At 33.8% G+C, this 72,089-nt stretch overlaps 4 protein-coding genes across 5 annotated transcripts; 3 read left to right on the top strand and 1 right to left on the bottom strand.

The window, feature by feature from the left end:
• The first annotated feature begins 16,236 nt into the window (after positions 1–16,236).
• On the top strand, positions 16,237–18,632 carry LOC114182478 (gibberellin-regulated protein 4-like). The gene is made up of 4 exons (XM_028069355.1): positions 16,237–16,482; positions 16,596–16,640; positions 16,791–16,824; positions 18,299–18,632. Exons 1-4 carry the CDS (start codon positions 16,408–16,410, stop codon positions 18,478–18,480), a joined length of 336 nt encoding a protein of 111 aa, XP_027925156.1. The 5' UTR covers positions 16,237–16,407; the 3' UTR covers positions 18,481–18,632.
• Positions 18,633–19,325: 693 nt separating this feature from the next.
• Positions 19,326–23,467, bottom strand: LOC114182503 (TMV resistance protein N-like). Of its 2 annotated transcripts, XM_028069384.1 has the most exons (5): positions 22,840–23,466; positions 21,436–22,546; positions 20,922–21,212; positions 20,038–20,838; positions 19,326–19,961 (listed from the first exon to the last, which is right to left on the bottom strand). In XM_028069384.1, the coding sequence occupies exons 1-5, from the start codon at positions 23,322–23,324 to the stop codon at positions 19,437–19,439; spliced, it is 3,213 nt and encodes a 1,070-aa protein (XP_027925185.1). In that variant the 5' UTR covers positions 23,325–23,466; the 3' UTR covers positions 19,326–19,436. The 2 variants fall into 2 exon arrangements, with proteins under 2 accessions (XP_027925185.1, XP_027925186.1); XM_028069385.1 differs by lacking the exon at positions 20,922–21,212 and having other exon boundaries at positions 22,840–23,467.
• An 8,875-nt stretch (positions 23,468–32,342) lies between these two features.
• LOC114182717 (structural maintenance of chromosomes protein 4) lies at positions 32,343–46,160 on the top strand. The gene is made up of 28 exons (XM_028069650.1): positions 32,343–32,575; positions 33,067–33,156; positions 33,281–33,382; positions 35,192–35,368; positions 35,459–35,589; positions 36,045–36,123; positions 36,192–36,349; positions 36,442–36,517; positions 36,638–36,766; positions 36,850–36,994; positions 37,584–37,714; positions 39,068–39,220; positions 39,300–39,489; positions 40,372–40,505; positions 41,032–41,190; positions 41,533–41,841; positions 41,935–42,111; positions 42,268–42,351; positions 42,434–42,643; positions 42,787–42,876; positions 42,945–43,066; positions 43,144–43,299; positions 43,389–43,496; positions 43,571–43,631; positions 44,648–44,782; positions 45,018–45,105; positions 45,193–45,265; positions 45,780–46,160. Exons 1-28 carry the CDS (start codon positions 32,438–32,440, stop codon positions 45,898–45,900), a joined length of 3,726 nt encoding a protein of 1,241 aa, XP_027925451.1. The 5' UTR covers positions 32,343–32,437; the 3' UTR covers positions 45,901–46,160.
• A 5,343-nt stretch (positions 46,161–51,503) lies between these two features.
• On the top strand, positions 51,504–53,582 carry LOC114181290 (40S ribosomal protein S12-like). Its single transcript, XM_028067708.1, has 5 exons — positions 51,504–51,621; positions 51,757–51,800; positions 52,751–53,039; positions 53,183–53,248; positions 53,336–53,582. The coding sequence occupies exons 2-5, from the start codon at positions 51,793–51,795 to the stop codon at positions 53,393–53,395; spliced, it is 423 nt and encodes a 140-aa protein (XP_027923509.1). The 5' UTR covers positions 51,504–51,621; positions 51,757–51,792; the 3' UTR covers positions 53,396–53,582.
• The last annotated feature ends 18,507 nt before the right edge of the window (positions 53,583–72,089 follow it).

Raw genomic sequence — 72,089 nt, forward strand, 5'->3', positions numbered from 1 at the left:
CTTCAAGTCTTGATACATCTTTGTAGTACCCGGATGAATACTTAAGCTACTCTTATGAGCTTCCTCCATTATCAACTTTCTCAACTCTTCTTTTGCGGGTATGCAAATTCTATCTCTAAATTTGATGATTCCATTTGAATCCTTGTGGAATTCAGATTCCTTTCCTTCAACTTTTGCTATCAACTTTTCTTGCAAAAATTTATCTATTTCTTGAGCTCTTTTTATTTCTTCTAAGAATTCACTTGATATTTTTAACATTCCTAAGCATATGTTATTGGGTCTAAGTTTTACAGCTAAGTTCAAGTCTCTGAATGATTCTATCAAATCTAATTCATTCACCATCATCATGGATGCATGTATAGACTTTCGACTCAAAGCATCAGCAACAACATTTGCTTTCCCAGGGTGATATTGCAGCTCAAAGTCATAATCCTTAAGAAATTCCATCCATCTACGTTGTCTCATATTTAGTTCTTTCTGATCAAAAAGGTACTTCAAACTTTTATGGTCACTAAAAACTTCAAACCTTGCCCCATACAAGTAATGTCTCCATATTTTCAATGCAAACACCACTGCAGCTAATTCCAAATCATGTGTAGGATAATTAAGCTCATGTTGCTTGAGTTGTCGTGAAGCATAAGCTGCAACTTTTCTTTCTTGCATCAACACACATCCTAATCCTTGTCCGCATGCATCACAATATACCTCAAAATTTTTTGTAGGGTCAAGAAGGATTAAAACAGGTGCAGATGTTAATTTTTTCTTCAACTCTTGAAAACTAAACTCACATGCTTCATTCCATTCGAAAGGTTGTCCCTTACGTGTTAACTTAGTCAAAGGCAATGCTAATTTAGAAAATCCTTCAATAAATTTTCTATAGTAGCCTGCTAATCCTAAGAAACTACGTATTTCTGTGATATTCTTTGGTTGTTCCCAAAGCAATACCGCTTGAACCTTTGAGGGGTCAACTGCAATGCCATTTTGTGATATCACATGTCCTAAAAATTGAACTTCTTTTAACCAGAATTCACACTTTGACCATTTTCCATACAATTGTCTCTCTCTGAGAATTTGTAACATAATCCTCAAATGCCTCTCATGTTCTTCATGATTTTTGGAATAAATTAAAATGTCGTCAATGAAAACAACCACAAATTTATCCAAAAATTCATGAAAAATACGGTTCATATAATCCATAAAAATGGCAGGAGCATTGGTCACACCAAAAGGCATTACCAAGTACTCATAATGACCGTATCTTGTCCTAAAAGCTGTCTTTTGAATATCTTCCGCCTTGACTTGAATCTGATGATAACCAGATTTTAAGTCAATTTTGGAATATACCACAGCACCTCTCAATTGACCCATCAAATCATCAATCCTTGGTAGAGGGTATTTGTTCTTAATGGTGATTTTGTTAAGCTGACGATAATCCACACACAACCTCATAGTGCCATCCTTTTTCTTGACTAACAATACTGGCGCACCCCAGGGAGAAACAATAGGTCTGATGAATTGTTTATCCAACAATTCTTCTATTTGTTTTTTCAATTCTGCTAACTCTATAGGTGACATCCTATAAGGGGCTATAGACACAGGTCTTGATCCTGGTACCAAGTCTATAGTGAATTCTATTTCTCTTTGTGGAGGTAACCCAGGAACATCTTCAGGGAAAACATCAAGATACTCACAAACAACAGGAAACTTATTAATGTCTGGAATTTCCTTGACTTTTAAAGAAGTTAAGATCATGTATACTTGAGATCCTTTTGGGATTTCATTGTGGTTGGTAGTACTCTCTTTTAATTCTTTTGAGTCAAAAACTTCACCTATGTGTGATTCAAAAATTAAAGTCTTATCGTGACAGTTTAGGAGAACATGGTTGGAAGATAACTAGTCCATTCCAAGAACAATATCCAAATGAGACAAGGGTAGACATATAAGATTTACAGAAAATTTTCTATTCCCTATAGAAATATTGCAATTTGTACATGCAAGTGAAGTCGTGACTGGAACATTGGTAGGAGTAGACACAGTTAAATCATATGGTAATAAAGAGATAGGTAACTTTAAATGTTTGACACACTCATGTGATATGAAAGAATGAGTAGCACCTGAATCATATAGTACATTAACGAGGTGACCATTTATGATGCATTTACCTTGGATTAGATCTTCAGATTGAACAGCTTCAGTACCATTCATCGTGAAGACTCTCCCGGTTGTCTTTGGTCTTCCAAGTTGATTATTTCCTTTGTTGTTGCTTCCCCCACTTCCTTGCTCCTTAATTAACTCTTTGCATTCATTACGATAATGACCCAACTTCCCACAATTGAAGCAAGTTATAGTCCTTATGGTGCAATTTCTTGACAGATGAGGTCCTCCACAGTGGAAACATTTGATAAGGTTGGTTATGCCTGAATTATTGGCAGCAGAGGAATGTCTTTGTCCTGAAGAATTCCACGAAGTATGAGATGGACGTTGGTAAGGTTTCTTATTATTAAAATCATTTCTTTTGTGCCTCAAAGGCCCTCCTTGCCTCCATTGAGTTTGCCTTGCCTTAGTATCATCCTCATAAATCCTACAACGATTTACAAGAGTGGGAAAGGAAGAAATCTCTAAATAACCAATTGCTTGTTTAATATCAGGTCTCAGTCCACTTTCAAACTTGGAACAACGGGAACGTTCATCAACTCTATCATGAAAGTAAAGACAAAACTTTGACAACTCGTCAAACTTTGCTGCATATTCTCCTACAGACATGATTCCTTGACGAAGATTAAGGAATTCAACTTCTTTCCTCCTTCGAAGATCCTCTGGAAAATATTTTTCCAGAAACTTTTGTTTGAAGACTTCCCAAGTAATTTGTCTCCCTTCATCCTCCAATTGTTGTTTTGTAAATCTCCACTAGTTTTCAGCTTCTTCAACGAGCATAAATGTAGCAAATGTGACTCTATTTGCATCTGCACACGTCATTGCGATGAAAATTTTCTCAATTTCTGCTATCCATGACTGAGCACCTTCAGGATTAAATCCCCCTTTAAATTTTTGTGGATTATTCCTGCGAAAGGTTTCTAATCCTTGATTTTCCATGGGTTCAACATTTTGTTTTTGGCTCATATTTTCCAGGACAATTGTCATTCTTTCCAACAACTCATTGGTAATGTTTGATCCGTTATCCATCTTTTCCTGAAAGAATGAACAATTTCCTTAGTTTTCTTTAGATTTCTTTTTTTTTTAACTATTGTTAAAACTTATCCTTACTACAAGTATTAATTGTTGTTATTACTTACTTTTATTAATCTACTTATCTTGCATTTCTCTTTTACAAGAAAAATGTAAGAACAAACAACTTGCACCTCTACTTACTAGTAGAGACTACAAACATGGAAGACACCATACCCAAGGTCTTGACAGAAGGAACTGCTCTGATACCACTAAATGTGACACCCCGACTACTATACTAAATAATTATTATTTGATAAAAAGATATGAAATTAATTTTTTTTCCATAAGATTATCCTTGAGAGAACATTAATAATAACATAACTTCATATTCATATATATAGTATACATCTCTATAATTGTTTATGAAATGTTACAAAAATATGTATTTGTAAAATATTAAGAGTTCTACATCAGAATAAAAGATTATCTATATTTTTAATATCTCCTAAATATATTAATAGAAATTATCCATGAGTCAATCTTCAGAAGATCCACCAATAATATCCCGAACAACTCTCATTGAGCAGGTTCCTCTTCTGCTCATGCGACGGGTACATATGAAAGAAAAATATGAAAGGAGTGAGGTCTTTATAAGCCTTAAATATCAATCTTAATAAACTCAACAAACAATGCAGACACCGGGGGCCTAGATTTGGACCTACAACCACAAAACTTGATCTTGTTTTACCAGACATATGGATCCATATTTCACTTCTGATGACCCAATCTGAACATCAAAAGTTACTTTGGGAAGTGATTAGGTAGTTGAGTATTTCTCATAAAACATTGGTACAATCATAATTATTTCTTTCTCGAGAATATTAGCCATTCATCGGCTCACAAAAGAGATATATACTCACTACCTAACCTTGGCGATGCCGAGCAGGTATTGGATAGTCCCAAGTTTGGCCTATGAATATCCTAGTCCAGTGCGCTATTCTGAACTATCCAGATATTCACCTACTTGGTAAAACTTCCTTAGACCCCACCACGGTCCCTGCCTTTCATCCCGCAGTGTACCAAACTGTGACTTCCCAAATACAACCACTTTGACACTGGTTTAATCTCTACTTATTAAAACCAGACTTAACTCTTACTCAACTGACATACTCTTGAATATTTTCAAAGGTCATAAAATGTGATGACTATCAAATCATGTCATTGCATAAACTATACACAAGAATATAAAACAAAATAAAATGTACATGTAATTTTCTTATATTCAAGCTCACTGAATAAAATAATATTTACTTTCACTTCACATTTTTTTAATTATAAAATAATGATAAAATAAGAATCAAAGCAAGAACTTTAAATAAATAATTAGATAAAGATTAGAACGTTATAACTAAATATAATAACAAAATATAAATTAAACAGGACCCGTGCGTAACTGGAGATAAAAATAAAATAAAATAAATACATAGGACCAGTGCGTAACTAGAGATAAATAAAATAAAATAAATAAATAGGACCAGTGCGTAACTGGAGATAAATAAAATAAAATAAATAAATAGGACCAGTGCGTAACTAGAGATAAATAAAATAAAATAAATAAATAGGACCAGTGCGTAACTGGAGATAAATAAAATAAAATAAATAAATAGGACCAGTGCATAACTGGAGGTAAATAAAATAAAATAAATAAATAGGATCAGTGTGTAACTAGAGATAAATAAAATAAAATGAATAAATAGGACCAGTGCGTAACTGGAGATAAATAAAATAAAATAAATAAATAAATAGGATCAGTGAATAACCAAAGATTAAATAAAATAAATAAACAGGATCAATACATATTTGGAGATTAAATAAAATAAATAAATAAACAGGATCAATGTATAATTGGAGATGAAATAAAATAAATATAAGAGGATAATAAATGAAAATAAGTTAAAATGAAAGTAAATAGAATAATATATGAGTAGAAATAAATAAAAGATTAATATAAAACCCACGAGTTTATCAAGATTAATATATAAAAGCTTAACCTCACTCCCCCTTACTTTATTGATTGAAGAGCACACTAATAATATTTGAAGAGGACTAGGATCTCTTTGAATATTTGCTCTAAACTTTTTTTTTCTCTATTTTCTCTTTCCCTCTCTTCTTTCTCTTTCTCTTTCTCTCTCTTCTTTCTTTCTTTCTCTTTCTCTTTTCTTTCTCTCTCCTTTCTTTCTTTCTCACTTTTTCTCAGTTCTCCCGTAACCTTCATTATTCCATATGTATATATATAGATAAGCTAAGCTAAGCATGTGCTATACACATCCTTTGTTTTCTTTTTTTTTTCTTTTTTTTATCTTTTCTTCTTTTCTTCTTATCTTCTTATCCCTTCTTCTCCTTTTACTTTTTTTTTATATATATTTTTATCTCTTTTAGAAAATTCATATATATATATATATATATATATATATATATATATATTTTTACACACACCTATTTAATTAAATATTTTTACCTAGTATTTATATATATATATATATATATATATATATATTATTAGTTTTGTTGTTTTCTTTTTTATATTTTCAATAAGTAAAAACTACATCATGATAAAATATATTTTTAATGTTTAAACTACATCTAGATAAAATATGAAACATTAGTAAAAATATAAGATTTTCTAATTGCTTTATTTAAAATAAATAATACAGTTTATTAAAAAAAAAAAGGATGTTACACTTGACTAGGCTAGTTATATCATGATTTTAACAAGTGAATAATTCGTTTATAGATGATCGACCTATGGACGTATATAAAGTGCTACGCGATCCTTAGGAGATTGACCGACCGATGGACGATTGATCAAATGATTGTCCCTTGTTAAGGTGTTGTTCGTGTAGGACTGAGCGACCGATGTTCCGTCGCGGATTAAAGCGTGATTAACATGCAGGTCGATCGATCAGTTTGTCTCAAAATGTTATTTGTTTGTAATATCGATGGACCGATGGTCCTTAGCATGGTTCATTGACGAGGCCGAACGACCGATGGTTCTTTACGATGTAATACGTGATCCATTTGTGGAACCGATTGTCCGATGGTCCTATACAGTTCCTCCGTGAGGCTGTTCGACTGGTGGATATGTTCTATACCCGAGCCTTCCCAACCTTGTTCGATGGACCTGAGGACTGGCCCTGGCCGATAGACCGATGGGACATACAATACACCTAATATGTATTCAAGTTCAGCGGATTCTCCTATCCTCCTCAGCGGCAGCCCGGAAACTGAGCAACCGACCGCCGAGGCGATGGAGCAGGTCGTCGCTTCGGATGAGAGTGAGGACGTCATTAGTATCGACGTTCATGATGAGGGGGAACATGCCAATTTGCCAGAGGTGTAGGGATATGATTGGGCCCCTTTTGAGCTGCGTATGCACGCGACGAGGTTCCGGTGGGGTAATGACCTTGGGGACCTGGTTGAGCGGACCAAGGTTTTTGGCGACGAGGTGGAGGATAGGTTTCTTCGGGTCAAGGTGTGTGCCAGTAACGAGAGGGTCTGCCACGACAAGGGGGTAGCGAAGCTAGAGTTCTTCTACGTCTATGCTTGCCTATTCAACGATTTGGGTCTGATTGTGTCGTTTGCCAACTGGCAGATGGTTGTCCTTCGTCTGATCCAATGTGCGCTGACGTAGATTCACCCGAACGCCTGGGCGTCGATGCAGGCTTTTGAGGTTCTTTGCCGGGCGGCCGGTCTGACAGCCACCATGTCCCTATTCCTACACTTCTACAAAACCCGACCGATAGCGTCGAAAGGCTGGGTTTCTTTTCATGGGGCGAACAAGAGTTTGTTCACCCTCTATCTCGCCTCTTACAAAGGTTTGAAGACCGGCTTTTTTAAGGTCGCGATTCCCGGTCGAGGAAGAAAGTATATTTTCGATGAGGAGGGCGTTGATCCCCTCGAGACCGTTGATCCAATGCCTCCGCTCTTCGGACTTGCCGAGGGCGGTTTATGGTTAGTTGTTCTGATCATTCCGATCGTCGTAGGGGTTGCAATTAACTTACGTTTTTTTTCTTGCTTTGCAGATATCATGGCCCGAACGACGCTTTCCAACGCTGAGTTCTTGGCCCACGCCAAGACCCGACGAAGGGAAGATGATGCCGCTGAGGAGGTCGCACCCCTCCAAAGTGTCCTCGTTGCTCCCTCGACAACTCCTACTCCTGCTACTACAGCACCGACCGGTGCCTCGGGCGTCGTCATCAGACCCCGATTTGTCGTGAAACCTCCCAGTTCTGCTGTCCCCGGTGCTGCAGCGGACAAAGGAAAGAAGACTAAGAGGGATGACTCCCCCACCGGCTGGTCATCCAAGAAAAACAAAAGGGGCGAGTCTTCCGGGTCGTTGGCTACTGTCTTCCTCGGCGGCGAGGTTCGGCTCGACGAGGAGGTCTCCTTCCACTTGGGGCCTCGCATCAAGGACATGCTAAAGGACGTGTCCGAAGAGGAGGCTCTGCGAACGGCCGGGGAATTGATCCTTAGGTTGGTCGCGATTTACACCAAGTTTCCTCAAGCAGACCAGAGTAGGATGGAAAGCCTAGAGAAGGAGCTCGCTGCGACGAAGATGGAGCTCCAAGAAGTGAAAGCTTCCGCATCGGAGCTGAAGACTCAGTTCGATCGGCTGAACGACATAAAGGCTGAGCATGCCAAGTGCGCCGGTATACTCAAGGCTGCCGATGATCGGGCGAAGGAGGAGCAAACGAAGGCCAAGGAGGCGGCCGACGAACTTCGCAAGCTCCAACGACGCTTTGATGATTTGACGTTGGAGCACATGGCCACCGCCGGATCAGCTACAGATTGGCAAAGGAAAGCCAAGGAGTACCAGGCCGAGCTCCGGGTTGCCGATGAGAAAGTTTTTACTCAATATGAGACGGGCTTCCAGAATGTCATCGATCAAGCCGTCTTTTATTATCGCTGCTCCCCCGATCGGTTCGATGTACACTTGGGGGTTGTGGATGGAAAGCTGGAAAGAGTTTTCGACCGGCTGGATGAAGTGAATGATCCCCCTGCAGATAATGAATTTTTTAATTTCATTGTATATTTTGACATGACTGATCGAGTCCGATCGACCTCGTGGTCGATCGCGCTCGATCGGTTATTAGGCCATTTGTTTTTCTCTTTTATTTGTTGATTTGCTTATCTTTCGTTGTTGGTACTGGCGATCGACCATCTTCTTTTTTATTTACCGTTTCTCGCTGGCGATCGGCCATTTGCTTTTTAGTAATTTATGTTGTTTTCATCGGTCATTCGCGCTTAACGTCGGCAATTAGTAGGGCGATCGGCCTATGATTTTTGACTTATTTCTTGCGTTGTTTTCCTGTTTGTTGGACCCGAACGGTCGATCTTCGTTTGCACGTTTACTTTTAATTCTTTAGATCGTAGGCATCGTACCTCGATCGCGTTGGACAGCTCGTGTCACTTATTTACCTGTGGGGTTAGCTAGATCGCTTGGATCGGTGCTGACCGAGCGGGGCTTCCTCGAGGAAGTCTGCACCTTGACCAGTCAGGCTTTGCTCGGGTCCCGTAGGGAGCCTCGTCGGTCGGTTAGTTAGATGGAGTTGCATGAAACACTCATTTTATTTATAATGTCAACTGTAGTACATTTTTAGGTGCGATGCGTTCCATGTATTCGGTATTTCTCTGTCGCTCAGGTATTCCAGCCGATAGGCTCCGTTCTTCAGGCTTTCGGTCACGCGGAACGGGCCCTCCTAATTCGGTGCCAGCTTTCCTTGTGCTGACTTTTTGCGCGCCTCGTTGGTTTTCCTCCACACTAGGTCTCCTCAGACGAAGCTACTCAGTTTAACTTTCGGATTATACCTCCTTGCCACCATCCTCCTGCACGCTTCAGCTCGCACGACCGCTCTTTCTCTCCTCTCGGTCGTCTAATCCAATTCCTCTCGCAGGCGTCCACAGTTTACATCAAGATTTTGCATATCCCGTCGAAGAGTCGGCTCCCCTACTTCAACTGGTAGCATAACATCCGTTCCGTATGTCAAGTTGAAGGGAGATTCTCCTATCGTCCCGTGCGGGGTGCACCGATAGGCCCAAATGACCTGCGGCAGTTCATCCACCCACGCCCCCTTGGCTTCCTCCAATCTTTTCTTCAGCTCCGCCACTATGACCTTATTCATGGCTTCGGCCTGGCCATTGGTCTAGGGATGCTCGACCGAGCTGGTTACATGGCGTATCCCCACTTGCTTATAAAAATCTTTCAACTTTTTGTCGATAAACTGACGACCGTTGTTGGTGATGATGGTGTGGGGTAGGCCGAAGCGGCAGACAATGTTTCGCCAAACAAACGAATGGACTTGCCGAGCGGTGATGTTGGCCAGGGCTTCTGCTTCGACCTATTTGGTGAAATAATCCACGACGACTAGTATGAACTTCATTTGTCCTCGGCCGATAGGGAATGGCCCGACGATATCCATATCCCACTGCGCGAACGGCCAAGGGGCTGTTAGGCTATGCAGTTCGGTTGGGGCTCTCTTAACATCGTTTCCATGAGCTTGGCAACCTTCGCATTTGCGTATCATAGTTTCACAGTCTTGCTCCATGGTCGGCCAGTAGTAACCCGCCCGGAGTATCCGCGCCTTCATCATCCTTCGACCGGTGTGCATTCCGCAAATGCCATTGTGGACCTCGTTCATGACATACTCTGCTTCTTCTCCCGATAAGCATTTGAGGAGCGACGCGGTGAAACCCCGCTTAAACAGGTCTTCTCCAATGACAATAAATCGAAGCGCCCGGTGTCGCTCGATCGGTTTGACGTCTTCCCCAACATCACATCTTCTTAGAAGTTCTCTCACTTCGTTTATCCAGTCCGCCGATCGATTCACTACTGCGCATTCTCCTGCTGATGGTTTCATCAGGGTTTGCCTAATGATGGTTTTTAGCTGACCCTTTTCTCTTCCTTCTGCCAGCTTGGATAGCCTATCGGCCCTAGCATTCTCCGCTCGGGGAATGTGATGGATGGTCACTTCTTCGAAATCCTTGAGGGCTTCCATCACCTTGTGATAATATTGCAGCAGCAGATCGTCTTTGACTTGATATTCCCCTTGTACTTGCCCGACGACGAGTCGCGAATCGGTATTACACCTTATTCTTCTCGCGCCTAAGTCCTTTGCCAGTCTCAGTCCAGCGATCAGTGCTTCATACTCTGCTTGGTTGTTTGACGCCTTGAACTTGAACTGTAGGGAGTGATCAACCGTAAAGCCGTTTGGCCCTTCAATGACGATCCCCGCTCCGACATTACGTTTGTCTGATGAGCCGTCAACGAAGAGGACCCATGTTTGTTCCGACGGAGGGATCGGCCCGTGAAGTTCCGCAGCAAAATCCGCCAAATGCTGCCCCTTGACTGATCCCCTTGGTTCATACTTGAGGCCAAACTCAGACAATTCAACTGACCAGGCGATCATCCTTCCCGCCAGGTCGGGCTTCCTGAGTATTTTGGCTATGGGATGATCGGTTCCGACGATCACCTGATGGCTCTGAAAGTACTGACGCAACCAGCGCGCGGCCGTCAATATCGCTAAGGCTATCTTTTCAATCAACTGATACCTCGTTTCTGCGCTTTGTAGCACCAGACTGATAAAATATACCGGTCGCTGCTCCAGATTTTCTTTTATTAATGTTGCGCTAATCGTGTCGTCCGAGACCGATAGGTATAACTGCAGAGGCAATTCCTCTACCGGTCGGCTCATAATTGGGGGACTGCTGATCATCTCCTTTATCTGCTGAGATGTCACTTCGCATTGATCATCCCACTTATCTGTGGTCTGCTTTTTCATGATCTTCAGGATCGACTTAATTTTCTGCGCGAGAGAGGTCAGTCGCCCGACCAATCGTTGGATCTCCTTTAGATTCTTGGGACTCCTCATCTCGACAATGGTGGCACACTTGTCCGGATTGGCCTCGATGCCGAGGGCGGTCAACATGAACCCCAAAAACTTTTCGGCCGGCACTCCGAAAACATACTTGTCAGGGTTGAGACGCATGTTGTATTTGCGCACTTGGTGAAAAACCTCTCTGATGTCGCGAACGTGGTCCTCGGCCGTTTGCGACTTTACAACCATGTCGTCCACATACACCTCCATGAACCGCCCGATTTGCCCTCTGAAAACCCGGTCCATAAGCCTCTGATAGGTCACCCCTGCATTCTTCAGGCCGAACGACATGACCTCATAGCAGAAATTAGCTCGATCAATGATGAACGCCATTTTGGATCTGTTTGGACCATACATAGGGATTTGATTGTACCCTGAGTATGCGTCCAGGAAGCTCAGGAAATTGTGTCCCGAAGCTCCATCTACCAACCGATCGATGTTGGGGTAGAGGGTATGCATCTTTTGGGCAAGCCTTGTTGAGATCGGTGAAATCTGTGCACATTCTCCACTTCCCGCTCGCTTTCTTCACCATCACCACGTTTGCCAGCCAGGTGGTATACTTGATTTCTCTTATGAAGCCCGCTCCTTCCAGCTTCTTCACTTCCTCTTCAATTGCTTTTCTCCGCTCCTCCCCCATCTTCCTCTTCTTCTGAGCGACCGGGCGGGCTTCTCTGTAGATGGCCAACTTGTGGGACATCACGCCAGGGTGAATGCCCGGCATGTCGGTCGTCAACCACGCGAAAAGGTCTTTGTTTTCTAGTATGACCGCGCCCAGGAGTTCCTCCTCGTCCGGCCTCAGAGCTCCCCCAATCTTCGTTATCTGATCTGGCCGCGTCCCGATCGCAATCTCCTTGGTATCTCCACCGGGTTGAATCCGATCCTCCGTGTTTGTTCGGGGATCCAGGTCAGTCATGGCGACCTCCGAACGGTGTTACTTTTTGGGGCGGCTGTAGGGAGCGATCTTCAACTCCGCGACATAGCATTGCCTGGCTATGTACTGGTCCGCATGTACTGTGCATATTGTTCCCTTATCAGATGGAAACTTCATGGCCAGGTGCAGGGTGGAGACGATCACCCCAAAGGCGTTTAGGCAAAGTCTTCCTAGCAATACATTATAAGTGGTGTTAGCTTCTACAAATAGGAATCTAACTCTTACCTCCCGGCCATCCCTTCGTGATCCGATCCTAGTGCGGAGGTCCAGGTAGCCTCTCGTGTCTACCCGCTCGCCCGAGAATCCAACAATCTGCTCATTATAGGGGACGATTAGATCCTCGGAGAGATTCATCTTCCGGAAAGTCTTCCAGTACAAGATGTTGACAGAGCTCCCCTGGTCCACTAGCACCTTCCCGATTCCATATTCGGCTACTTCGATGGAGACGACCATCGGGTCATCATGATCAGGATCAGGAGCCTTGAAGTCCTCATCGGTGAAAGTGATGGGAGGCATCGACCGAACCTTCTTCTCTACCAGATGAACCGATTTTAACGCCCGAACGTGCCTCTTCCAAGCGGTTGAGCTCGATCCTCCTCCGGCGAATCCTCCGGAGATGGTATTGATATAACCCCTCAAGGGTTTATCCCTGCTCCGGCTGCAACTCCTCCTCGGGCTCTGATGGGTTCTGGACAGTTCTCTCCTTCGCCTCTCGGGCTTCGGTTCTCTTCGCTTCTCCCATCTGGCCGGGGCAATTTCATCGTTGAGATCCTTTATCTTCACCGACATCCGGTTGTATCGATCGAGATAACTCCTTAGCGACTCCCCGTCTTCCTGTCGGATGTTCACCAAGTTATCGACCGTTAGGATGGCCGGCCTCAAGGGCGCAAACTGCGTGCTGAACCTAGCCTTCAGAGTGGCGAAGGAGTCGATACTGTTGGACGGCAGCTCAGAAAACCACTCCAGCACCTCTCCGGTTAGGGAGGTCGAGAAAACGCGGCACCAGATCGGGTCACTTACTGCGTGGAACATCATCAGGTGCGTGAAGACCCGCATATGATTGTCAGGGTTCATCGTGCCATCGTACTTCTCAAACGTCGGCATTTTCCACCTCTTCGGTAGCGGCGTCTCCAGAATAAATTGAGTGGAGGGGAAATTCCCCGATGCGTGGATCGGTTGGCGGGAAGGGTGACCTCCCTCGTTGGCCCCCGAGCTCTCGGCCATCGTGTGAGAAAGATTTCCCCTCGATGCTTGCATCTTCTCGACCCGAGCAGGCTGTGATTGCTCCTGTCCTGTCGGGGGCGAGCGACTTTCCACCCGCTCGGCGTCCCGATGCTGCTGCGCCCGACTCAGTCTGAGCGGATCGGGCACAGTGGGGGTTGACGAGATTTCGTCCTCCTTTCGCCGAGGACGGCGTTCTCCTCACGCAGAATATGCATCTGCACTTCATAGTTCCTCTGCATCTCATCCATTCTCTGCTGCATCGCTCTTATCATCTCCCTTGTGTATGCTTGATCATCTACCATCCTTCCTCCGTCCATGTTGCTATTCCGATTCCTTGTGGTCACCATAAGGGTGTATGGTCTAAAAAAGACTGCTCGGCCCCACGGTGGGCGCCAAAATATTTCGGGTGTTGGGACCAAGAGTCTACTAAAAGTCTCTTCGATCTTACTCCTTCTCTCGAAATCTCCTCTCCTCACTACTGCAATAACTTCTTCTCCAAGAAATTCACTCCTCGCTCGATCAGCAAAATGTTTCGGGTGTTGGGACCAAGAGTCTACTAAAAGTCTCTTCGATCTTACTCCTTCTCTCGAAATCTCCTCTCCTCACTACTGCAATAACTTCTTCTCCAAGAAATTCACTTCTCGCTCGATCGACTGGGCTGACGATCAGGGTACCTGTCTAAAAGGCTCTGATGCTTAAGTCAGTGAAAAGACCGATCGGTGTATCAGTGTAACTGCCATAATAAATGTGAATTGAAGATCCTCACCAACCTACCTTTGGGCCCTATTTATAGTTTTCGGTGTGGGACTGTGATTAGGGTTCCTTAATCACGACCCAATGATCCTCTAATCAAGATTATTGACTTGTTTAACGTTAATGAATCCGATTGACTGGTATTGCTTGGCCGTGCGACCGATGGCCGCTTGACTAGGCTAGTTATATCATGATTTTAACAAGTGAATAATTTGTTTATAGCTGATCGACCGATGGACGTATATAAAGTGCTACGCGATCCTTAGGAGATTAACCGACCGATGGACGATTGATCAAATGATTGTCCCTTATTAAGGTGTTGTTCGTGTAGGACCGAGCGACCGATGTTCCGTTGCAGATTAAAGCGTGATTAACATTCAGGTCGATCGATCGGTTTGTCTCAAAATATTATTCGTTTGTAATATCGATGGACCGATGGTCCTTAGCATGGTTCATTGACGAGGCCGAACGACCGATGGATGTAATACGTGATCCGTTTGTGGAACCGATTATCCGATGGTCCTATACAATTCCTCCGCGAGGCCGTTCGACCGGTGGATATGTTCTATACCCGAGCCTTCCCAGCCTTATTCGATGGATCTGAGGACTGGCCCTGACCGATAAACCGATGGGACAGTACACTTAATATGTATTCAAACCAAGCATAAATATTACTATATATTTTTATTTTTATCAGTCTTCAAGAATATATTTGTACATATTTTAAATATATCTTAAATACAATTAATTTTTTGTTTTAGTTATCATTTAAAATATTGATTTTGCAAGACTTATTTAAAATATAAAAATGAAATACATTTTGTGTTTTAATTATCATTTAAAATAATTAACTTACCAGACTTATTTCTCAATAGGAAAAAATAATATATGTGCGTGTAAACTATAGATAATTACAAATATTACTTTTGAAAAAGAAATAGTTTATGTGTTTTAAAATAATACAGCAATATATATTGTTGAAAAAATTAAATAATGATTAATTTTAATGATAAAAGATATGTTTAAAGATCAATTTAGAAATTAATTTTCTAATTAAAGATTAATTTAGAGATCAATTTATTTGTTAGTCAAAATTTTAGTAATTAATGATCAATTTAAATATTAATTTATAATAAAAATGGTTTTAATTATTAATTTAAAATAAATTATAACTTTTATTTATAATATAAATTATTTTAATTACTGATAAATTTTAGTTTATTAATAATATTTAAATTGATCATTATAATAATTAATTATTTTTAATAATTAAAATTAGTTAGTTATTAAAAAACATACGATGGTATCATTATATTTTATTTTCTATTCTTAGATATTTTCTATAACATCATTATCCATCGTTTAACCACTAATTTTTTTCCCACTAGGTAGTATTTTAATTTCAATGGAACAGGCAATTTGCAATTCTCTGCAACTCTAAATGAAAAGTAACTTTCACACATTTAAGAACAACCTAACTACCAACTTCCAAATTCCAAATTCCAAAATCCAATCCGTATTGTGTGGACCGTACGATGAAATCTCATATTTCATTACAAAAACAAATTAACTTACGTTTCACTCTTTAATGAAAATACTAATAGTTTTTCTTAATTTATCTTCAAATTAATTACTTAATATCGAAAAAGTAACTATTTTAACAAAACTGCTTCAAAAACAATGTTGGTAAATCATAGAAAAACTTGAAATCATGTATTTTTGAGATGGAAGTAAGAGTACGAAGTAATTAGTCGATCTCTGAATATATTTAATAGTTTAATAATTTCATATTTAAGAACTTAGGTTCATAAAGTTTAAATACTTTTTTTCTTTTAATCCTATAAAATGTATTTTAAAGAAAAAATTATGACCAGACTTTAATTTGGATACAAAAAATATGTAGAATTTGATAATTGATTCTAGTAATGTTATTTTCAACTTATTTAAAAAGAGAAAGGTTACATCAACGGTCAAAATCATCGATGTTAATAGATACAACAAAATTTAGATTTTTTGTGTGTTGTTTTTCCATTGTACTTTTATGATATAATTGATTATTATTAATTTTAATATTTTAAAATATATTAAAAAATATTTAAAATATTAATATAATGTATTTTAATGTTTAAGCGAGGATAACATTAATAAAACTAACAGAGAATCTAGACTCGACTCGCACGAATGTGTGATTTTAGGTATGAAGTAAAACTCTCTGCCAGTGTTCACACCGAACAGTAATAAATTTTGCTGCTAACTGAGTAATCCTTCAAACCCCTTCAACTTTCTTCTATAAATGCTCCCTCGTTCATCTCTTTCTGTCCGCACCCTCTTCTTCTTTCTGCAGCTTCAGTTTGCACAATAGTTGAAGAGCTTTCTGGTTTATGTTAGCTTCCAACAATGGCTGTTGTGACTGCTAAGCTACTTTCTGCTTTCATCATTGCCCTCATTGCCATTTCCATGCTTCAGACAATGGTTCGTCTTTTCACTACAAACAAACACATACATTTCATTAATCTGCTTCAACATTGTTGAGCTTTTCAAAGATTACATATATTTCTCACATTTTTCTTGGTTTGGTTTTGGAGGTTGTGGCATCTCATGGACATGGAGGTCACCACTACAATGACAAGGTATAACACACATAAATATATAACCACCATGTTTTCTTGGTTCTGTCTTTTTTTCTCTTTTTGTGTGAGTTTTTATTTGATCAAAGGGTGAATAATAATTGTGTTGTTTTGGTAACTTATGATGTTCTGCATAATTGTTGTGTTTATCAGAAAAAATTTGGACCTGGAAGTCTCCAGAGCTCCCGTAAGTGAATTTCTGCTATTCATTCTTTTGATTCTTCTTTCTTCTTTCACCAAATAGTCTTATATTACTTAGAGTCGAGGTTAAATAAAATTAAATGTTTTTTCCTTTTTTTTTAATCATTATTTAAAGACAAAATATTCATGAATTCCCATCAAAACATTAGAATCGGAATACCATGTGTGTGGCAACACAACTTATTAAGCATTAAAATTAGTAACTGCATCAAAACCAATCTTATCTAACTTTCAAAGGGTCATGAATGTGTTTGTTTTTGTTCTTAGTTTCTAACAGTTATTGGTACACGTGTAAATGAAAAAAACTAATTAGTGTATGTTTGGTTGAGCGTCAAATAATACAAAATTAATTACAATTAATTTTTTAATGTAAAATTACTATGCATTTGATTTTCAAAATTAATTAAAAGATAAAAAAAATTACGTTAAATAAGAAGTAATTAATTATTATTTTAGTGTTCTAAAAAATTAATTCAGCTAGAGTTAATTCTTCAACACCTAACCAATCACGTCCTTAGACATTTTGTGGGGTAAGTTATTTTTGAGTAAGAAAATGATAAGTTGACTACTGAATTTTGATAATTTTTTTTTTACAATATAATGTGTCATCTTCTAAGTGATTTTTGAATATTGAAAATAAAAAAAATTATTTAAAAAATAACACCTAAGATTATAAGAAAAAATTGTCAAAATTTAATAGTCAAAATTTTTTTTTCCTTTTTTAGTACAAACTACTTCCAAACATAGTGTTGTCACTTAACTTTGGTGAAATATATTTTTCCGTGAAAAGTGCATCTAGCCCATCTTTGGATCTGAGACTTTGACTTTAAATTTGTTGAAAATTAATTTTCTCATTTACCAATAACTGTTCATCCAATCACTAAGAACTGAATTCATATTTCACAAAAAAGTTATTGCCCTTGCAACATAAGAACTTGTCAGATAGAAAAAAACCTACATAGTTGGTATTTTTCCAAAATTGAATTAGAATTTATTTTTCTCGATAACATGAGTAAAATAGAATTTTATTAATTTTTTAACACATATTAAGAATAGTATCAATTAGACTAATAATGTATTTAAGTTTTACTTTTATATGTTCTTATTTCTTTTTAAAATAAAAACCACTGCTTTGATAAATTAAGTAGTTTCATGTATACATGTGTGTCTTGTATTATTTTTATTACAAGAGTTATAACATAAAATATTAATTTATCTTCTATAAATTTAATTGTGCCACATTATTTTTAAAATCTTTTACTTAAATTTTAGTGTCTTATAAATTTATATTTTTAAGATCTAAGATCCTATTTCAGAGGACTCGGGTGGGTCATTAATTAAGATGCCTTTTTATTTCAGTAATCAATGCTTTATGTTGACATGAGGAGAAGATTCCATTTATTTAAATATTTTTAATGAGAAGTTATTTTTTATTTTCTTTTGGGATGTGATATGACCAGAATGCCCTTCACAATGCACAAGGAGGTGTAGCAGGACCCAGTACCACAAACCCTGCATGTTTTTCTGTCAGAAGTGTTGTATGAAGTGCCTGTGTGTACCCCCGGGGTATTATGGGAATAAAGCAGTGTGCCCTTGCTACAACAACTGGAAGACCAAGAGAGGAGGACCCAAGTGCCCTTAACCTCGTTTTCTTCAATCACAATAACAATCTTATATACCTTTAATTTCCATAAAATATATTGTCTCAATTATTCAAAAGATTAAATTTTGAATGTAATTTTAAATGTGTTTGCTTCAATAATCTATATCAACTACTTTTTTGTATTTTGAGATAGATTGGAAGTCAAAATTGTATTAATAAGTTTTCTCTTCTTTTTTTTTTTTGTCAAAATGGGTTAAGTTGTCAGGATGAAGGATGACATTGAAAGGGAAATCGTCCTCCACCCTCACCGGTTCTTTTATTTTTTATTTTAAAAAGAGAATATCGTCCTCTGAAAGAACGGTTTGTGCATTTGAAAAAATAAAATCGTCCTCATACATGCCGATTTCACTTTTCCAATTTTTTTTTCTGTAAATAATGATTACAAATACAATCAATATAATTTCTATAACTAACAAAATTTATAAAAACAACAATTATAAATTCAAAAAAAAATTGATAACTAATAAATTTTAAAACAATAAGGACAAATAACGAAAACTGAAAAATATAAAAAAGAAAAATAATCAGAACTGAAAAATTAAAAAAAAATCAAAACCATTAAATCTGAAAGAAAGGAAAAATAAAAAAATCTGAAATATTTAAAAAAGAAAATAATGAAAAGTGAAAAATTTGAAAAATTTGAAAAAAAAATTAAAAATAATTAAAACTGAAAAAATAAAACAAAAGTCATCGTCACCTCCTACGACGACATCACTTAAAAAAAAACCCGGCCTAAGAAAAACAACTTTACCCCCCTGAATGTTGTCCTCCTCTCCATAACAACTTAAACTAATTTTGAAAAAAAAAATCAACACACCCAAGAATACCTATATCAACTTTCAATGTTAACCTTTGCCACATAGTCTCACATTACTAATGCAACTCAAATCATAATATCATAAAACTATACACTTTTGTTGTGGCATGTATTGTGTCTACAAAGCTTCCATGTCCACAAACCTATGCTTTTTTAGCAGTTGTTGGTTCTGTGATTCCAAACTATTGAGATCATCTTCTAATTTTCTCTTGCCATAAGGATCAGAAAACCAAATATCCTCCATGCCACTTTCTTGTTTGAAAACATGAATTCCACTTTCTTTAAGGATCGATGTCTCTTCCAAACCTATGTATTTAACTTCAGCATGGTTCCATTCATTTTCTAAAGGAACTCCATATAAGTCATCTTCAAACTCCATAGTTTTAAGATCAAAAATATATGTATGATCCATTCCCATCATGAAATAGCCACTACCAACAAAACTCTTATTGCCATTGATCACTACCATAGGCCTAAACATTCCAGAGTCATTCACAGCTCCAATAACAAGACAAACAACCTTGTCAGGAAACCTATTACGAAACCACAAAGAAATTGAAGGTCCATTACTTTTGTGATCAAACCATTCTGGAACCCTTTCTCCTGGTAAATAAAACTCAGTTTTTCCATCCTCATGTAGTTCCTGTTAGTCACAAAGAACTCATAAGTTTTCCAACATTCATCAAGTACATTAGAGACAAAACAAAACAAAAACAAACCTGATTTAGGAACATGCTTGTACTTGAGGAAGTCAAGGATTTACAATTTTTTGCTAAGAAATGTTTCAAGCTTGGTGGAATCCCTCTAATTTCCTGAAGAAGCTTGCAATCACTCACTTTGAGCTTCCTTAAAAATTGAAACTCTTTGATGCATTCAGGTAGGACTGTGAAATTGTTCTTTGACAAGTCTAAGTCTTTCACATGAGCAAATCTCATGAAACCGATTGAAAAGAAATCATCACACAGGTTGCATTCTGAGGCCCAAAGACATTCTACATTTGAAGAAACTACACATGATCCATGTTTTTCTTCATCCTCTTCCTCTTTCAGCCATTGCCACCCTTTCCATTTCCAACCAATAAGATCAGTAAGTTCTGGCATCACAGCAATGCTACTTGGTAGTTGAACAACTCCACAGTTAGATAGTTGTAACTCTTGAAGTCGTGTAAAATTTTGAAAAGAACATGGCAATTCTTTTATGGCAGTGTACTCCAACTGAAGTACCCTTATGTTTTCCATCTTTCCTAATATTTCTGGAAAATTTTCAAGACTGTGACAACGTGAGAGATTGAGCTTTTCAAGAGCAGACAACTTGATAGGTGGAAACCTCACAAGTTTGGTGCAACCAAAAGCACTCAATATTTTGAGTTTACACAGAAAGCCAATGGAATTGTGAATTGCAGTTAAATTCTGACAATGTTGAAATGAAAGTTTCTCTAAATTTGGGAGACCAGATACATCAGGTATCTGTGTTAAAGATTTGCTTTTGTCCAAATTCAAAAATCTCATTCCCATGAACTTCTGCAAAAACAATAAAAGAGAATCAGATATGGAGAATCTAACCTTCAATGACATGATAAGAAAAGTGAACTAGTTAAACTTGCCTTCAATAACCTAACCAACTCATGTGATGTAAAGCAACTCTGAGGTAACTTGCACATGGCAAGTTTCTTTGAATGAAAATCTGATGGTAAATCATGTGATGGATATCTCCACCATTCTAATACTCTTAGACTATTTGGAAGATATTTGGGGCCTGCAGAAAAGTTACCACTTTTAATAATTAGTGTTTTGAGGTTTCTCATCTTCTTGAAGGCCTTTCTGTTCCATTCTACAATTTCTTCTTTGTCAAGTGGGGGAAAATCCAAATGTATGATTTCAATTTCGCTAGTTCCCTATTAATGCAAAAGAGCACATATCAACCACAAAGAATTTAATTAATCAGAACACATTGACAATATGATAAAGTTTGTAGACTTTAATGACAAATTTTGTGTTGGTTTAGAGTGAAAACATGCATATATATGCAAGATATCAGACATGAATACTATAAAGGAAAAACAAACAACTATGACATAGCATAAAATGGTCTGAATAGATAAACAAAATCTCACTCACTGTGTTGTCTTCTAAAACTTGTATTATATCCTCATGCAACCATAATCTGCTTCGTTTGCCTGGATCTTTTGGTGACTCTTTTCGTACAATTTCTTTACCCATGTCCTCTACTAAGTCATGCATTTTCACCATCACACCATGCACACTAAACTTTAAGAGAGATTTATCAACCAGCACCCCAATATGATATTTCATGCAATCACCATAATGTGCACGAAGTATATCTTGAACCTCTTCCAATTCATATCCTTTGAAGCAACAAGCAATGTCAAGAAAAACACTCTTCTCTTCTTCCTCCAAAGCATCAAAGCTTACTTTAAGTATCTTCAGGATCTGGTTATTAGGAATTCTTTCATATTGTTTGATAGCAGATTTCCATTCTTCTATACTTTTTCCAAACAAGTTGGAACCTATTACTTCCAAAGCCAATGGAAGGCCAGAAGCATAAGCTACCACACGATTCAAGACCTCCTTATAACTTGGATCAGCTTCATCAGTTCCAAAAGCTTTCCATGTAAGCAACTGAAGAGAATCCTTCTTGTTCAATTCCTTCACCTCATACATTCTTTTAACCTCATGAGATGCTAGAATTTGTTCATCTCGAGTCGTTATCATGATTCTGCTACCTGAACCAAACCACTCACATCTTCCAACAATAGCCTGCAACTGCTCATGCTTGTCAACATCATCGACTATCAAAAGAACCTTCTTTCGTTGCAGCCTATGTTGTATCATTGAAATTCCTTCTTGCACACTTGCTATGTTTATTCTCTTCTCTTTAACCAACTCTGCAAGAAGAATGCTTTGGAGATGTTGTAATCCATGTCTGTCTGAGTTTTCTCTCACGTTTTCAAGAAAACACAGACCATCAAAATGGTCAACAACCATATTATAAATTGCAAGAGCAAGTGTTGTTTTTCCTATCCCACCAATTCCATGAATCCCAACCATGTGAACACCATCTTCACTTCCAACATCCAAAAGCTTCATAACTTCTACCATTTGTGCCTCTAATCCAACCGGGTAATCCGCAACATGTAAAGGAGTTCGATTTATCTTGCTAGAGACAAACTCAACAATCCTTCTGATAAACTCATATTCATATTCATATCTGTTTGACAGAAATGTTCCAATGAAGTTAGATTAAAGATGAAATAGTTTATGCACAATTTTTCACTATCATCAACTTCAACTATTATATTACTTCTATAATAACTACTGCATAAATCACACTAAGATGATTTCTGACAGGTTGACTGTCAACTGTTTTAACCTCAAATTAAAGTTCTCGACACATATGATCAAGGATAACAAACAAACATATAGTTTCTCTTGACTAAATCATTAGACAAGAGTAACTGAATGAAACAAAAGTTATGAGTAAAAGTTTGGTAAAAGGGGTACCCTTGTTTGAAATGATAGCCAGAGAAGCTAGCCACATGATGCAAAGCCATCTTCCATTTCTCCAACCTATCCATGTTATGGCTGAAACTTTCCTTCTTGTCTTTGAACCTTTCCTCATGCCTTGCCAAAGCTTCTGCAAAACTACCTTTCTGGTGTCTTACATCAGAAGGATTTAAGTCATAAAAAACAGGCAAAACCAACAAGCCTTTCTTCTTAGCACAAGCAATGATATTAACAAGTTCATCTAAACAAAATGATGAAGAAGCATAGTTGTGAGAGAGCACAGTGATGGCAATCCTAGACTCTTCAATTGCCTTCATAAGTGCAGGTGTTATTTCCTCTCCTCTCTGAAGCTTCTCATCATCAATGAAAGTGTGGATTCCCTTGTCATCAAGGGCTTTGTAAAGATTCCCAACAAAACCATGGCGTGTGTCTGAGCCTCTGAAGCTGAGGAACACATCATAGGAACACGATATTGCAGCCATGAGAAGAAAACTTGGTAGGATTAAGAGGGTTTTGTTTCTCTGGAATCAAACTTCATAAGTGAATAAGTGTGAAACTTTAGATTAAAAAGTGAGAGACATGTTATGTACCAAACATCCTTTGCAGAAGAACTTTGTGGAAAAATATCTCTTTTTTTCTCTTTCTATGAATTCTTAACTTGTGGTCTACAAGCAATCATGTAGATTACCTTCACATCAGATGAGCAATTATTTTTTCTTTTTGGCATAACAATTTTTTCAATATCAAGTTTATAATATAATATATATATATATATATGTAAAGAAACAAAATCATAAATTTACTTTCTTTATGAATGGAAGACGGTGTAAATCCTTTAAATGATTTTTTATTTTCATGTTATCCTTGTATTTTACTAAAAAGGTTATAATCTTCAATTTTAGTGTATTGAAAAGACAACTTTCATTTTCACTTGTCACCTTCCTCTTGCCTTTCTCAATATTGTTTCCTTGTTTTATTCACTGCAATCACTTTCTGAAGAGTTGATTTGCTTAAATTATACATTGAAAGATTATATACGAGAGAAAAACTTAAAATATACTCACATATCAACTATAAATGATAAATGTACAATCAATACAGTATGACATAAAATTTAATGCATAAATACTAATTGAAATGTTTTTAATATATCTTTTATAATTAATTGGGTGAGATTATACAAATTATTTAAGTGGATAATTAGTTGGGTTGATTTGTCTTTTTCCTGGGCTTTCAACATCCTAGACTCGTTTAGTTTTTTAAGACATTACTCGTTCGGTCTTGCTATTTGCACTCCAACCTTTGCTATATACACTTCTCTTTTGTTTCTTTTATTAAAATAGCCTTTTTATTTTTATTTACCCCTTTGTATTCAAAATATTTTTATCTCCTTTTCACTATTTTACATATTACACATGCCACGTGTTACATTCACGCAGCAGACCCTGTGAAAATTTTCTAGTATCATGAAGATTTAATTCAAAACAAATTTGTTCTAGTCATTTAAATTAAAAAAAAAAATATATCATTTCCTTTTCATCCCCTGTTCCTGATTTAATACAAAAGATTTCTTAAAAAAAACTGTCAAAAATACATTTTTTGTTTTCATTACACTCCATGAAGTACTTTCAAAATATTATTATATATTTTATGTTTCAGAATGTATTTTCTAAAGTATTAAAAAATAAAACATGCTCTAAAAAGTACACATACTAAAATACATTTTTATTTTTCTAAACTCTTACAAAGTGTTTTTCAATTTTTTTATTTTAATACTTTAAATTGTACTTTATGAAATGTTAAGAATATAAATATGTTCCAGAAAAAAAAATGTTTCGAAAAAAATACTCTCTTGATGTTAATATGTATACAAGGTGTAGAGTTATATTCAATAGACTCAATCTACTATATATCTAAGAAAATGTTAATATAATGAAGTTACTGAATTGGCCATTCTAATTCATTGACATGTGTCTCAAATGAAGGATTTTTTCGTCTTTTCTCTCTTCTTTAAGATTTCCCGCTTCTTCTCCTTTAATGGCTGGTCAAATTTTTGAATGACCCACATTCAATGCTTGATTAAAATATTGATTAACGTGTAACAAATAGTTACTATTCTTTTTCTTCTCCGAGAAAAAAACTATTCCCATTCTTCTTCTTCCACAAAAATTTACAAAACCAGAAGAAAACCCTCAAGGTTGTCTTCTTCTTCTTCGTCTCCTGCTTTTGCCGTCATATCCAGTTGAAGGTAAGTTATAATAAACCAACTTTGTTTTTGAGTTCTCCTTCTCGATGTTCATAAAAGGGTTTTTTTACTTCTTCTCATAACTTATCCTTCTTCATCTTAATCTAAGTTTTTTGTTTCTGCTTCTTAATCAATTAACATCAGATTGAACTTTAGGTATTGTTTAATAGCTTGAGTTCTCCTTCTTCATAAGAGGTTCTTCTTCTACTTTTTTTTTTTAACTGAACTTTGTTTCTATTTCGTCTCTGCATGTCTCCTTCATCAAAGGGTATTTTTCTGCTTTTTATTCGGTGAAATATATCCAGACATCCTTGTTGTTCTTAGATCTTGTTGTTCTTCTTGTATTTTTTTAACTGAACTTTGTTACTATTTCGTCTTTGCAGGTCTCCTTCATCAAAGGATATCTTTCTACTTTTTATTCGGTGAAATATATCCATACATCCTCGTTGTTCTTAGATCTTGAGTCGACTTTCTTTTGGGTTTGAGGAGGTTTGTTGGGTATTTTTTTTTTTTTGCTAATGTTATTGTTGGGTTAGTTGGGTATATTTTTATGTATTTGTTCTATACTTAGGGGTTTGCTAAATTTTGTTGTAAAAAGCTTTGGTTTGTGTTTGCTATGGATTTCGTTGATGAATTATTTGTTTGCTTTGTATGATAGTTTAAAATATGCATTAGCTTTCAATCCTATTGACTTGAAGTTTGAGTTGAGTTTCTTTTAGGTCCGTGGAGATATAACCTCAAGACCCTATTATGAGATTTCTTGCAGTGATTATTGATTTTTTTTGGTGCCTTTTTTCCTTCTTTTGTGTTAACCCCAATCTTTAAGGTAGATTTTTCATAATCTTCATTTTGGAAAAAAGATTTTTTTGTAGCTTCGTATGTTTTAGATGTTATCTTTATATGTCATCTTATTTTGTTGGTTCTATTACTATGGAGTGGTACATTTAATATCTTTGTATACTTTTGTCGTGGTTTTTGTAAAAGATGAAGATGAGCATAACAGAGTGTCACTCATTGAAATTGTTTCTTGCTTTTGTAGATTATAGGATTTCAGACCCATATGACCAAATGGATTGAGGTATGTGGCTGCATCATAACAAAATCAAGTTATAGCAATTTCATATTTTAAGTCCTCCTTCACATCTTATTGTTTGCAATTAGGCTCATTGTTTGTTTGAAATTTTTAGGATGGATAGGTACAATGGCAAAAGCATTGATCATAGGGCTTCCCATAATTATCTGATAGGATGGCTAACAAGTTTGATAGCATAAAGGAGGTTGCTTTTTGTTCTCAAATAACTCAAGGTATCCAGAGTATGATATGTGCTTAATTTATTATTTAATTTTTTACTTTTATGAAGTGTGGTTGCTATGAACTTTCATATGAATTCATAGAAAATTGGGAACTTTGAGAACTGGATGAAAATCATGGAATATGATTGTAAAAATATCATCACAAAATATCAAATATCACCATGTAATTCTAAGTATCTAATCCTTTTTCATACGTTTTTCTACTCTAAACATAATACCAAATATCATGTATTAGTTTTAGATAACTATTTCATTTTGTTGTAGTAACCGACATTCATGTCATATATTTTAAATTGTAGCAAAGGTCACCCTCAACTCACCATTATGTTGATTGGTGGAAAGGCCGTTGAACTTCGAAGTTATATGGAAATGCCCAACCAAAAGTGAAGAGGATTCTTTTGTTGGTAACTATATTGCAAATTGTATATATTTATGTGTGTGGATGTCATTGCAGACAATGATATATTGATGTGCACACCCAGTTGTGGATAAATCCTAAAGAAGAATTTTTGCAATATGTTGATACTGGAGATCCAATAGATGTGACTTTTTGTGTAAAATAATTGAAGGTGTGGTAAGCCTAGCCTTTTGTTTTCCAAGTTTTTGTTTGACATAGGTAAGTTTAGCAAATGATATTAGAGATTAAGTCAATGATATCATGTTTTTTAAATTTTATCATGTTATCTCTCATAATTTGTGTTATTCTTTCTTTCTTCCATTCTACGATAAATTAGAGTATTAAAGTAGACTTGGTAGTTTAAATATTTGGAGCAGATAATTTTTTGTTAATCAAATTTCTCATTAGTTTTTTCATTGTGCAGCAAGTGCATACAAAAGCTTTAGTCCTTTGGAATAGCAACATGCACAAAGAGAAACAATTTTGTATGATAATGATGAAAGAGAAATTCAAAGAATTACAATGCAATAAATTACAATTCAAACATCTGGTTGAATTGTCATAGCAGATACAAAGTTTGGGGTGCTCAAACCAGACACTAGGAATATAGCCTTTTATTTGAATTTTAGACTTATTTGCATATTTGAAACCTTTTAATTTAAAGCAAATTGCTATCTTCATCTTTTGTTAGTCTTGATAGCTTGACTAATGTCTCAGGCCAACTGAAAGGAATCATGGACTACATCCTGAAGATTAGTTTGTTTGGCTTTTTAATGAGCATGCCAAATGTTGTTGTAGTTGTGTCACAAACTAATATAGTTGGTACGTTTTATCAAGATAGGCTGTGAGATGTAATATTGTCCAAAGTTTTATTAGCTTGTAATATATTTTGTAACCTTCTGATCTTATTACTATAATTAGTGATTGAAAATGACCGAAATCCAGAACAATGTGAAAATAAATTGTGTTTATATTTATTAGTATTATTATTATTATTATTATTATTAGTAGTAGTAGTAGTAGTAATAGTAGTAGTAGTAGTAGTAGTATTTATATATACATTTGTTTCTATTTAAAAAAATTTACATCAATTTCATATTTTATTTATTTTTGTACGGGACCATATTATATAATATATCTACATTTACAAATTTTAACATCAATCTTATGTTGTATTTATTTGATACAGGACCATATTACACAGTATACCTACATTTTACTTTAACAACGACCTTAACCTATGCATTTCATTTTAATGTAATATACATGTATTTGTATCTGCATGTGTTCCTGCTTCTATCTAAAAATGTTAACATCAATTTTATGTTATATTTATTTTGTACGAGACAATATTATATAATAAGCCTACATCTTACTTTAGCAACAATATGTGCATACGTATTTCATTTTAATCTAATATACATGTGTTTATATCTACATGTGTTTCTATTAAAAAATTTTAACATAAATTTCATGTTGTATTTATTTTATATGGGACCATGTTATACAATATGTTTACATTTTACTTTAACAATGACGCATGGATACACATTTTATTTTAATATAATATACATGTATCTACATGTGGTTTTATTTAAAAATTTTAACATCAATTTCATGTTGTATTATTTTATACGAGACAATATTACACAATATGTCTACATTTTAGTTTAACAACGACGTCTCGTGGATAAACATATTATTTTAATATAATATACATGTGTTTATATCTATATGTATTTCTATTTAAAAATTTTAACATCAATTTCATGTTATGTATATTTTGTACGGGACCATATTACATAATATGCCCACATTTTACTTTAGCAACAACATGTGCATATGCATTTCATTATAATGTAATATACATGTGTTTCTATTTTAAAATCTTAACATCAATTTCATGTTATATTTATTTTGTGCGGGACCATATTACATAATATGACTACATCCTACCTTTAGCAATGACCCATGCATACTCATCTCATTTTAATATAATATACATGTGTTTGTATGTACATGTGTTTTTACTTACAAATTTTAACACCAATTTCATGTTGTGTTATTTTATACAGGACAATATTACATAATAGATCTACATTTTACTTTAACAACAACCCGTGGATACATATTTTATTTTAATATAATATACATTTGTTTATATCTTTTTGTGTTTCTATTTAATAATTTTAATATCAATTTCATGTTATATATATTTTGTGTGAGGTCATATTATATCATATGTCTACATTTTACTTTAATAATGACTCATACATAGGCATTTCAATTTAATATAACATTCAAGTGTTTATATGTACATGTGTTTCTATTTAAACACATTTACATATAAACATCAAACACAAGTGTTTAAATACATGTAAATTAAATACAACATGAACATCAATTTCATGTTGTATTTAATTTATACGGGACCATATTACATAATATGCCTACATTTTACTTTAATGTTGACTCATGAATATGCATTTTATTTTAGTATAATATACATGTTTTTATTTATATCTACATGTGTTTATATTTAAATTTTTTTACATCAATTTCAGGTCGTATAGATTTTATACGGGACCATATAACACTATATTCCTATATTTTACTTTAATAACGATCCGTGCATATGCATTTCATTTTAATATAGCATACAAGTGTTTATATGTACACGTGTTTCTATTCAAAATATTTAAATCAATTTTATATTGTATTTATTTTATACGGGATTATATTACATAATATACTTACATTTTACTTTAACAACGACGTATGCACATGCCTTTTAGTTTGATTTAATAATAATAATAATATTATTATTATTAATACTATTATTATAAATTGTTATAATTAATTAAATCGATAATATATTTAAATAATAAAATTAATTATTATATGCAATAAAACCAATAATAATATTAATTCAAATAATTGATTTATGTAATAACAACAAAATTTTTGTTTTAAAAATTACAGAATATAAAAAAAAAACACGACCCATGGCACGGATCTCCTACCAGTTAGCATGTAAATTTTGCTAAGTTATAAGGCTTAGAAAATAAATATTTAAGAACATACTATTTGAGGTATTAGGTAGCCACTAATTAGAGTTTCTTTGTTGGTTCTTACAAAATCTGAGATTTTGAATGTGTTATATAGTATCTAAAAGTGCATGTGTAGTCTGTATTTGATATTGTTGTAATTTATTATATATGGACTAGCTTTTTTTTTCTCTCAATACTTACACAAATATTTTATATGGTTTATAATACTTCATATGTAAAAGGTTTTTTTTTTCATATTTGATTATGCATTGACCTATGGTAATCGTTTGGTTTGTGCTCTAAAGTCGGGATTATGTCCAACTAAAAATAATCTCAATTATAATAAGGTCATTTATACTCTCATCTATATACTTCAATGAGATTTGTAATTTGAGACTTTGTCATTAAATTTTGCACATATTATATTATATTATATTATATTATATATATATATATATATATATATATATATATATATAACTTTTTTATAAAAAAAATATAAGTTGAACATGTTAAAGAAAATTTAAAATCTTCACAATTACTTCTCTTATCATGAAATCCATGGATATTGAATGAAGAAAATAGATTAATGAGTGAGTCTGGAAACTTTACAGCAACCAAGAAAAAAAAAACATTTACACACACTAAATGTTTCGACATAATAGGAGTGTATGATGCATTTGATAGGAACAATTTATTCTTTATGTAACAACCTTATTATTATTGTCAAACTAAAACACAAATGAGTGTATAAGTATTATTATCTATTACAAATCATATATATATATATATATATATATATATATATATATATATATATATATATATATATATATTTAAAGCCACTTGCTACACGAGCTACCACTTGTGGTTCCACTCTACAAGTTATCACTCGTAGATCACACGTGCAAAACTATCATGTTATGAATCATCATCTGTAATGCCAAGTAGAGTTCTCTAATACGAACCACAATATGTATTCTCAACACAAGATTCGCAACATCACATGCCACTACCCATGATTGCCAATCAAGTGGAGTCAACCAATATGAGCCACAACTCACATGCTCGCACTAGATTTCAAATATCACCATGTCACAACCCGTGATTGCCACGTGTTTACCATCCATTCTGAGTTATAACTCATGAATGGGCCTCTGCAAGTTTCATACTCAAAGGTATCATCCCAAGTAGTGTAAACCACACACCATTTCCAAATGAATAACCCACGTTCTCTGCGCTACCGCCTGGCACAGCCTAAGCGTTGCTAGGTGAAATGGCATTGCAGACCGCCTGGCGGGCAACACACGCCGCTAGGCGCTACGTGCTCCAGAGGTCTTTGATTTTCTAGGTATCGGCTGGCGGAACCATCCTCACCGTCAGGCGCCACACGTTATAGTGGCCACTGCCCACATAGCTATCACTTGGCGAAATCATTCTCATTGTTAGGCGCTACGCGCTCCAGGGCCTCCCTCATTTGTAGCTCTCGCCTGACGATTCAATTCTCATCGCCAGGCGCTACACCAGTAAAACGAGGTTTACTAGTTTATCCACTACAGAACAAATTCTAGCCATGCAATCACCACAAACACATTGTACCGTGCCAAGTGACATACAAGTCATCCCTTATAGATTGAAGTTCACCCCATATAATAATTTGAATAGTTAGGTGGAGTAATTTGATTTATAAATATATTAAAAATTATTTTAATATGTATATATAAGTTGTAATTAAGCTTAATTACTAATTTGGTTTCAAATTTGAGAGGACAAAATTGAATCATTTTAAAAAATTAGGAGACTAAATTGAATAAAAAATTATAAATAGAGGGACTAAATTAAAAACAACCAATGTTAGTTTCACACATGACACACTCGTGATCTGCCACGTGACAATATTTTTTTTAAATAAAAAATAACAAATAAATAAAAAATTGTTAAATTGACACGTGTCACAATCATAAAGTGACACATGACAATTTATTTTTTTTTTAAATTCAAAAATTTAAAAAAAATAAAAAATTTCACAAAATAACACGTGACATATACGGAGACGGTGTTACCGTTAACTTAACGAACATGGACCAAATTGAATCTTTTTAAAGAATTAGAGGACTTAATTGAATCAAAAAATAATAAAGGACCAAAATGAACAAAACTAACAAATTAGGAAATCAAAATAATAATTAAGCCTAACATTTATAACAATCTAAATATTGTAATTTAGTTTAATAATAATTTGAATAAAAGAATAATATATTTAAACTAACAATAACAAAATAATTATCAAAATTAAATTATTATATTTATTAACTATTGAATATACTAATTTGATGAGAAAGTAAATGTCACAACTAAACTAATATATTTTCTATATATTAAGGGTAAAAAATATTATTTTTTATACAGGTAAGTGATTAATTTTATGAAATACCAAAAACTAATTTAACCCTATGGCAAGGCAATTGCGAATTCGAATTCCCGCCAATGCCCATTTCCTCTTTTCTTTGATTTTCAAAATACCAATATCCGCTCTCTCCCATCTCCAACTTCCAAACCTTTCACCTCCGAGTCGACTCGCCCGCGCCGATGGACCCGCACGCCGAGTCCGCGCCTCACTCAGCCACACGCCACCGCTCCGCGCGCCCTAGGCTCTTTATAAAGGAGATGATCATGCGCAACTTTAAGTCCTACGCCGGCGAGCAGCGCGTCGGTCCTTTTCACAAGGTTAGGGTTTCTCTTTCACTTCCCAGTCTTGCTTTTCTTCTTTTTCTTCTTCTCTTTCACTTTCAAACTTCGATTTTCTTCGAATTCACTTGCGATAATTTGATTGGTTCAATCTCACTTGCAAACTTTTGAATTGGCGTGTTTACATAATGTTTCTAAAGTTCAGGAGTTGTGGAATTGGAATGTTCTTTCTTACTCGAACTTCTTTTTAGTGATTTTGTGCGTTTTTCGATTTGCTCCGGTTTCACTTGCCAAATTTTTGAATTGCTTCGGTTTCACTTACGAACTTCAAATTTCTTTGGTTTCACATCCAAACTTTAGATTGCTTCGGTTTCTTGCGAACTTTGAATTGCACTAAGTTCACTTGTGAACTTTTGAGTTGCTTTGGTTTTACTAGAATACCTTGATCCGCTTTGGTATCACTCGCGAACTTTTGACCTTTTGAATTGCTTGGGTTCAATTTGCGAACTTTTGTATTTCTTCGATTTCAGAGTTTCTCTGCAGTGGTGGGACCTAACGGGAGCGGAAAAAGCAATGTCATCGACGCAATGCTTTTTGTGTTTGGGAAGCGAGCAAAGCAGGTGTGTTCAAAGATGTTCAAGAAACTCACAATTTTTGGAATTAGAATGTTATTTCTTTCCTACTCGATATGTTTAGTGTTGGTGTGCTTATTTTTTATTTGGAAACTGGTTTTGGTACTTGTAGATGCGGCTGAACAAAGTTTCGGAGCTGATACACAATTCTACTAATCACCAGAACTTGGATAGTGCGGGGGTTTCTGTTCATTTTCAAGAGATTATAGATTTGGTATTTTTCTACTTATTATTAACCTTGTTAGGCTTTAGATATATTTACAATCGTATTAATCGTAAAAGTGACATGTTTTTTAGCTCTGCAAATATGATATAATAGTATAGTATTTCTGAAATTTTGATATTTAACTGAGTTGAAAAGTGTGGTCTGATCTATGTAGCAGATCTCACCTAGTGGATAACGACTTTTGTTTTTCCTTTTCAACATGACATATTCTGTATAGCTCTCTGTCTTGCTTTCAATAATTGACTAATTGTGACTAAAAAGTGCCTCCTAGAACAGTTGAGAATATAGCTAGTTGATTTGATGTTTCTATTCTAAAACTACATAGCCGAGGATGTGTGTGGGCTTTTATTTATTTTTGTTTTGTTGATATGTTTATAACAATAAGAAGTAATTACAAAAATGTTATTTTTTTTTTAATATTTTGATTCCCGTTTTCAAGAATTTCTAAGTGAAATTGAAAATTAAAAACAAAAACAAACTATAGGAACCAACAATGACACCAAAGAGTTCCATATCCTGGCTATGTTTTTGATTGCTTTTTTCTATTTTTAACTTTCCTTTATTTCCCAGTTATGAACTTTTTTATGTAAGTTTATGTCTATGCCTCCGTGACTAAAGAGTTTTCAAACTTGTGGTTTTATTTTATGAAATGAGCCTATTAAGAAAGTGAAATTTAAGTTTAATTCAATTTGTCAAAATTGGTTAGGTAATATGAGTCAACTTAACTTGGTTTATTTTTTGATGAGTCAAAAGCTTTGTAACTTGACTCAATCTATCACGGATTAGTGGAGTTAGGTGGGTTAACTTACTTAAAGATTTTGTTTCTCCTATTTATGTTATATATTTTTTGTCTGTACAATCAAAGTGGATTGACTTGACTCTTCTTTATAACATGACAATCAAAGTGGATTGATTTGACTCTTTTTTATAACATGGCAATCAAAGTACTCGGATTTCATCAAACTACTATAAATAAAGTAGTTGAAAAATTACAGTGTCAACTTACAAAATTTGGCAGACAAAGAAATTAAACATTCAAACTATTTAAATATTATTGATCAATATTCTAGTATTTAAAAAAATCAAATTGTCAACCTACATAATAAGAATTAGTAAATAATTATAATTAAAAAATTATGAAAAATGTTAAAAAAATAATAAAGGATTGTTGTTGGTGGGTTTCATGTCAACCCACTTTCAACCTGTCTCGGACCTATTAAACCCGTGTGTTAAGTGAGTCGGGTTCAAATTGACCATCATTTAAAAGAAAAAAATTTCTTTTTAACCCAACTCATCACGAGTTTGAACCGGGTTGATGTAAATTCTTCAACTCACCCTCTCATGGGAAGGATTGGACATTTTGAGTCTGGGACTAGATGGTGACACAATGTCCAACAAACTTCACTAGGATATGTTTTCAATGACTCTAACACCATCTTAAGAAAATGGAATTTAAGTCTAACTCAATCTTATAAAATTTACTCGGTAAGGTGATACTATAGACCCTAAGATGGTATTAGAGTTATTTAAAGCAATCTAGTTTGTTAGGTCTAGTGTTACCCGCTATTGGGTTTCCTCCCGATCGCTCGGGGTGTCCAATCCTCAGTATGAAGAGGTCTTTTGAAGAGTTTCCATCGACTAAAGATAATGTCAAATTATGGTATATAAGTGAGGTATAAATATCATCTTGCAAGTTAGTTTTGTGAGATTGAGTTGAACTTGAATCTATTTCTTAATGTCATCTTACTTCTATATTTTCTTAACGAAAGTAAAAACTAAAAGTATCAATGGTTGCAGGAAGATGGAACATATGAGGCTGTTTCAGGAAGTGATTTTGTGATTACCAGGGTGGCTTTCCGGGACAACTCTTCTAAGTATTACATTAATGATCGCACAAGTAACTTTACAGAAGTTACCAAGAAACTAAAAGGGAAAGGTGTTGACCTTGACAATAACAGGTTTCTAATCCTTCAGGTCTGTTATTTGTTATATGGTGATTTTAAGATTTTCTGGAAATGTTCTATTCTCTCCACCTCTTTTGATGTTTGATCTGCTTCTTATCAGGGTGAAGTTGAGCAGATTTCACTTATGAAACCAAAAGCTCAAGGACCTCATGATGAAGGTTTTCTAGAATACTTGGAGGATATAATTGGAACCAACAAATATGTGGAAAAGATTGATGAATCACATAAACTGTTAGCACTCTTTCCATTAAGTCCTGGCGAAACAGGCCATGAAACTTTCTCAATCAACATTATGAAATCATTTATACTTGTTTGCAGTAGTGGTCTGATTTTTTTTTATTATTATTTTTTTTTTAATTTGAATAAGTATTTAGTACTTTCATTGAATTTTTTTCTGTTTCTAAAATAGCTTATAATACAGTATTAAGAAGGCTTTTGAAAAAACACAGCAGTTCTTCCCAGCTTTGATTATTTTATATTTGTTTAAGACTTTCTTAGAAAGTTTTGATATGGGTTGTTTAAGAAATTAGCCATCCAAATGCACTCTTATTTTAATATACCTTTTATTGTTCTTCCTATTTTCTTCTTTTATAGTATACATGTTTTTGAGCTCGTTGTTGTTGAAGTAATTGCTTTATTTCAATTTTGGAGTATCTAATTTTTGAAACAATGTTGTGATATTTTAGGTTAGAATCCCTGAATGAGAAAAGATCTGGGGTTGTGCAAATGGTTAAGCTAGCTGAGAAAGAAAGAGACGGCTTGGAGGTATGTAAATTTATGGGTTTGTGTAAGCATTTTATATTTGTCCAACACTTACCATTCTTTTGCTGCAGGATGTGAAGAATGAAGCAGAATCATACATGTTGAAGGAGTTGTCTCTGTTAAAATGGCACGAGAAAGCGACAAAGTTGGCCCTTGATGATACAAGTGGAAAAATGGATGAGTTAAAAGGGAATGTAGTCACTCTAGAAGAAAATCTCAAGGAAGAAAGGTAATTTGGATTACATAAGGTAATTTAATTGTTTCTTTATTGTTGAATTTGTATTCTTGTCTCATGAAGGTCTTCGTGATATCATATTCCAGGGATAAAATCCAAGAAAGTAAACAAACTCTTAAAGACCTTGAAAATAAGCACAACAACTATACAAAAAGACAAGAGGTTTGGATGACATGGGTTTTGTAATTGAATCAGTTTTCATAGTTATATTGCTGTGCATTTATTCTTAATAATAAGCTTTGAGGTGGTAATCTTTTCATTTTTAACTTCTTTCATTTTCAGGAGTTAGACAATGATATGAGGAAGTGCAAGGAAGAGTTCAAGGAGTTTGAAAGACAGGATGTTAAATTTCGGGAAGATTTTAAGCACGTAGGTCAGAAGATCAAAAAGCTAGAGGATAAAGTAGAAAAGGTAGAGGGAAGTCATAGTTCAATGCAATTGAAACTATGTGTTCACGAGACATCTAATTCTTTTTTTTCTACTTTGTCTGTCAGGATTCATCCAAAATCGAAGCCCTTATAAAAGAGGGCGAGGAATCAACTGATTTGATACCAAAACTTGAGGATAATATTCCAAAACTGCAAAAATTGTTGCTTGATGAGGAGAAGATCTTGGACGAAATCACAGAGATTTCCAAAGGTGGACTTTTATCATTTTTATTAATTTATTTACAATATATTGGAAAGTGCTTTTAATTAAATTTGCCTTGCTGAAGTGGTGATGGATCTCCAACTCCAATAACTATACTTTAGTCAAAACCTCTTTAAAACGTTTTTGATTCTTAAGCATACTTCCTTGCAAGTTACTACATTTATTTTCCATTCTATTTTAACGTTAAAAAGTTTATTTTAGTTAGGTTCCTTATTCTAATGCCTAACAGATAGTCATGGTGGTCTTCTGCCTCTTGAGATTACGAAACACCGTTAGAGTGAACACACATATTCTATTGACATATTTGAATAGATTTCAATATATGCTTTGCTATTTTTGTTGGAGTAAGCTGCATATAGTTATCTCGTGAGGTCTATATTATTTCTAGTTATTGTCTGGAATACATCATGCTGATTTTCGGTGTTTTTTGTGGTGGAGGCTGGTCTTCATATTTTATTTATAATATACCTCTGTACACAAAATGAACTGATATCCCATGTGGAATAGATGGTTTTTAGCTACTTTGTCGTATGTAATTTTTTTTTATCTTGTGTCCCTGCCATTGGTTGGTGAGCAGTTGAAACTGAGAAGTACCGCTCCGAGCTTGCTAAAGTTCGTTCTGAGCTTGAACCTTGGGAGAAAGATTTGATTGAGCACAAGGGAAAACTTGAAGTTGCATGTACAGAAAGTAAGCTTCTGAATGAAAAGGTGATAAGGACATCTCTTACGTTTTAAGTGCTATTGCTCCCAGTCTTAGCTTTAAAGACAGTAATTTATTCTTTGCTCTTAATCATTCGTATATATTTTTTGAAAAATCATTGTAAATCCGTATATGTTACAGTAATTACTTATGGTGATTGTAGAAGGAAACTCTCTAACGGGCTTTGCCTCTATCATTTCCTTACAATTTTCTGCGACCATATAATTTGAAGGGTCTTTGTGATTAGCTAAAAGGTGAAGGACTGGACAGAACAGTTATTGTTCTTAGTTTGATTTTGAAAGAGGTCATGGAACTACATGAAAAGGGATGAAGAACAGGACAAAAATAAAGAAATTTATTACGTAATAAACTAAAGATCAACATTTTTCTAATGGGCAATGTAGAAAACAATCCGAATGGTCTACCCACTTTGGTGTTCAATCACTATACTAACTCTTAGAAAGTTGATTAAAGTCCAATTGAATTTTATAAAATCAGCTTGCAAGGTAAAGTTTGCACTTATATAGTATAATTTGGTTATATCTCTAGTTGATACGAGACTTTCAATTCAACACACTCTCTTATGTTGAGGACTAGACATCTTAAATGTGAGTAACATGGACTCAATAAACTTCGCTAAAATAGACTCTAATGCCCTCTTGGAAAGTAGATTAAGGTCTAATTTAACCTCACAAAATTTACTTTTAGGATGAAGTTTGTATACATTTATATGTTGTAATTTTGCTATATTTTAAGTCAATATGAGATCTTTAATTGACCATCAACTAGCTTGTCAACTATACTTACTCCCCCAATCATTGCCATCACAGCAACACCATTGACCCTGGTACTACCTTCATGGTTGTTACTGTCTGTCACAGCTTTTGCAGTCACTACTATCATTGTTGTTACCATTGAGTAACACATGGGGTTTGATGTTCATTTCACATTTTTACCAGTTTTCTGGCATATCAAACACCATGTCACAAAATTATTTGTGTTGTCCATCAACTACCAATCAGCAGACTAAACAAAGAGTTGGATTGTGGTTTAGTTATTTCTAATGTGAACATAAGAAACTGAACATGGACGAAAATTGATTCTTTCTCCTCATATAAACTTTTTTTTTTTGTTTTCATCATGCTTGTGAACTTAACCAGTAGCTATTTCGATTTAAAAGCTTATGCTTCTCCTGCACTTTAAATAAAATGGCCCTTTGTGAACATGAATGCTCAGGATTTATGGATGGTGCATTTATTTATTTATATTGAATTTGAATTATGGTACATTTGTGGAGCCGAGTCCCTTTATGTTTTCTTGTTGTTGGATGTTTAATAGAAGACTATTACTTTAATTGGCAGCATGAAGGTGCTTCTCAAGCATTTAGAGATGCTCAAAAGCAGATGGAAAACATATCAGAAACAATTAAATCAAAAACTGCCAGCCTTTCTCAAATCAAGAGGGATATAGAAAAGAGCAAGCGTGATGCTTCAGAAGCTCACAAAATCGAAGAAGTTAGCAAATTTTCTTTCTTATTCTTAATTCTATGTTTCTTTTTTGAGGCTTGTGGTGACGTGGTTGCTCCTTTTAAAGGAATGTATCAAAGAACAAGATGAACTGATTCCTCTTGAGCAAAGTGCTAGACAGAAGGTTGCTGAATTGAAGTCTGTTCTAGATTCTGAAAAGAGTCAGGGATCAGTTCTAAAAGCAATCCTGAAAGCTAAGGAAACAAAACAAATAGAAGGAATTTATGGCCGCATGGGTGATTTAGGTGCTATTGATGGTGAGGTTCTCCAATAACACTTTTAGCTTCATCAAGTTCCATGCCTTCCAAATTATGACACTTGAATGCTGCAAAATTTTAGGAATGTGACTTCGGATGCTCTTGTTTGTATCTAAGATTAAATTTTATGTTCAAACTCAGCACAACAGAACATTCAAAAGAAAACCATATCTTATTCTACATGACGAAAATAAATAAGTTTGGTAGGCTTGGCTCAAAGCTTATGATTATGGAAGTTTTAAACTACTGGTTAAAGCCTAGGCTTGTGCTTCTGCCAATTCGTTATTTGGTTCTTGTTTGAGAGTAAGTAAACACATGAGGGGGACCAACCTCACATCTAAAACTTAAATACCTATTTCAAAAATCATACTTGAAAAGCGTGTGTAAATTAATAGAATATATTGATAATATACCTGTAATTAATATTCAACATTCCAAATGCAAATCCTAGAATCAGCATAAAACCTATTACTTGTCTCATGTTTTCAGAAGCATTCTTTCTAGTCATGGGAGAATGATTATATTTCTTGATGGTCTTGATCATAGCCATCAAGCAGAAGTTAATGAACTGCAAACTTAGTACTTCGTTAGTGTACAGTGGTCATTTATACATCATTGAAGAAGGGATATGTGATTTCTTCTGTGTTTTTTATTAATAGTTAAGACAATTCTGATCTTAATACGAAATTTTCCTTCATGGAAACAGGGATCTGTGATTTCTTCTGAGTATATTATTTGTTGGTAACATAATCCAAATTTTCTTAGAACACTGGTTTTGCTCTTAGATTGATATTACATTACATTAATACTTTTAAATTTATTTTTATCATGTGACACTGCTTTGTATGTAATTGGATTAACTTCTTATAAATTGTTTTGCAGCAAAATATGACGTTGCAATATCAACAGCATGTGCTGGACTTGATTATATTGTGGTGGAAACAACTAATGCAGCTCAAGCATGCGTTGAGCTGCTTCGTAGAGAGAATCTTGGTGTTGCTACTTTCATGATATTGGTATTTTTTTTATATTATTCAATTTGTTGTCTAAAAATGACTGTTTAATATTTCAAAAGGCATAAATTAAATTTCTTCACTTCACTTCTGGTTCCTTGTGTATGTATAATTACAACTGGGTTTATGCTCAAGCACGTTTATGTTATAATTTAAGGGCATGTTTGGTATTAGGGAATGTTTTCCATTTCTATATTTTTTTCACTAATAGTTACAAAAATTTGATAACATTTTCACTCTTTCTTGTTTTTAAACATTTGTACAAGAAATTGTGAAACCCTCTATTAAATTTCAACTAACAACCTGAATTTTTGGCATAGTTGGTCTTTAATTTTTAAATTACTTTAAGAACACAGTGCCAATATAATGCCCTTAATTCAATATCGTTTGTAAATGATTGTTAAGAGATATGTCACTTTTCTCTAACAATGATTGATGCTCTGTTTGGTTCTGTAATGCTTTTTATGTGCTGATAATACTTAAATCAGATATTCGATAAATGTAATTAAAACGCTTTTTCTTTATTCAGGAGAAGCAAGTTGATCTTCTTCCAACGATGAAAAGGAATGTAAGCACTCCAGATGGGGTTCCACGCCTTTTTGATTTAGTGAAAGTTCAAGATGAAAGAATGAAGCTTGCTTTCTATGCGGCACTAGGAAACACTGTGGTCGCTAAGGATCTTGACCAGGTCAGTTGCACTTTTGTCGGAGGATACTCCATTCTGATGTTAAATATTAAGGATTCGTTGTAAAATGGTATTTTTCAGATATGAAAATCATCATGTCCATGTTTAGAATTGTTTGATAAGCAAGTTTCTAGATATGGCTCTCTTTTGAACTTTCAATGTTTATAACATTATGCTTACTATCTGGTCTGTTTAAGAAACAAAGACACACTAATCGGATTATTAGGCTTAACTTATTTACCATTTGGTTGCAATATACAATTGTAGGTTTGTTGCATTTGTAATTGTTCTTGCCAGTGGTGTTAAACTGTTAAATAGTAACATTTTCTTACACCGTAAAATTAGGCTACACGTATAGCATATGGTGGAAATAATGAGTTTCGTCGGGTTGTCACCCTTGATGGTGCGCTCTTCGAAAAATCTGGAACAATGAGTGGTGGGGGTGGTAAGCCCCGTGGTGGGAAGATGGGGACATCTATTCGAGCTACAAGCGTTTCTGTAGAAAGTGTTGCAAATGCCGAGAAGGAATTGTTTGAGTTGACTGCTAAATTGAATGACATTCGCCAAAGAATTGTGGCTGCTGTGCAACGTTACCAGGCCTCAGAAAAAGCTGTTGCTGCTTTAGACATGGAGTTTGCTAAAAGTCAGAAGGAGGTAGTACACTATTTCTGAGCCTGAGAAAAGTAAATTGTAATTTTCTTAGACTTGTTGATGCAGGCATTGAGACTTTTTCCCCTTCCTCTACAGGTTGACAGTTTAAGTTCACAATTTAGTTATATTGAGAAACAACTTGATTCCCTTGAGGCAGCATCGATGCCACAGGAGGATGAGCTTAAAAGATTGGAAGAGCTGAAGAAAATTGTTTCTGCCGAAGAAAAGGAGATTAAAAGACTAACTGATGGATCTAAACAGTTGAAGGAAAAGGTTTGCTCGAAATTCATTCTTTTAATTCCTTTAGAAATTGAGGGTTGCCTGACAGGTCTTTCATTTATTTTTATTTCTAAAGGTGGATGAATGTTGAAAATAAAGGTTATATTTATATTTAACTTAGATAGTTTAATTAATGATTGAAAATTACAGGCTTTGGAGCTCCAGAGAAATTTAGAAAATGTTGGGGGTGAAAAATTAAAATCTCAGAAGTCAAAGGTCCAGAAAATTCAGACTGTAAGCATCTCTTATATCAAGAACCTTCAATTATATTTGATATTGGGGGTTGTTTATGTACTGATGATTCCCTTTTTACCAGGATATTGATAAGAATAGTTCAGAAATAAACCGCCTCAAGGTCCTAATAGAGACGGGACAAAAGATGGTGAAAAAATTGACTAAAGGAATTGAAGATTCAAAGAAGGAGAAAGATAGGCTTACTGAACAAAAGCAGAAGTTAACTGGAGTCTTTGCAGAAATAGAACAGAAAGCTTTTGCAGTTCAAGAGAATTATAAAAAGACCCAAGAGGTTATTAATAGCCTTGTTTTGGATTTTGTAAAATTTTTGCCTTAGTAAACGAAATACATTAGAAGTGTATAATGCAATGCACCTTTTGAAAGTTATGTATATTGGTTGGGTAGGATCATGGCTAATTAATTTTTACTGTGCAGATTATTGACAAACATATGATTGTCTTGGAGCAAGCAAAATCCGAGTACAACCAGATGAAAAAAAGGATGGATGAATTGCGTGCATCTGAGGTACTGGTTTGTTCATTTTTCACATTGCAACCAACTTGAAGTTTCTCATTACAGTCATTATTTTTCAGGTTGATGCTGACTTTAAATTAAAAGACATGAAGAAAGCATACAAGGAATTAGAAATGACGGGGAAAGGTTACAAGAAAAGACTAGATGAGTTGCAAACTGATATTCACAAACATCTCGAACAGTATGTTATTAGAGAACTGTTTTGGAATACATGGTTTATCATTCTGAAGTTCTTACAAGTTTGTAAATGGTATGCAGAATACATGCTGATTTAGTGGATCAAGAAAAGCTTGAGGCTACATTGACCGATGAACATCTTAATGGTGATTGTGACCTAAAAAAAGCCTGTGAAATGGTCGCTCTCTTTGAAGTACAACTGAAGGAGATGAATCCTAATCTTGATTCAATTTCAGAGTATGAGTTTTTCTAATTTGTTGCCCTGTTTATCTTTACTTTTTCCGATGTTGTATTAATGAAGATTCACAATTTCTTATGATTATCAGATATCGAAAGAAGGTATCTTTATACAATGGACGAGTTGAAGAACTTAATTCAGTCACTCAGGAGCGGGATGACATAAAGAAGCAGTATGATGAATGGAGAAAGAAGAGGTGTGCATGATATATATATATTGTTGAATTTATTTTATGCATTGCATTTACGTTAGTTGACTGTGTTATTGCAGATTGGACGAGTTTATGGAAGGATTTAATGCCATATCTTTAAAGTTGAAGGAAATGTATCAGGTTTGGAGTTTTATCTCTCTTTGAGTGCTCACTTTCGTTGCCTCAAACACGTGAAATTGTGCTCCTCCAGATTTGTTTGTGGATATTTTAACTCCTTATGGATTTTGTCACCTCTCTTAAGACCTTCAGACCAGCATGTTGGCAACTTGGTGTGACTATGATGACAAGTTATCTGTAAAATTTGCATTACTGGTTATAAAATGATGTTAAATTGAATCAACAATTTATTTTTTAAAATTTTAAGGGGTTAATCTTATGTAGAGTCTACTCATGTAAAATTTTAGTGGCATAAATTGATATAATGCTCTTAGTTATTTTGCTTAAGAGTGCGAATTTCAATATTGGCAGCAGCAATAAACATTTGCTCGAATCTAGTGGTAATGAAATGAGTTCACCACATAGTTGAAGAAAGACAGCTATTCTTAAAATGGATTCAACTTTGCCGTGTGAACTATCTATTTTTTATGTTGCCTTCTGAAGACATGCCACTTCTAAAATATACCGTCTATTACAGTCTCCATTTCCTAAAAACATTGTTAAGAATATCTCATAACAATGTTGTATCATTCTCAGGAACTTATTTCCTAGTAGTTACCATTCCTGTTGTGCCATTTTTACATGGTGTCTTGCATTGCATATTTTCTTTTTTTCTTCAATGCACAGTTTTTGTGATACTGACATAATTTTGCAAATTAGAATCGGAACTCATGGTTTGTGTAGCCCGTTAAAAGTTGTGATTTTGGTAAATGTCAAACGCTATATATATATATATATATATATATATATATATATATATATATTAGGAATAATAAAGGTAAACAATACTGATTTCTCTATTTCCTTAATATTGATAATGAGAACGAAAACAAAATTAAGGTGACATTTTTTAAAACTATTTTGAGGAGATGGAAAATGAAAACAAAAAAAATTGTCTCAGTCTGGTGTACCAAATTTAAAGCTGTTGTGTTTCCTAGACTTATGATTATGTCATCTGTAACCACTTTTATCATTTGCAGATGATTACTCTTGGAGGTGATGCAGAACTCGAGCTTGTTGATTCTTTGGATCCATTCTCTGAAGGTGTTGTGTTCAGTGTCAGACCACCAAAGAAAAGCTGGAAAAATATTGCAAATTTATCGGGTGGTGAAAAGGTTATCTCTGCTTCTTGTCTGCATTTTCCTTTTGTTTGGTCTCGATTGTTACATTCCAAAGCACTATTATCTACAAACTAGAATTCTATTTTCTGGGTTGAACCCGCATGAGAAATTGAGCATTATGCTGCTTGTGCATGATATCATTTTCTTAGGCATGCAGAAAATGTTAAAATGCGTTATGCACACCATGATCTTTTTTCCTTTCTATATACTTTTTCTATTTCTTTTACAGACTCTTAGCTCGTTGGCTCTTGTATTCGCACTTCATCATTACAAGCCTACCCCGCTTTATGTAATGGATGAGATTGATGCTGCCCTGGGTACTTACCATTAACTTCACACCTGAATTCTTTTATTGTAAATGCTATATGCAATGTATTAAACTCCTTTACTATATGGCTTGACAGACTTCAAGAATGTTTCTATCGTTGGGCATTATGTGAAAGACAGAACCAAAGATGCTCAATTCATAATCATTAGGTATGTCCTTTTACCCGGATTATCATTAAATTACATAAGATAAATAATAGTAATGAACTCATTTGAAAATACTTATTATGACCTACTTACATCTTTTGTCATAAATTGTGTAATTTAGTTTTTGAAATTCTAATGGTACCATTTATGCTTTCTAGATAATGTAACTGTGAATTTTTTAATCTTTTAAACACATCTCTCAACTCAAGAAAAAACTAAATGCGTAAATTATGATATCAAGAAACTTTGATGTAAATTGAAACTTGAGAACTAAAATTATACATATGCTTGACATAAATGGAACTGAGGGATTAAGATTAGACCATTGTTACATTTGAGGGATTAAAAGTTCAATGAAGTCATTTATTATCTATTGAAGATTTTTAAAACTAATTTCGTAAGTTTCAGTTGTGATTTTATAATTTTTAATAAATTAACTAGTAACAGTGTCTTTCTACTGCACATACTTTGTAATATTTCTAACACTTGTAATGGTATATGATTATACCTCCTGTAGTCTTAGGAACAACATGTTTGAATTGGCTGATCGACTTGTTGGGATATACAAAACTGATAATTGCACAAAGAGCATTACTATCAATCCGGGGAGTTTTGTGGTTTGTGAAAAGGCTGCTTGATGGAATTGTCAACGTTTTGTTGATGATAATTTGAAGAATGCTTCCATCATTATTAGTGTCTTGTCCCAGGTAGATCCTGCATGTAATCCTAATTGTTACTAATTTATTTGTCTTTTATGTTGTATATAAGTCATGGCGTGTCTGACTTTTTATGGTATCATAGATTAGGGGGAACGAAATGTATGTAATTAGGTTTTTCTTCTATACACTTGTATCTTTCTGTGACAGGAATAGTTTAAAAAGTTTATGATTTAGATTAATTTGTTTCAAAAAATGATTTTATATTTTAAACCAATTGTAAGAAAGAGTAACATTAGTTCAAAATTTGTTTGAAATTCATATTATCTTTGATTTAGTTTAATTATATACTATTAAGTATGATATTTAGGCCACGATGGTCAATGTTTATAATTAAATTAAGTTTTAATATCAACTCATTTGTTACTAAACTTGATGTTAGAATTGTATATATTTAAAGTGATGAAATTCATGATTTGTAATTCTAAATCAATATTCTTTAAAATAAGAAATATTATAAATAAAAATGTTGTTTCAATGTGCACCGTTCCTTTTTCTCTTTTCTTCTGTCATTGGTCCCAATAATGTACTCCCTTTAATTTTAGCTAATTGTGTTATAAACCAAAAAGCTGGTTTGTCTCAAACAATATACCTTAGACGTAGGAAACTGCGCCTATAAGAAAATGTAGATTCTGCAGGCGCAATAGATAAGTTAACAAGAACTATTTCCAAGTCCTAAGAAAATTAATTCAGAAGGAAACCTTTCGTATTTCTTTTCACAATATATGTAAAAATGGTTCGAATACGACACCACTTAATTATTACCTTGGTTTTTTGGTGTTGAAGGAAATATCAGTGTCATTCCCCACTAATTAACCAGACAACGTTTCAGAAATATCCACATAAATGCTCTACAGAAACCGATAGTTATCTCTGTCTCGGAAAAAGAGCACAAGAATGATCGAGTTAACATTAGAGCTGGGCAAAATAAACCAAACTGCACTGATCTACCAAAAACTGCACTGAACTAAAAAACAGTTCGTATAAATTGAACTGAAAAACAGTTCAGACGAACTAAACTGAACTGTTTTACTGAAAAAATAAACTGGACTGAACTGCATTGTACTGAACTGCACTATAATATAAACTGTACTGAACTGTTATAAACTGAACTGTTTTATGAACTGCACTATATCAGAACTGAACTGCACTATTTTTTAATTGAACTACACTATTTTTTACTGAACTGCACTATTCTTGAATTGAACTGCACTAATTTTTAACTTAACTACACTATTTTTGAACCGTTTTTGAATCGAATTGCACTGATTTTGAATAAACTTCATTATTTTTGAACCGAATTGTACTATTTTTGAACTGAATTGCGTTAATTTTGAACTGAATTGCACTATTTTTTAACTGAATTACATTATTTTGAACTGAATTGCACTAATTACATATGATTGTAATACGCAATAATAATATAAAGTTTATAATTTGAAAGTGCTTAGGAAATAAAACTTGAAATATGCCTCATACTTCAATACACCAAAATCAAAATATTTATACATCTTAATACATAGGTTCTCTAGTAAGTTCTCCCATAAACAACATCAAAATGTTAATACATCTTAATACATCTTCAATCATCTAAATTAATAAATTAATTGCACTTGAAGGTCCCACTTCATCTTGAGAAGTTATATCTACAAAAACAAAATATATATTTTAGGCTTTCATATAAAGTATCAACTAAAAAGTATATAAAGTTTTCATATAAACTAACCTTGCCCAAATTCATCAAGCTCTTTAGGATCCTCATTAAAAAGTATAGAGAAAGGTGTTCCTCTTATTAACTATAGTTCTTTTAGTATTAAGAAATGGAAAATATCATTTATGATAAAAGAATAAAAAAATAAGTTTCAAATAAAATAAAAATAATTAAACCATTTTAAAACATCCCAATCAAATAAAATATTTATTACTTAATACAGATAAAGTAATTATATATGTTATTCTAAATTGCATTTTTCATCCAATCATATATTAGAAAATATACGGGTATTATTAGTTAATCTGAATCAAAATATATTCTGATTTTATTAATTTGATTTCAAGTCATGAAAACCATACATACCGGTAATTATTTCTGTGATTATGCCTTAAAGTATATATTGTATATATATAATAATAATAAAATAAACTTGAGTCAAAATATATTATTACTGGTTTGAATCATCAAATCTTAACAAAATATATTTATCGTAATTTCTCAATTATTGCAATAACATATTTTATAAATTAAAATTTAAAAAGAAAAAGAATGAACACGTGAATCCTGCTTCATTAATAAATATAATAGATTTAAATTGTGAGTATAAAGAAAGAAAAAAAAGAATTAATATGAATATATTATACAGGTTGGGTATATAAAAAAAAGAAGTTGAAGCAGAAGTGATTATTATTTTTTGCGTGTATTATTATATAAATAAATAATTAAATATATTATTTAGGTAAATAAAAAGGAAAAGTGTTGATATATATATAGAGAGAGCGCAGGAGAAAATGCATCAGAGATGGAGGCGTGATGGAGTGTGGGCCGTGAGATTTAGAGATTCAAGAACGAAAGGAATATTTAAGTGAAAAGATGAGAGAGCCATTTAACTACAGTTCATTGTACTGGTATAAATAGTTAACTGTTTCCAGTACAGTATTTTAAACTTTAACTTAAAAGTAGTACAGTTTAATTTTACTATTAATAGTTCAATTATTTTTAGTTTAAAACAGTATAGTTAATTTAAGTATAGTATAGTTAAGTTATTTTTGCCCAACCCTAATTAACACAAAGCTTCACATGGTCAAAGAAAATTACATATAGCTGCAAATATAAAGTTGACTACAATTCGATCAAAGGATCAGTTTCAGTTAGGGGTGGACAACTGTACTAATCTACATTTAACTCGAATTATGATCATAATATATTGAAAAAAACTGAATTATTAATAAACTTGCTCTCCCTTACCATCTTAAACTTTAACTTCAATTCCCAGACCATACTCTAACTCATTATCACGGTGATGCACATATTTTTACTTTTTCATTCATTCGTTATGCTAATTCTTAATTTCTTTTTCTTCCAACAAATTCAAAATTATCATCGGTTATTTTTTCATCTTAATTCAAATCTTGTGCACCACTCACACTTATATTTTAATTTTATGATGTATTTTAATATTTTTAAGGGTTTTGAAAAGCATTTATGAAATTGAGATAATGATAAATATATAAGAAACATTAGCTTATTTATAAATTATAATATTTCCCAAATATTTTATTATCTTCTATTTCAAACATAAAAAATATTAACTGTTTAGTGTTGAGCTTCATGATGCACGATACTGTTTTAATTTACATGATTTACTTACTTTTTTATGTTGTAAATTCAATAATTTAATAGATTAAATTTTAAGAAACAGATTTTGTTTTTTTAATCAATTTTCAAATAAGTGGCGTACATAGTCAAAATTAATATTGGGCGTTATTTTTTCTTTTTATTTTTTAAGATTTTTTAAGAAATTCCAACACAATTCAAAAGTGGTTGACAAACCAGGTCAGGAATAGTGTACCTTGAAAACAGGTTAAGATACACAGTTCAATTTATATCTTAATTGAGTGCAGTTCAATACAGTTCAATGTAGTTTTGTAGAATAAAAAATAGTTCAGTTCAATTTTTTTGAACTAAATTTTATATACACTAAGTCATTATTTTTTTTTTTTATTATTATTATTATTATTATTATTATTATTATTATTATTATTATCATATATACACTAAGTCATTATTTTATTGATACTATTTGATATCAACCTCAATATTACTTGTTTTTATGACATATGTGATAGGGTTCATAAACCCTATAAATTTAAATGGTATTTTACCATTAAATACATATTTTCTTTTACTCAAAAGATCTAAACTCTTTTATTCAATTGAGTGTCAGAGAATCTTATACTGGTGAATCAAAGACTCTCCATTACTCAAATCAGTAAAAAAAATAAGTTGATATATAAGAATAAATTAATTATGATATTATCATACTTCTCTTCTATATATTTATAGGATTTATAAGATACAAGTAAACAAATATAATAAACAAATTCAGATACTTTTAAGATAAATTAAGTACTATATTTTAAAATTTTTATATAATCAATTATTATATCATAATTCCTTGAAAATATTAGATAATATTATTATTATAATATTTTAGAGATATAATATAATATGATAATAAATTATTGTATTATAAGATATTAATATATATATATATATATATATATATATATATATATATATATATATATATTTTGAATATATTTTATGATATCTCGGAAATTTAAGGAAATTTGTTTATAAGTTATACCGTAAGATAATATCTTGAAATATTTCACAGTATTTTTGAGGTATGTAAAATAATTAAGATCTGAAATTGATTAAATAAATATTGTTAAAAGACTAAATCTTATAAAAGAACTGTTGAGAGAGTAAAACCGGTAGAGATTTAAAACGTTTATTGTTTTTTAAATGGTTAAAAGATAATATAAAATTTAGCCAAAAACTAAATGTTGATGCCATGGCAGATTCATAGTCCACATGAGAAGTCAATTGTTATTCAGTGTGGTTGTCACATAATCACTGAGCAATTATCCCTAATAGTAGACCTAAAATGTTAAGGGATAAAAGCTTAAAATATTAAGAACAATCAAACAATTGAAAATCAATTTAAATATAAATTACCAAATATATATTTTATTCTTAATTTAATTATATTTTGCCTTTTAAATTTACTTGTGTTTCTTTTAAGACCTTGGCAATAATGTCAGAGTGAAAGAAACATTGACAAATAGAACAAATTGTAGGTAAAATTAATAAATAATATTAAATAAATATCACTAACGAATATTTATAAGTTTTGAATAAGTATTTTAATTTTAATTATTCACATTTTGATAGATGAATACTAGCATGCGTCTAATATACAGATTCTACTATTTTTTTAATCAATTTTATTTAAATATTTTAGCAAAATCAAATCATGAAAATAAAATTATTAATGAGAGACATATTAATTATTAAACAAGTATTTAAAATTTAATTTTACATATGCATACTGTTTTTATTTAGATTTATAAAATTGAAATTACTTTTGAAAGATTACATTTTTAAAATTAACACTTTATGACGCAATTTATTTATCTTTTAAAAATATAAAAATTATTCGCGCCAATATTTTTACATTAAGTTCAAAAGTTTAATTCTAACTTCATGTTGCAGATACTTAGAAATCCCCAATTAATTCCTAAAACCGATTGAGAAAACAGCTTACAAATGAAAACAGAAATTTAAACAATTTAAAAATATTTAAAAGCCCAAGAATTGAATGAGTTAAACCTAAAATTATGTTTATTTATAAAAAAAATAAAAATAGTGTCTCTTCTTCGTAGCAGAACTGGATTCCCACCCTAATCATTAATAAAATCTAAAGTTTTTATTTAATACAAAAATTAAAACAAAGAGGGACAATTCGGACTTTTCAACTAAATAGTTAGGGTTTATGGTTTCACGTACAAATTTCTCATTTATTCTGTTATTTTCGTATCAGAAGCTCAGAGCTAGGATTGATTTCGGCGGCTACCCACAAGGTCTTTCTCTTACTCTGCTTTCACTCCTTTCTGACGAAGATAAAGCTCAACTTTTTTTGTGTAAAATGTTACTTCTCTTTGCCTATTGACGTGTTTGCACAACATTTGATTGGATAATTATTTTTGTTTTCGCAGAAGCAAAAAGCGTGTCTTTTGAATTCAACAAGGAAGATGTCTGGGTACGCTCAATTTTTCCTTAACGATCTTCTTAGCTGGTTTACGAATGCAACTTTCTGCCCCTTGATTTTTTAATTCAATATTTAATTGAAATACCTATCATGTTATGGTTGCCTGAGACTCATTCCTTCATAATGATAAGTTTGGTAGTGAGGATATACATACTAATTTTAATGTCTGTTCGTGGTTGTGTGATGCGTTTAGGTTAGATTTGGTTAGAGATGAGAACGGGTCGGGTACTAATTTACCCAATTAATGTATCAATCCATTACCTGGATTTAAACCGTAGACTGGAATGGATATTTTTGCCATCCTGGACTTTTGTTGGTAGTTTCAATTTTCGATTTTAACACATTGATGATTAAAACTGAACTGATTTTATCACTTCATGTTGTTTAATTTAACTAATTGGAGTTGGGATTTTGATTCCTTGTGTTGAAAATGTATGAAGTGAATCTACCATGGTTTTTATAGTTCCGGGTAGTGTTGGCATTTTTGTTGCGGCATTTATCATATAGGAAATTGTTTTTGAAAAATTTATAATGGGGTTGAAAAATGTGCAAGGACTGCTTGAGTAAGCACTGCTAATCAATTTAACTTGAGTTGTGGATAATTGAATGATAGCACTGTCCCTTAGTCTTGATTAGAAAGTAAGGGATAAGGAAAACTAAATATATAATGTATTACATATCACTATGGAAATAATTCTTGCATATGCTGCTGGTAAAACTTGTTCACATGCTTCTAATATTATGTGCATTGCTCTAATCCTTTTTTGAGTAGCATGAGTTTAAGATTTATGGACCTTACATGTGCACGAGGGTGGGCAAGTGCATACCCTGATTTTGTTGAAGTTATTATTAACCCTCGATATATTGTCTTCACTGACTTAGAGTCTTAGATCTGTAATGTAAGGTTTCTCCTGACTGTTTAGAATACTTGTACTATGCAGTGAAGAGGTAGCTGTTGCAGCTGAGGCTCCTGCTTCCATTCCCGGTGAGCCCATGGACATCATGACTGCTTTACAGCTTGTGCTGAGAAAATCTCTGGCTTATGGTGGTCTTGCAAGAGGTCTTCATGAAAGTGCTAAGATCATTGAGAAGCATGCTGCACAGCTCTGTGTTCTAGCAGAAGACTGTGACCAACCTGATTATGTGAAACTGGTGAAGGCCCTTTGCGCCGAGCACAATGTTAGCCTTTTGACAGTTCCAAGTGCAAAGACCCTTGGAGAATGGGCTGGTGTAAGTGCCTTAGAGACTCCTAACCATTTTACTTAAATTCCTTGTACCATTCTTTTACTCCCAATTCCCAACTTCAGTCGGTGAATGTTCATAAGGATTACTTTAATTCTTGTAATAATTTTTGTTGAATATTTTTGTTTCAGTTGTGTAAGATTGATTCAGAGGGAAAGGCTAGGAAGGTAACTGGTTGCTCATGTGTGGTTGTTAAGGTATGGCTTCATTGGCTTGTTTTTGAATTGATGTTTTGTGGAGTGCTTTTCAATGTATTTGGATGTTTATGTATTTGCCTTTTGCAGGATTTTGGGGAGGAACATGAAGCCTATAATGTTGTTCTGCAGCACGTGAAAGCTAACTAAGTTACATGCCTAGATTTGTGGATTTCAGCTTGATGTCATTTTATTAGTCTTTGAGGAATACTTTGCATAGGGATTTTGACTATTTACAATCATAACCATTTTCATTGTTGCTGAGTGAATGGTTTTTTTTTTATTACTATTGATTTTCAGTGTTTATTTTTTTATTTAGTTTACCCTGTTATGACTTCGCTTCGTCTAAGTTCACTTTAACCTTTTCTTAATTTGTTTGTGTTGGAATATTTTAAGAAAAACAGAGTTTGATTAACGAAGAGTATGTTAATATCAGATTATATTATTTGAAACAGGAATATTATATCTAGGAATGTCAAAATAATTCTTACCCTACAAAATTTACAAAATTTATAGGGATGTCAAATTAGATTTTTTATATATTATTTTTTTAATTAAAAAAAATTACTTCTTTTACTTAAACCATGCAATTCACATTTTTTAATTTTTAATCTTTTTAATTTATTGAATTAACATAAATGTGTAATTTAATTTTTATTTCAATTTAAGATTATTTAACTAAATTTATTTTATAACGTAAAATACAAAAATATTAATATTTTATAACGTTAGGTTATACAAATTTGAGAAAAATATAATTAGGGATTATGCTAATTTCATAAAAAAATTTTCTGATTTCTTTGTTCTTCAATTTCTTTTTTCCAGTCTATTTTTCTTTTATTTCATTTTTTCTTGATGATTTATTTTGAAAAATTCTTATAATAATCTTAATTTTTTTAATACAGTTATCAACTAAGATCCACAAAATTAATTTTTATTTTACTTTTTAAACAATAAATATAATATAATAATATAAATTTTATATATAGTTTATATATATATATATATATATATATATATATATATATATATATATATATATATATATAAAATAAAATTAAAAACTTGGGAGAGCCATGACTCCTCAATCTTAAGCAAGGTTTGTCAATGTGGGTATGGATATTTTTTATAGTGCATGTTAACCGGACGAGTATGAGTATCATAGTATGGATACCCGTACTCACTATATTTTTAATTTAAATAAAAAAAATACATGATTAAAATATTAACACATTGAAATTGAATGTATTATTTTTTATTAATTTGTTTTAAAAAATCTTCATTTTTTTTAAACAGTCATCCAACACTATTTAGATGAGTTATTTGCACTTTGTTTGAAATTTATAAATATTATGTATTGTATTTTCATTTGAATTTATGATTAAAATATATTGTTAAATATTAAAATTTTCTTTTGTAAATACTTGTGGATATCCATGAATATTAAAAAAATATACGGGTACTTGCATAACAGATACCAACATGGATATATGTATGGATACGAGATGAATATTTATCTATCGAGTAGGGACGAGACAAATATTTATCCATTGGGTAGGGTACGAATGAGTTACTACTCGTACCTTACTCGCCCGTTGACAATCCTATTTATACCTTCTCACTAACAATAATAAGTCATGAAAATAGAGATGATAAATAAACTAAAATTGACTCCTTAAAACTAGGAAAACAATAACAACTAAAAATAACAAATTCTAAATGTAGAAATGTTTTCGTCTTAAGCATTTCACTAACACTCCTCCTTACAAATTTTAAATGTAGAAATGTTTTAGCCTTAAGCATTTCACTAACACTCCTCCTTACTATAGGATTTGCAAACATCAATAATGTTGTTTAATAATGTTGTTTTACAAGCTCAAACCAAGTTAGTGGTATTTTTCTTTTTTCCTTTATTTTTTCTTTTGCTTTCCAAATAAACAAGCTTTGCATGTTGGTATGTGGTGATTAAGTTCTGGAAGATCAATTGCTATTTTATTGGGTGTGTCCTTGATCTAAAGTCCTTGTTTTCTTGTGTTGAATTTCTCTTGAACTAAATTATAAAAGTTGTTTTTTATTCTCTTCATGAAAAACATATCTTTCTTTTAGAGAATATTTGATCCCCCTCCTCCTCTTGAATCAACAATTTTATGATTGCTTCATGTCCCATCTGATTGTACTTTATGCATTTAGCATTAGGTCTATTCCAATATATGAATGAAGGGTGACCCATTTTGCCATAATGCTAACAAGGTGGGTAGCTTTTCTTTCCACCCTTTTGTTTGTTGTAATTATTTGCATTGCTCTCACTAATGGCCGAATGATTTTTGCAATTTTTTGCTTGTTGGCTCTTTGCTAAAAGAGCACATTCAATAACATGATCATCCTTCATCAATCTTCGTTGCTCTTGGGACTGAAAAACGTGTACCACTTATGCAAAAGTGATTTTAGACAAATTCTTTGTGTTCTTCCATGAAGCAATAGATTCTTCGTACCTCTGTATTATTACCAGAATTTTCTCAACAATTCTTGAATCTGCAAAATCATTGCCTAACAACTTTATCTTGTTGGCAATAGCCAACAATTTGTTTGAATATTCGTTGATGATTTCAAATTCTTTCATCCTCTAAAGTTCGAATTCTTTCTTTAAATTAAGCACTTGCATACTTTGAATTCTTTCATCTCTAGCACATTTCGTTTTTAGATAATCCCAAATTGCTTTTGCAGATTTGAGAGTCATGATCCTAGTAAAGATGGTTGTAGAGACACCAGCAAAAAGACATGATTTTGCTTTTGCTTTTTGGGTTTTTTTCTGCTTATGATTCTCGATCTGGCCTAAGTTGGGATTATCGAGTAGCAAAAGTACTTCGTAATCCTCTTCTATAGCTTCCCAAAGATCCAACCCCTCTTGGTTAGCCTCTATTTTGACAACCAAAGATCATAGTTTTCTCCATTGAAAACTATATGAGTTGCTCGAGGAAAACTTGTTTCAGAATCCATTTTAAAGGTCTCGTAAGAAAAGAGTTTTAGATACCAATTGTTTGAATATTTTAAGAAAAGCAAAATTTGCTTTACTAAGAGCATATGAATATCTGAACGTATTATTTGAAACAGGAATATTATAATTTATAAAAACTAATAATAACTTCACACTAACAATGCAATTATAGAAATAAACCATGAAAATAGAGATAACAAATAAACTAAAATTGACTCCTTAAAATTAAGAAAACAATAACAACTAAAAATAAAAAATTCTGAACATAAACATGTTTCAATCCTAAAGCATTTCACAAACAGTTTCTAGTTGCAAGTACTTTGTAAAAACTTGCCCTTAATTACATTTCTTTTGAACAAATGTACATATCGCTTGGCCTATAGCATACGAAAATGTATTTTTTACTTTGAAAATGTAGATACTTGAGATAATAAATGCATTGACGAACAAAAGTAAGTGAATGAAGACATGTTGATGGTAATCACTCAATACGGCCAATGGCAAGGCCTAACTTTATAACTCTGTAAAAATGTAATATAAGTGTTGCCTATTTTGTATAGGATTAGTCTTTTCTTTGAAAATAAGTTTGGAGATTCTTTGAACATTTTTCGGTCCAATTTGTGTGTCAGCCTTTCGATTGAAGCCCAATATCCAGCCTTTCAAAGGGGAGCTTCTCCATGCACCTCCAATAGATTCTCCTGTACCTCCAAAAATATATTATAATTTCAAAGTTGCCCCGCAGTAAATATTGCACTGCAGTAAATGTTGAAAACAATTTTTCTCCCTCAACTCACATCCCCCATCTTTAATCTATCTTCTCCTGTCACACTCAGGCTTCAACCTAAGTATCTCCATTCTTACAAGAAATCAGAAATTTTATTTCTTCCAAGACTCCCTCACACGTCTCCTCTGGATTCTTTTCTCCATACCCCTCCATTAGGCACCTATCCACTTTTCTTTTATCCATTTATCATGACCATGACAACTCATGAATCTTCATATTGAACACCAAAAATAAACCAGAGGGGAGAGGTGGGGTTTTGATCTCGACACCATCTCCAGGGGATCATGGAGACCCATTCTTCTACCTCCAAACCAATGCACCATTATTCATCACAAGAGAATCCAACTTCACTTAGATCTTCCTCTTTTCATTCATTCCAAACCACCAATTAAATAACAAACCACCATCTTTGACACCTCTATAGACCACCACCTTCATCTCCATTCTAGAAATACTGTCAATATGCTGCTGCATCATCCATCTTCCACCTCAATCTTCAACCCATTCATCACCTTTTCATTATCAACACCTTCACCATCACATAACCTTAACCCACACATTTATCACCTTAATCACCATCATTATCAACACCTTCACCATCACCACCTTCCTCTTCATTCTAGAAATACCAAAAAATCACCAATCCTTGTCTCACCTCCATTATCAAACTTCCACTGACCGATCAACAAAATGAAAGAGAAAAATAAGAAACAAAGGGACAAATCGGAATTCTTCCAACTGTCTAAACCGTGGGACTCCCATGTTCGTGGTTGGCGTGGAGATAAGGTGGTAGCTTGGCAATGCTGACGAAGCTTCTGATCACGGTGGTGCGTAGGGATGTCAAAAAAATTCGTACTCGCGAGTATCTGCGGATAAAATTCGCAACGAGTAAAAAACAGATATTAAAAATGGATACCCGCTACCTACGAGTACGGGTAATTTTGATACCCGCATATTAATGGGGCGGGTACGAGTATCATAGTATCCATACCCGTGGATACCCGTACCTGCTAAACTTACATCCCTTGACATTCTTCTCTTCCCTTTTTTTGAAATTGGACATATACATCAAACCTTATATAGACAATGACGTTTATGGTATGCTTGTTGCCAAATGATGGAACCAAAATAAGAATACTTAGCACGTGGCAATTGAGGTTTATTATTTGTTTATTTTGCTTATTTTTTAGAATTAATCGGAGAAAGTGGATTTGTTGATCAAGCACTAATTAAATAATTTTCATTGTGTTGAACGTCATTTCATATTTACTTTTACAATTATTTGGAGTTGTATCAACTTGAGTTTATTTGAACTTTATTTAAAATTTATGACAATGATGTATTTTATTTTATTTTATTTGAATTTATGATTAAATATTTGTTTTCTAAATAATTTTGCAAATACCCGCGAGTATCCGTGGATACCCGCGGATATAAAAAAATAGGCGGATACCCGTATAACGGATACCCGACGGATATGGGTACGAGTACGAGGCAAATATTTATCCAGCGGGTAGGGTACGCGGGAGCTACTACCCATACCCTACCCGCCCCGTTGACATCCCTAGTGGTGCGCAGTGGCGGCAATGTGGCGTACATGAAGGTGGTGAAGAACCTCCACTACACACCTATGGAGAAAAAGAACAAGAGAGATTGAATGCATGAATTAACCAAAACATAGGACAATGATTCTTCTTCAATCAATGCTACAGAGTTAGCATGAGCTTTAATTAATCTGATGTTGTGGACGTGCATGTGTAGTTATTATCGGGGAAAATCAGGTTCAATTGAGGATGAAATAAGCATAAGCAGTAGAGAGGATGAGGCCACAGTGGACCCAGACATTGTGACTCAAACATATTGGCTCAATCGTGAAATATTTGCAGGTATATTATATATGAAAATTAAAGAAATGAATGTCGACATCTGTTTCACAATTTTTTGAAACGGATGTAGACATCCGAAACACGAAAAAAAGCAAAAAAATTAACGAAACAGATGTTAACATCCGTTTAACAATTTTGTGAAACAGATGTTGACATCCGTAATACAAAAAAAGCAAAAAAAATTAACGAAACGGATGTCGACATCCGTTTCACATTTTTCCTGAAACGGATCTCAACATCCACAATATAAAAAAACAAAAAAATTAACAAAACAGATGTCAACATCCGTTTCACATTTTTCTGAAACAGATTTCAACATCCATTACACAGAAAAACCAAAAAAAAAAATAACAAAACAGATGTTTACATCCGTTTCACAACAAAAAAATAACAAAATGGATGTCGACTTCTGCAACACATTTTGTGAAGCGGATGTCGACATCCACAACAGTCACAAAAGTAACATTTCAGTGTCTTAATAAACAAAATTGCAACATTCAAATAAAATTCCAACATTCAATATGATTAAAATGGAAACTAACCTAGAAGAGAAAAGAATAGAAGAGCTTTGAAATGGTTTAAATATGTTTTTAGTCCCTCAAGTTTCAATGAATTTTGGAATTAGTTCCTCTTCGAAACTTGATACCAATTTAGTTCTTCATCTTTAGAAATATGTGGATTTAGTCCTTATTACCAAATTTTATTAAGTTTATCTGACGTTTCAAGTGCATTTTATGATAGTATTTGAATTGTTTACACTCTTTGACACACTTTTGCTTCAATATTAATGTCAATATTATCATAAAATGTATTTAAAATGTCAAATAAACTTAACAAAATTTGGTAAGAAGGACTAAATTCACACATTTATAAAGATGAAGAACTAAATTGGTATCAAGTTTCGAAGAGGGACTAATTCCAAAATTCATTGAAACAATTGAAACTTGAGGGACCAAAAACATATTTAACCCAAAAGAGAAGCTAATGAAACAATAATGCACGTACGTATGGGAGCTTGGACCAGCTTCAAGGACAACTGTTGCTGGGTGCTTCAATCAAAGACTGTGAGCTTGAAGCACAGACAGTCAAGGACCAGTGCGACCTTGAAGCACAAGCAGGGACCATACACTATAGGACCAGAGTTCAGAAAGCACTGTGGAAGAAACAAAGAGAAGAAAAGAAACGTGTGCTTGAGGGTGTAGCTTTGCACAGATAAAATGAAAGCAAAAAAGAAAGCATTGTTGGCCGCAGTAAATACCATTTACATTGCTTTCACCCACCTACTCGGTAAAAATTTATTAGGGTCAAAATGATAATTATTGGGAGTACAGAAGAAGACTTGGAGGTGCAGCGAGAAGGCCCCCTTTCAAAACTACTCAAAGCTCTCCTCTCCAACCTTCTCCAACAACGTTCTTTATCTGGCTACTATGCGGTTGGTTTGTTGTGTTAAGTTATTCATTATCTTGTTGTTGTATTGTTGATACATGTGGATTTATTTATTTGTGGTTACTTTGGTAAAATATGACAAGAAAAAAACTCCAGTAATTATTGGATGTCAAGATCTGGTTTATAAAACAAATGGATTTCGACATTCGATTAAGTCCAACCACAGATATGGACATCCAATATCCCCTGAAATGAATGTCGACATTCGTTTGATCATGTTAAATAAATATCGGTATTCGACTTCCGGAAATAAAAAAAAGTTACTTAAACACTGGATCTCGAGATCCAATATGTAACCCTTTTTTTGTTAAAATTGTTTTTTTTTTATTATTGTATTTTCTTTTGTAATTATGTTTTTATTTATTTATTATTTTTAAGATTTTATTATCATTATTTAAATTTCTTAGTAAATAATAATTAGTTTTTTTATTTTTATTTTTTTAAGGTAAATAAAAAAAATTAAGTGATACATATTAACCTTAATACGACACTTGACTTTCCGGATGAAAATAACTTAATTAAATTCCGGATGTAAACATCCAGTACACATATTAACCGGATGTCGACATCCAATGCAACATGAAAACGAATTTGGGTTCTAATGTTGCAAGTCAATTCAATTGCAAATCTAATTCTAAACCAATTGCAAATCCAATCTCATAACCTATACGAGAAAGATTCAACCACAACCTTGGTCCTTAGGGATTATCATGCTCCCACGAACCTACCCGCTTGTGGTCCAACTCTACGGACCTCCCCGCCCGTAGTCCAACTCTGCAAACCTGCCCGCTCGTAGTTCAACATGCGTGAACACCTACTATGAACCTCCCCGCTCATAGTTGCCTCAAGTGTGAGCACGGAACATACGAACCTACCTGCTCGTATCCCCACACAAGAGTACAAAAGTTACGGACCTCCCCGCCCGCATCAATCACGCATCTCACAACTCCGTTACGAACCTCCCCGCTCGTAACCAATCCAGCATATCCCTGACCAAGCTATCAAGAAAAGAAAACGTCCATGCAAATCCATCTGTAAAGGACCCCTGTCACTGTGCTCCCGCTTGGCGCTTCCCTATGAACCGCTAGGCGGATAGTTCCAGACCGCCTGGCGGTGTTCCTCTTACCGCCGGGCGCCATTTCTCACGATGCTCTCTGTTTCGTGGCTCATCGCCTGGCGAAGCTTGTCCTACCGCCAGGCGCCACACTAGTAGAAACACTTTTCTACTGGTTTAGGCACTTTCAAGGACTTCCAATCACATGCAATCATTAAACCTTACATCCAAATCACCAATTTCAGGTATTTCCAATACTACAATCATCAAACCATAGCACCTAGACCAAAGTACATATTTATAAATTTTACGTTTGGAGTTCAAGTACACAATGACCAATCCCTTACTGATGCATATAACACTACAACCGTTATCCCAATAATATTAACACCCTCTCAACAGAACCTTATTTCCATTTTTCACAGAATCTAAAAATACAATTTAATTAGAACATTCAACACCAATCCACATACACTCTACTTCAATACTAATTCGACACCTATAATCAGTTGAATAACACACTCCAACCAGGCACAAATCCCATACCAGCAAATCTGTACATACAATAACCCATGACATTATATCCTACTGTGATACTCATTTCAAGCTTCCCACATGACCCCATAAATATGGTTCCAAGATCAACACAATTTCATTTTATAGTGGTTCATCATACAATCACCCTCATTTTTATGCTAATGATTACTCACGACGCTCGTAACTTTAATCGGTTCCCCACTGAACACGCCAATCCCACTGAGCATGCCAATCACCGTTGGCCACTCGATACCGCCTGGCGGCACATAGAATACCGCTGGGCGGCGCATCAGAAACCTAGAAACTCCTAGATTTTCCTGCATCTACAGAAACTCCATCATCCCTAAACTCCCAATTCCACTTCTCATCACAAATCATTCATAGGCAATCATTTAATCAACATGCACAAATTGTTTCATGCTCTCTAATTGCGGTTTCAAATAACACATTATTGCTTCCTATACATTCCAATTGACATATAACCATAACTCACAGAAACTATGCCATCATGCGCAACCCCATATTTATCAGATTCCCACACACCAGTTCAACATCACCCAATCACATCAATGAACATATCATCTGTATTATATAAGTACAACAATCCAACCATATCACAAAAACATAAAAAACACGTCGATGTACGTAGTTCCAATGCGCACCGCCTGGCGGGTCCTTCATGGCCGCCGTGCGGTTCATCACAGAACTCAGAAAAACACCACGAAACAGTTGCGTCCTCTTAGCCACCAGGCGTTTTCCGGCAGAGTTCCCAGAATTTACGAAATTTAACACGAAGTGCAAGGAAAAACTCATCATTCAAGCCATGGAATCAATTCAAACGATAAAACACATTTAAGCATATACGAACAACTCCCCTTACCTGATTTTTCCTTGCTCCAATTACAATTTAACGATTGGTGCTTGTTGTCCAAAGCCTCCTCTAAAGGTATCTTCTTGAACTCTCTTCAATCCTCACTCTCTCCCTCTAGACCACTACGTGGTCCATTTTCTCCAACCCAAGGCTCGAACCCACATGCTTCCAACCCCTCAATCATATGCAAACCAACAAACCAATCACATTATTCATGTCAATTTACCCATTCGTATGAACCTAAATCATGCTTTCACATTCACAATATAATTGCAAAATAAAAAAAAATTAAATAAATCTACTAATGACATGCTCGGGACTTCAACCCAAGTCCCTTCAACATAATTAAGTGCTCTAAACCACTTAAGTTTGCATTGTTTCTAGTATAGGATTTATCAAAGAACTCTCCTAAGGTAGTCTCAAACCCTCATTTCTTATATTCCATTAATTATAAATTTTATGAATTTCCTGGATCTCACAAAAAAAAAAAATTAAATTTTTGGAAGTTTTAAAATTATATAGTTATATTGAGAATTGATGAAAATTAAATTATATGTCTTTTTTTTTTCTTTTACAAAGCACAACGTTTAATGTTAATAAATAATAAAACATGAAATCAATTATAACAAAGAATAAAAATATTTATTAAGATATTTTTATGTTTGTTTTCATAAATTATACTCATTTCTTACTCTGACTTGTTTTCTTCTTATTTACGAAGTAATAAGAAAAGAAGCTAGATACAAACTCATTATTTTTATTGTCATTTTTCACTTGTTGTCTTCCATTTTTGAAAAAAAAAAGCAACATCTCTTGTCTCACTTGATGTTTTGGAGTGCTTTTCAATGTATTTGGATGTTTATGTATTTGCCTTTTATAGGATTTTGGGGAGGAACATGAAGCCTATAATGTTGTTCTGCAGCACGTGAAAGCTAACTAAGTTAAATGCCTACATTTGTGGGTTTCAGCTTGATGTCATTTTATTAGTCTTTGAGGAATACTTTGCATAGGGATTTTGACTATTTACAATCATAATTATTCTCATTATTGCTGAGTGAATGTTTTTTTTTATCACTATTGATTTTCAGTGTTTTTTCTGTAATTAGTTTACCCTGTTATGACATACCCAGAAAAGTTCGCTTAGTCTAAGTTCACTTTAAACTTCTCTTAATTTGTTTCTAGCTGCAAGTACTTGTAATATCCTGACCTTAATTACATTTCTTAACCAATGTTCATATCGCTTGGCTTTTAGCACAAGAAAATCTATTTTTTACTTTAAAAATGGTTGGAAACTGTTAATGTAAATAAATGCATTGACGAACACATTTTGATGGTAATCACTCAACATGGCCAATGGCAACGCCTAACTTTGAAAAAAAATGTAAAAGAAATGTTGCCTATCTAGTAGAGATGTCAAAATGAGTTTCAACCTGTGAGCCAACCCGACTCATTACAAATTTGAGCCGGATTGGGTTGAGAAAAATTCAATTTTTCAAAAGTGGGTTTGAGCTCAACCTGACTCAATTAATCCACAGGATAAACAAGTTCGAGCCGGATTGAGGGTAGGTTGACCCACTTAATCTACCAACATATTTGTACAATTTTTTTAATAATTATTTACTACTCCTAATTATATAAGTTCACAATTTCATATTTTTAAATGCTAGAATGTTGCTCAATAATATTTGAATAGTTTGAATGTTTCAATAATTTGATTGTCAAGTTATATACGTTCATACTTTAATCTTTAAATATAATTTTTACAGTAAATTACTCAAGCAACTGTCTTATAAACACTTTTGTTGAATAACATGACAGAAAATGTGTAATATTAGTCATGTTTTCTTGGACAATATGAACACTTTCTTGAAAATAATTCATCATATATTAATGGTGAACATGGTGAAGATATTGGTTCTTGATTTTACTATGATTAACATCTCATGGATTGCTTAAAAAATTATTTAAATATTTGAATACTTAAAATTAAATACATAAATAATTTTTTATGTGGATTGGTGAGCCAACCCACTTAACCCACCAACCCGTGGTGGATTGATCTGAGTTGTAAATTTTTTGGCTCATTATAAAGTGATCAGAGTTGGATTCACTCATTTTCAATCCAGTTCGTGATGAACCAACCCGTATGACTTTGACATGTCTACTATTTAGTATATGATAGTCTTTTGTTTTGTAATCTGTTTAAAGTTTCTTCTTCGGCCTTTTTCCAGCACAATTTGTGTGTCAGTCTTTTTGTTGAAGCCCAATATCCAGTTGCATGAGTATTCTTTTGAACGAGTGATTTGTTGACCAAAACACATGGTAAATGAGCACTTCATTTCATTTTGAGCCAACATGTGGGGTCTTCTCTATGCACCCCAAGCTTTCTCATGTACCCCCAATAATTACCCTCTTGACCATAATAAATTTTCACCTGCTTGGGTGGTTGAAAGAATTGAAAAGAAAATTTATTGTGCCTACTTGTAACTCTTGTCTTTATCTTTGCGAGCTGCACTGATAACGTTATTTTTTACCTTTTATTGATGTTAAGTTTTGTGAATAAAATCAACTTCTACCTAACTTTTATCTTGTTTAATCCTCTAGTTTGTGTTGTTTTTGCATTGTTTCGTATTTTAGATGTTTTATGTTTTTTTTACTTCTAATCTCTATTATGAGTGTGTGAAATAAAACAATAGGAAGCAATTCTGGTGGAGGAAAACAAGTTGAAACTCAAGGAAGCATGATTGGACATGAAAGATTGACTTTTACACAAATACCCATGTCGAGGGGCACCGAGATCAAGTCCAGCACTGCAAACATCGAGAAAGGACTCACCTATATGTATATACTGCCTTGGACCAACCTTGGAAGGCCAAAAAATGACCATTGGGCGCCAGGGTCACTCGCTGGACGAAAATGACAGACCAGAACTGCAGTATTTGAGTCGCTGGGCGAAAATGTGGCTCGCCCAACGAGTTGCATGTCTGAGAACGTCGATTTTAGGCCTCGTTGGGCGAGTGTGAAGCCGCTGGGCGAGAATATCGACCCCAATACGCGAATATGGTTATTTAATCATGTTGCTACGAGAGTATAAGGGGATTCCTCATTTTTCACGAATAGAAACACCTTGGGTGCTTGGGAGAGACTCTTGGAGGCTATTAGGGGTGTTGGGAAACTCTCTCTTCTCCTTCTTTGGTTTCCTTCTTCATCCATGGAGGTTTTACCCCTTTTGGGTTGGAGAGGATGATGGGCTACGAAATTGAAGGCGGAGATGCGAATGGGAGGCGCAATTGAACCATGGAGCAATATTCAAGAACCTTGGGAGGGGGATTGTTTCTACTTTATGGTTCCAATTTCTTCCCTATTCTTCAATTTTGTAAAACCCTAGGTTCTCCACCATGGAGAGCAATTTCTATTTGTTGAGATTAGATGTAAAACATTGAATTCTTGTGTAAAATTATGTTGTTAATTTATATGCTTTTCCAATTCATGTTAGTATTTGATTGACATGCTTAATGCTTGATGTGGATTGTTCCCATGCTTGATTTGTGATTCTTGAGGTGTTGGGAAACATCTTTAGAATCTAGATTTGAAATTAAATACCTAATGGATGCTTGTATCTAGGAATAGAACTTGGTTCATTAGTAATCTATGATTCTTGAAACTAATGCATGATTTCACTTGTTGAAGATTCAAGGAATTGAAACTTTATGAGTGATCATAGGCTCAAAGGCTCTAGGAATAGGATTTGAGTATTCTTGTGAATTGATTTTAACATGAATATGGAATTGGGATAATTTAGAATGCATGAGAATGAAATGGTTGAAGTCTAATCTTGACAAATTGTAAATACACAATGTTAATTTCTTGTTGCACACCAATTGTTTCATAAAATACAAAAAGAGTTTTCATTGTGTTTGTGTGAACTTTGTGTCTAATTGAGTCGTGAGTTGCGAGAATTGTCATGCATTGCACAAGTCCCTTGGGAGAGAACGATAAAATACTTATTACTTGCTATGTGCGATCGGTGCACTTGCCGTGTTGGTTTTTCACTAACAAGTTTTTGGCGCCGCTGCCGGGGATTTGTGTTCCAACACAAGACAATTGGAGCAGTTGTGACTCTTTTAGAATTTGTTGTTTGTTTCTTTGTTGTGCTTTCCTTTATGCAGTTTGTCTATAGATGTTTATGTTTTCCATTGATTTGGTTTGTGCTCAATGCTTGTCTCGGGGTACGCCTTAGAGCATGATGTAGTTGTTGGAAGGTCCTAGGAATGGGATTTCGGCAACCTATCTAACCAAATCAAACCAGATAGCACAAGTCACTAGGGATGGGATTATGTGTTTGGCCCCCACTGTTCTGGTTCTCAATGCAAGTCTTGATGCATGCTTAGGCCAAGGGATTGGTTAACGTGTGTCGGGCTTAGATAGGCACAACAAGAGGAATCTGAGTGTTTTTACCTTAAAGAATAGGGAAAGTAGTATTCATCACCTTTTGAGAGTACTGAGTGATCTTACAACAAGAGGGATCTGAGTGAGGTTACTTGGGAAATCTGTTTTAATCATTTTGCATATTGGAGTTGTTGTTTGGTTGGTGTGCTTGTGTTTATGTTCTACATTTTTCTTTTCTTCTTGTGATTTTTATGTTTTTTTTCTCTTTCAATTATCTTCCTTGTCTTTATGTTTTTCAATTTTCAATTCTCAAATGTTGACTTCTATAAAAGTGGGTTAAGCAGTTTGTTCGAGTATCTTTTGTGTTCTTGTGAGTGCTAGGTATTGATAATGATGAGAAAGAAGACACAAGGAGCAAAGTGATTTGAGCAGCAAGCATACCTGCCCAAAAAAAAAAGAAGAGTTTGCTTTCTTTCCTTTTCTATTTTCATTTCTTGCTTTCAATAATCAAAAAGTGTGACTTGGCTGGTATGACAAATATGATGCACTTGGTTTTATGACTTTGAGTGAGTTTGCATGACTTTGATGAGAACCATTTATGTTTGCTCATAAGTTGATTTTGGGTTACATTGAGAATATGCCGTGGTCTTGTGAAAACTTGTGCTTGTGGTTGTACTCATGTTTGTGTGCTAAGAATGTTGTTATTGTTTTTATTGTGATTAATGACTATGGCATGGTGTATGACAACCTTAAGAAACCAAAGAATTAAACCGGGTGAGATTTTGTTCCTTAGAGTTTATATTTCTTGAGTGCTACCACTATTAACATACAATTAACTTTGCTAGATTTTCATTGCTAGTTGTTCTTCATTGGCTTGCTTACACATACACAAGACATTTTATTTCTTTCTTTGCATCATACTTAAACCCAAAAAGCCAATTATGTTTTCAAAGATTAGAACCTTTGTGTAAGTTGTTTGAGCATTAAAAGCACATTTCCTTCATATTTGAACCTTGGAGCCTTGTTGAAAAGATTGACCACCTCACCTTAAGTGGAGAGAACAAACATTTCATGGTCATTAGTGTGATTCAAGTGTGGGGGAAGTTACCAAAAAGGGGAAGCATGAAGATCAAAATAGAATTGGTTGTGGTTGATGTGGTGCCATCTTGTAAATATGTCCTATACAAAAGAAAATAAAAAAAAAAGAAAAAGAAAAAAAATGAAAAAGAGAAAAAGAAAATGATGAATAATGTGATTGCAAGATGGTGTTGGTTGTATTCTATTTTTCAAGTATAAGAGAGTAGAATGTAAAGATTGCCAAAATGATTTGATTGCTCTCTTTGTTCATTCATGCTACCTAGAAAAACCAATTTCCTTCATAGCCTAGTCACAATTCACCAAATAAAGTCTTTGTTGTGTTTGCATGTTTTGAAAACTCTTGGCTCTTGAAATGAAAAGCAAAGTCAAATTGTGTGTAATTAGTGGTAGATGAGAGAATGACACACCCTTATACACTAGTGTGCTTGAATGAAACACTTTTTCTAGTGAGAATTGATTTCTTGGGTTGATCAACGGAACATTTTTGCCATAGTTGTTAATCTCTCTTAAAGCATGTATATTCATTCTTGTGATGTTTACATTGTGGGCAACATAGCTAGGGATATGTAAGATTACACATATTCTCTTTGTATTGGTTTTGCAAGGAGAGCATTCATGAATGTTATCTGAATTGATTGTGTGAACTTGCTTCGTAGTTGTTCGACCTTTGTCAAGTAGATGTCTTTCTAGCCAAGTTATCTCTTGCTTGAGGACAAGCAAGGTTTTAAGTGTGGGGGAGTTACCCCCAAATATTTACTCCATTCGTTTTCTTCCTTCGTTTTCTTCTCTCCATTTCTTCCATAATTTTTTTTTGTGCTTTGTGAACTGTGGTCCCTGTGATGGTTCCTATGTCTTGTTTCATTTCAAGCTCCTTGCAGTGGTCCCCTGTTCAAGATGTTCTGAGCTCCCAAGCTGGTCCTCTTTCTAACCACCAATGATGTTGATTAGCCTCTCAAAGGTCTTCTCTTCAAATCTTTTCTCTTCCAGGTTAGTTTTCTTTCCATCTAAAGCATATTACATTGTTGTTATGAACGAAATGTTGCTGGAACGTTGGAATGTTGTTTGTTATTTGATATTTAATTTTGTGACCATTGCGGATGTCGACGTCCGCTTCAGAAACTTGTGAAACATATGTCAACATCCGTTTTGTTTTTTTTTTTTAATTTTTTTTTTGTATTGCGGATGTCGACATTCGTTTCAGAAAGGTGTGAAACGGATGTCGACATCCGTTTCGTTTTTTTTTTGGTTTTTTTGTATTACGAATGCGACATCTGCTTCGTTAAAATTTGTGATTTTCTGATGCATTGCGGATGTCGACATCCACTTCATAAAAGTCTGAAACTAATGTCGACATCTGTTTTATTAAAATTTATGTTTCTCATGGCGGATGTCAATTTACGTGCATGGTTGCATGGTCCCCTCCATTACTCTGCTTCTTTAATATTCCAGGTAATTAGTTTATAGCTAGGACCCATAATAATATCATCACCACTCCACTTATAAATGCAGTTTGAGCAACATACAATCGGTGTTGATGCCGGCTTTTAGCCACCTACCACCTTTAGCTTTGCATCTTACTCAATGGCAGTACACTTTAAACAACATGAAGTCAAAATCAACATAATATTAGTGACTACTCAGCCAACCGATGTTAATAATATGCATGATAGGGATCTGATGAGTTAAGGAAATTGAACTTGACATTGCCCGTGTTATTTGCAATAGTCCTCTTTTCAAATTCTGGACCATTTTTAGCCACAAGCTGGGACGTTTTATCAACAATGGTACTAATATCTGGCGGAGGGTGTATAATTCCAATGGTTCTTGTGTGGGTTGTAATTATTGCTGGCACTGGAATAGAAACTAAATTTGATTTATTCTGCTCCTCATTAGAAAAAAAAGAAACTGATGTCGACATCAATCGCCTGAAACAGATGTTGACATCCGTAATAGTCAATTTCAGTGAAAAAATATTGGTTTTGCGGAACTCCACTTCCGCAATTCATATCAAACTAAAAAGCAAAGATTCTTTTGGGGTGCAGGAGAATCTGATTCTTTTGTTGGGATGCACTGAGGGTGTGGAGGGGTCTGGTGGTGGTAATAAATGCAGAGACATTTACTTTTTCACTTTTTACCATGAGTAAAGATGGAAATATATAAATTTTTAGGGGTATAGGATAAATGGTGGTAGGTGTAGGGAGAAGCCCCAACATGTTGTAGGTGCAGTCCAAAATAAAGATTGGAATCAAGAGATGGAGGATATTTCTTCCTGTACCTCCATTTTTTCTTCTTGCACCATAAAGAATGCATTATTCCCATTTTACCCCTCCTAAATTATTATAAAATAAATAATAAGATAAGAAAAGTGCATTGAGTTCCGTATTGGATCATTTGGAACATAGTATCGGATTGGAGAATCTATTTTGGATTATCTAATCTGAAAATCGCACTTAAATTCTAGATCGACTATTCTGGTATGTAATATTGAATTTGGAAATACATTTTAAATTATTCAATTCAAAATACAAGAGATGTCTCGAACGAATTAGGTAATACACAGTACATTTCCGAATTCGATTAGATTGACCCATGAGTTGGTCCGATCCCTCTAAATTTAAGTCTTATTCTTTTTATCTTAAATAAGTGTTTTTTTTTAAAGCATATGAAGTGGATTGAGACATGGTTAGGATGAGATTGACCCTTTAAAACTAATCTTCACTATTCACATTGTGATCATCCACTAAAAACCACACAAAAACACACGTACCAAACTTTAAATTAGATACTAAATCTAGCAATGAGAAATCACAACAAATTTAACATAATATTCAAAGAATAATGACCATAAATTACAAATATGTTAAAGACAATCGACACAACAATCAAATGTATGGACTCATCTCCATAATCCATAACATTTTCCCATTTTCCCATGACTATACATAATTAACTAAATCTAAACCGTTGTTATTCCCCATTTATGCTTATAATCAACTTTAACATGATTGTGTCTCCTTCAAAAAGCAGATATAAGTTTGGTGTATATTAACCGTCAATTTGAAATAGATTATGTTTAGGACATGGCTTAATCTATTTTTTATTTTTTTTAATTCTTCTCGATTGGGATATAGTATTTGTACCTTGTTTCTCTTCTTTTATATATATTTGTTTTCACTCTTGTAATTCAAATAAATCATCAGCTTTTGTAATAGGTTGTGAAAAGATGGAAGAGTGGTGGACCCCTTTTAAAAATGATGAATTGATATTTGTCTCTCCAATAATTGAAATCAATTACATTACATAACATCATAAAAAACAATGAAGACATATCATCCAATAAAATGCCAAGTCACATAATACATAATTGAATCATATGGTAATATACTTTTATATTACAAACACAATTAATTTTTAAAATTTTAGTCTAAGAAGGTTTAAATATTTATTTACTCCTCATTTTCGGAGTGTTTGTTGTCAATGGTCCTAATTTTTTCTAAATGTTTAAAATAATCATCATTTTTGCAATTTATGTTTAATTTGATCTTTTTGTGTCACATTGTCATCATTTTGTACATGTGACATTGTTTGTATTATTTCTTCCAGTGGACTGATTTGTGTACAGTGAGATGGAGAAACTAGGTTTAAATTAGGGATTTAGGGAAAACCTAATTAGGGATTTGGGGATTGATGGAAAAAATGTTCTTAGGTAAAAAAAAATGTGATTTAGGGAAAACTTAATTATTGATATTTGGGTAGACAAATATCATCAACCTTTGGATGAGAC

This window comes from Vigna unguiculata, chromosome 4, assembly GCF_004118075.2.
Source record: "Vigna unguiculata cultivar IT97K-499-35 chromosome 4, ASM411807v1, whole genome shotgun sequence".
Lineage (NCBI taxonomy): Eukaryota > Viridiplantae > Streptophyta > Magnoliopsida > Fabales > Fabaceae > Vigna > Vigna unguiculata.

What these genes read in the sequence shown, in the direction of transcription:
- LOC114182717 (XM_028069650.1), top strand. Translation starts at nt 32,438, where the DNA reads ATGGACCCGCACGCCGAGTCCGCGCCTCACTCAGCCACACGCCACCGC. An exon ending in TTGGGAAGCGAGCAAAGCAG is followed by an intron (nt 33,157 to 33,280) that starts GTGTGTTCAAAG and finishes TGGTACTTGTAG; the next exon opens with ATGCGGCTGAACAAAGTTTC. An exon ending in ACAGGTTTCTAATCCTTCAG is followed by an intron (nt 35,369 to 35,458) that starts GTCTGTTATTTG and finishes GCTTCTTATCAG; the next exon opens with GGTGAAGTTGAGCAGATTTC.
- LOC114181290 (XM_028067708.1), top strand. An exon ending in CCCTTGGAGAATGGGCTGGT is followed by an intron (nt 53,040 to 53,182) that starts GTAAGTGCCTTA and finishes TTTTTGTTTCAG; the next exon opens with TTGTGTAAGATTGATTCAGA. An exon ending in GCTCATGTGTGGTTGTTAAG is followed by an intron (nt 53,249 to 53,335) that starts GTATGGCTTCAT and finishes TGCCTTTTGCAG; the next exon opens with GATTTTGGGGAGGAACATGA.
- LOC114182503 (XM_028069384.1), bottom strand. Translation starts at nt 23,324, where the DNA reads ATGGCTGCAATATCGTGTTCCTATGATGTGTTCCTCAGCTTCAGAGGC. An exon ending in GGCTATCATTTCAAACAAGG is followed by an intron (nt 22,547 to 22,839) that starts GTACCCCTTTTA and finishes TCTGTCAAACAG; the next exon opens with ATATGAATATGAATATGAGT. An exon ending in CAAGCATGTTCCTAAATCAG is followed by an intron (nt 19,962 to 20,037) that starts GTTTGTTTTTGT and finishes TGTGACTAACAG; the next exon opens with GAACTACATGAGGATGGAAA.
- LOC114182478 (XM_028069355.1), top strand. Translation starts at nt 16,408, where the DNA reads ATGGCTGTTGTGACTGCTAAGCTACTTTCTGCTTTCATCATTGCCCTC. An exon ending in TTTCCATGCTTCAGACAATG is followed by an intron (nt 16,483 to 16,595) that starts GTTCGTCTTTTC and finishes TTGGTTTTGGAG; the next exon opens with GTTGTGGCATCTCATGGACA. An exon ending in TGGAAGTCTCCAGAGCTCCC is followed by an intron (nt 16,825 to 18,298) that starts GTAAGTGAATTT and finishes TGATATGACCAG; the next exon opens with AATGCCCTTCACAATGCACA.